The 66,851-nt window shown below is 38.8% G+C and overlaps 1 protein-coding gene across 1 annotated transcript; it reads left to right on the top strand.

Moving 5' to 3' along the window:
* The first annotated feature begins 30,118 nt into the window (after positions 1-30,118).
* LOC143018645 (uncharacterized) lies at positions 30,119-55,707 on the top strand. Its single transcript, XM_076174215.1, has 4 exons — positions 30,119-30,553; positions 49,905-51,319; positions 51,503-52,642; positions 53,519-55,707. The coding sequence occupies exons 2-4, from the start codon at positions 50,257-50,259 to the stop codon at positions 53,752-53,754; spliced, it is 2,439 nt and encodes an 812-aa protein (XP_076030330.1). The 5' UTR covers positions 30,119-30,553; positions 49,905-50,256; the 3' UTR covers positions 53,755-55,707.
* Positions 55,708-66,851: the final 11,144 nt, after the last annotated feature.

The following is a 66,851-nucleotide window of genomic DNA, read 5'->3' as shown; positions in this document are numbered from 1 at the left end:
CTTTTAATCTACCTTACCAATGCTGATATTTGATAGTCTACTTTCTTCATCCCCACTGAAAATCGGATCGCAGTCAGGTACCTTATCTAACCTCTCCTTTGTAAACATACATATACCAAGGCTTTTTCCCCCTTCCAAGGGAGGTAGCCAAAAAGGGAAAGGCATAAAAACACTCCCACCCATTTCATCCCTAAATACACTCCACATCCCTCCCACCCTTCCTCTCATCTGAGCACCTCCTGGATGACGGGTCATCCCTGCACCCTGCCCACCGCCCTGGGTCAGAAGCAGTGTCGCAAGACACAGTACATCCACAGCAAGGCCGCTTCATTTAATCGGCGACCCCCCCTCTCCGTCCCCCTTTGCATATGAGGCGAGGACGGGGAGAAATCCCTTCGGGCTGCGTCAAAATTTACTCACACATACTATCCCACCCCCCATCATCCATATACAACCATTCTCCACTCACCTCTGTCTTCCGTCCTCTCCCTTCCTTCCTCAACAGACATTCCCCTCTTCCCCAAAGCCCCCTTCACCCCATCCATCCACCTCATCCTAGGACGTCCCCTCATGTTCACTCCCTCCACATCTGCCTTCCATACCTCTTTTACTAGTCTTTCTTCACTCATTCTTTCCATGTGTCCAAACCATCCTAATACTCTTTCATCAACCCTATCTCCCAAATCCTTTTTCACCCCTGTTCTCCTCCTCACCTCCTCATTTCTCACTCTATCCAGCCTAGTAACCCCCACCATACTTCTCAGACACCTCATCTCAAACACATTCAAACTCCTCTCTTCTTCTCTTATGTTCCACGTTTCTGCTCCATACAGTGCTGTTGGCACAATCACTCCTTCATACAGTCTCCTCTTCGCATCCATTCCCAAATGTCTATTCCTCATTACACTCTTTAAACCACCAAGACATTTACTCGCTTCTCTCAATCTACATTCTACCTCCACCTTCACTCCACCTTTTCCTGCTACACTTGCACCCAAGTATCTAAAACTATCCACTTCCTCCAGTCGCTCTCCCTTAATGTTCACTTCCAGTCTACTGCCACTTGTACATCTCATCACCTTACTTTTACCCACATTTATCTTTAGCTTTCTTCTATCACATACTCTCCCAAACTCTGCCACCAGCTTCCTCAATCCCTCCTCTGACCCTGCCACAAGCGCAGTGTCGTCCGCAAACAACAGCTGGCTCACCTCCCACTTTTCTCCATTATCTTTAACCATCTCCAATCCCTGACTCACTACCCTAGCATTCACCTCTCGCACCACCCCATCCATGTATAAGTTGAACAGCCAGGGCGACATAACGTATCCTTGACGAAGTCCCACCTTTACTTCAAACCACTCACTCTCTCCATTTCTAATCCTAACACATGCTCTACTACTCTCATAAAAACTCTTGACAGCTCCCAAAAGCTTTCCTCCTATCCCATAAATCTGCATAACCTCCCACAGTGCCTTTCTGTCTACCCTATCATAAGCCTTTTCCAGATCCATAAAAGCCCAAAAAACATCCTTCCCCTTACCTATAGCTTTCTCACATATCTGTCTTACCACAAAGATCTGATCTACACAACCTCTACCCGTCCTAAATCCACACTGTTCCTCACCAATTACTCCTTCTGTTCCTCTCCTAATCCTCTCAATTAAGATCCTCCCATAAGCCTTTCCTACTACACTCAACAGGCTAATCCCTCTGAAACTACTACATTCACACTTGTCCCCTTTTCCCTTGTAAAGAGGAACTATACAGGCACTCCTCCAGTCCTCCGGTACTCTACCCTCTCTCCAGCAAACATTAAATAACCTCACCAACCAGTCCACCATCACTGAACCTCCCTTTTTCAAACATTCTGCATGGCATCCATCCAGACCAGGTGCCTTACCTGCTTTCATCATCTTTACAACTGCCTTCACCTCATCCTTCCTTATTTCTCCTCCATTCTCCCCACTCATCACTCTCATTTTCTTCGCATTTCCCACTGCAGCTATCTTTCCTTCCCTATCCTCCTTCACATTCAGCAACTCCCTAAAATATTCTGCCCATCTTCCCCTCACTGCCATCTCTTCTATTATCAACTCTCCATCTGTACCTTTTACCTTTTCTTCCCTACTTGATTCGCCTCCTCTTCCTCTCTTAATTTCTTTCCAAAACATCTTCTTATTACTTTCAAAATTTTCTGTCATACTCCTACCCCATTTCACATCTGCTCTCCTCTTTGCCTCCTTTACCTTTTGCTTTACTTCTCTTTTCTTTTCTTTGTACGTCTCATATGACTCCCCTGTCCTCTTTTGTAACCAATCTGTGAATGCTCGCTTCTTCTCTTCTACAACCTTCTTTGTTTCCTCATCCCACCATTCACTACCCTTTCTTCTATTTCCCCCTGTCCTTCTTGTTCCACACACCATCCTTGCACACTTTAAGACTCCCTCCTTGAACCATCCCCATTCCTCCTCCACACCCATCTCTGCTCTATCCTTTACTCCCTCCCACTCCTCCTTCAGCTTCTTTTCGTACTCCTTCTCCTTTTCCTTTTCATTCAAGGAGTTCACTCTAAGAACCTCCCTACCTTTTGTCCCTTTCCTCCTTCTCCATCTATCCTCCACTCTCAGCTTACCTTCCACCAAAAAATGATCTGATATTCCCCCACCCTCTCCCCTTAGCACATGTACATCCTTAACTCTTCCTATCATAATCCTATTTACCACTACATAATCCATTAGCGCTCTATCTACCACCCTTCCCTCCACCACCCTCTCCCATGTGTACTTATGCTTGACTTTCTTCCGAAACACTGTATTTGCTATCATCAACTCTCTTTCTAGACACATTTCCACCATCAACTCTCCACTACGATTCTTTCCTGGAACTCCACACTTCCCAACCACTCCATCGATTGGACCATTTCCCACCCTAGCATTAAGGTCTCCCAGTACTATTACATTGACATTTCTTCCTAAACCCTCTATGCACTCATTTAAATCTATCCAAAAGGCCTCCCTTTCTTCCATGCTCTTCTCACTGCCCGGTCCATATGCACTTACAAAGACCCACATCTCCTTTCCCAGTTTCACCTTCATCCACATTATCCTTGAGGAAACCTCCTTCCACTCCACTACCCCTTTACCTAACTCCTCACTTACTAGAATAGCCACCCCTTCCCTCCCTCGCCCTCTCTTCACTCCTGATAACCTCCCACTTACACTCCCAAACTTACACTCACCCTTCCCTTTCAACTTAGTTTCACTCAAAGCCAACACATCCAACTTTCTTCTCACAAACATACTACCTATCTCTTCCCTTTTACTCTCATCTGTACCACATCCACGCACATTAAAAGACCCAAACCTTAGGGTGCTGGCCCGAGGCCCTCCAGCACCCCTTATGCCTTTCCTTTGTAAATACCTTGAGAAAATAATTATTAAACGCCTCACTCATTTTTTCCTCCGATTCTATCATGGCAGTTTCGTCGTTTTTAATTAGGCCTATCCTTTCCTTATTTTTTGTTCTGTAGAGATGAAAGAAGCCCTTTGGGTTGGATCTCACTTGTCTGGCAACCTTAATTTCATAGTTACGTTTCGCTGTGCGCGTGTTCTTTTTAACCAGTCTTGCCATATCGTTATATTTGGATCTAAGGTGTGTTTCCCCGTTTTTTTATTCTTGTGTAAAGTCCTCTTTTCATTTTGAACCCATATTTCAGCCTATCCGTCATCCACGTATGAGTATTACTATTCTTCCGTATTGACTTGAGAAAATAAATTTATTTTGAGAATTTAGAATAAAAGTTATTAGGTTATTGTACATTTCATCCAAATCACTGACTGGGCTGTTGAACTCACGCTTGTAAGTGACCTGACCCAAGGTAATCATATTACCTTCCGTGACCCGACTCCTGATAGCACTAATGACGTCCAGACTGACTGTGTATCTTATCTCATCCCAGCCCCCTTGGTCAGTCTCGTAAGTGACCAAATATCTTAAATACTTTCTCATCTCATCAAAATTAGCTATCCTTAAGTCCGGTACTAGAATGTTATTCGTATTTTTTCATTCTTCCCAAATAATATTAAATCTTGATGATTGTTAGATCCTAGACTATCTCCCACATTTACATTGTTCTTTAAGTATTCATTATTGGTTAAAAGTAAGTCCAGAGTATTCTCTCGTCTCGTAGGATCGGTAATAATTTGTTTTTAGGAAATTGTCCTGCACCACATCTATGAAATGTTGTGCCTCCTAATCTTCTACTAAAACTTCCTAGTCTATGTTTCGATAATTAAAATTTCCCATGATCACAACGTTTTTGTGCTGGGAGCCCTATGAATTTCATGAATCAGGGGAACAGTCTGCTCAAGGCTGAGGTTAGGTCTATATAATAAGTTTCTTATTCTGGCCTATAATCTCCACCCAAAATATATTCCGTAATATCCTCTCACTTAATCGAATTGTTGATAATACAGTTTATTGTAATCTTATCGAAAAATGCTACTCCTCCCCTACCTCTACCAACCCTATCCTTGTGAAAAAACTTGTACTTATCTCAATTTTTGGAAGGAAATGTCTATCAGCCATATTGATACAGGATTCAGTAATAGCTATAACATCAAATCTCCTTACACAGGCTGTACCTCGCAGCAAATAAATTTTATTTGTTACGCTTCTGCTGTTTGTATAGTAAAAATTTAGCTTATCCTCCCTCCACCTGATTAGGTGATTCTTTTCATAGTCCTTCTCTGAGCTGTTGCTATTGCTAAAACTTTATTCCGAAGTACAGGATGCCTACTGTACTTCTTGCTCAAGGGATTCGGCAAGGAGCCGAAATCCTTTGGGTCACAAGTGCCCCCCGTCCCTTGTAAATACTGTAGATGATTCTTACCGTAAAAGTGATCCCAGTTGTCGACAAGTGACCATCCATTAGCCTTACAATGTTTTGACAGTTTGCAATTCATTGCAATATCCCTGGAATGCCACACCCCTCGAACTCTACGCCTCGGAAGGATTCCACATACAACAGCAACCCTTCCCTTCTTCTTATCTAGCGCATCCTGAAATCGCGTAAACAATTCCTCACTCCCTAACTTACCTATGTCATTCCCACCAGCACTCAAGCAAATTATGGGTTTCACACCTTTCCCGACTATACACTCTTCTATCGTGTCTCTAACATCACCTATCCCTGCCCCGGGGAAACACAACTGTGTCCTATGCTTCCTATCACTGTCGCAGAGGGTCGTATCTAAATACCTCACCTGGCTATCTCCTACAACCAAAATATTACTTGTGGGCAGGGATCTTGTGACTGCCTTACCTTTCTTCTCTTGCATTTTTTCGTTTCTTCTTCTTGTAGACCCGAGAGAGCTTGAAAAGAGTTTCTGAATTCAAGCTGGCCTGGTGAAGACTTTTTACCTTTTTTCCGTGCTTTATTTGTTACAGTTTCCCACCCAGGTCCCAAGCATGGTTTGTCGTCCGTATTTTTTTTTTTTTTTTTTTGGGGGGGGGGGTCTTCGAGCGAAGAACTCGATTCTCCTCTTAGGGCTCTCAATGGTCTTTTCTAAGGCTACAACTCGACTACGTAGAAATTGTACCTATTCGGCGCTGATCACTAAAACACAGCCACTTGTCATCTCACTGTTTGAAGCAGCTACCCCAGTTTGACCTAACCTGAGTGACGCCTGCTGCTCAACTGGTAACCATGTAGTGAGCCCAAAAACAATTGGTTGTTTTTAGAGAAGATTAGTTAACTTGGTATCTACTTATTTATTTGTTTGTTTATATATCCAACTCTATTTATTAATTTATTTGTTGATTCATTAATTTATACATTTGTGTTTATTTATTTGTTTGTTTGTTTAGTTATTCATCTTTTTATCTATTGATTTATTTGTTACATATATTCATTTCTGCATTTGTGTTTATTTATTAGTTTGTTTATAGATTTATTCTATATATTTTTTACATATCTCTGTGTTCATTTATCTATTGTGTTGGCTTTGAGTGAAACTAAGTTGAAAGGGAAGGGTGAGTGTAAGTTTAGGAGTGTAAGTGGGAGGTTATCAGGAGTGAAGAGAGGGCGAGGGAGGGAAGGGGTGGCTATTCTAGTAAGTGAAGAGATAGGTAAACGGGTAGTGGAGTGGAAGGAGGTTTCCTCAAGGATAATGTGGATGAAGGTGAAACTGGGAAAGGAGATGTGGGTCTTTGTAAGTGCATATGGGCCTGGCAGTGAGAAGAGCGTGGAAGAAAGGGAGGCCTTTTGGATATATTTAAATGAGTGCATAGAGGATTTAGGAAGAAATGTAAATGTAATAGTACTGGGAGACCTTAATGCTAGGGTACGAAATGGTCCAATTGATGGAGTGGTTGGGAAATGTGGAGTTCCAGGAAAGAATCTTAGTGGAGAGTTGATGGTGGAAATGTGTCTAGAAAGAGAGTTGATGATAGCAAATACAGTGTTTCGGAAGAAAGTCAAGCATAAGTACACATGGGAGAGGGTGGTGGAGGGAAGGGTGGTAGACAGAGCGCTAATGGATTATGTAGTGGTAAATAGGATTATGATAGGAAGAGTTAAGGATGTACATGTGCTAAGGGGAGAGGGGGGGGGAATATCAGATAATTTTTTGGTGGAAGGTAAGTTGAGAGTGGAGGATAGATGGAGAAAGAGGAAAGGGACAATTGGTAGAGAGGTTCTTGGAGTGAACTCTTTGAATGAAAAGGGAAGGGAGAAGGAGTACGAAAAGAAGCTGAGGGAGGAGTGGGAGGGAGTAAAGGATAGAGTGGAACTGGGTGTGGAGGAGGAATGGGGATGGTTCAAGGAGGGAGTCATAAAGTGTACAAGGATAGTGTGTGGAACAAGAAGGACAGGGGGAAATAGAAGAAAGGGTAGTAAATGGTGGGATGAGGAAACAAAGAAAGTTGTAGAAGAGAAGAAGCGAGCTTTCAAAGATTGGTTACAAAATAGGACGAGGGAGTCATATGAGACGTACAAAGAAAAGAAAAGAGAAGTAAAGCAAAAGGTAAAGGAGGCAAAGAGGAGAGCAGATGTGAAATGGGGTAAGAGTATGACAGAAAATTTTGAAAGTAATAAAAAAGATGTTTTGGAAAGAAATTAAGAGAGGAAGAGGAGGCGAATCAAGTAGAGAAGAAAAGGTAAAAGGTGCAGATGGAGAGATGATAATGGAAGAGAAGAAAGTAAGGGGAAGAGTGGGCAGAATATTTTAGGGAGTTGCTAAATGTGAAGGAGGATAGGGAGGGAAAGATAGCTGCAGTGGGAAATGCGAAGAAAATGAGAGTGATGAGTGAGGAAAATGGAGGAGAAATAAGGAAGGATGAGGTGAAGGCAGTTGTTAAGATGATGAAACCAGGTAAGGCACCTGGTCTGGATGGATGCCATGCAGAATGTCTGAAAAAGGGAGGTACAGTGATAGTGGACTGGCTGGTGAGGTTATTTAATGTTTGCTGGAGAGAGGGTAGAGTGCCGGAGGACTGGAGGAGTGCCTGTATAGTTCCTCTTTACAAGGGAAAAGGGGATAAGTGTGAATGTAGTAGTTTCATAGGGATTAGCTTGTTAAGTGTAGTTGGGAAGGCTTAAGGAAGGATCTTGATTGAGAGGATTAGGAGAGGAACAGAAGGAGTAATTGGTGAGGAACAGTGTGGATTTAGGACGGGTAGAGGTTGTGTAGATCAGATCTTTGTGGTAAGACAGATATGTGAGAAAGCTATAGGAAAGGGGAAGGATGTTTTTTGGGCTTTTATGGATCTGGAAAAGGTTTATGATAGGGTAGACAGAAAGGCACTGTGGGAGGTTATGCAGATATACGGGATAGGAGGAAAGCTTCTGGGAGCTGTCAAGAGTTTTTATGAGAGTAGTAGAACTTGTGTCAGGATTGGAAATGGAGAGAGTGAGTGGTTCGAGGTAAAGGTGGGACTTCGTCAAGGATGCGTTATGTCACCCTGGCTGTTCAACTTATACATGGATGGGGTGGTGCGAGAGGTAAATGCAAGGGTAGTGGGTCAGGGATTGGAGATGGTTAAAGAAAATGGAGAAAAGTGGGAGGTGAGCCAGCTGTTGTTTGCGGACGACACTGCGCTTGTGGCAGGATCGGAGGAGGGATTGAGGAAGTTGGTGGCAGAGTTTGGGAGAGTATGTGATAGAAGAAAGCTAAAGATAAATGTGGGTAAAAGTAAGGTGATGAGATGTACAAGGGGTGAAAGTGGCAGTAGACTGGAAGTGAGCATTAAGGGAGAGCGACTGGAGGAAGTGGATAGTTTTAGATACTTGGGTGCAAATGTGGCAGGAAAAGGTGGAGTGAAGATGGAGGTAGAATGTAGATTGAGAGAAGCGAGTAAATGCCTTGGTGGATTAAAGAGTGTAATGAGGAATAGACATTTGGGAATGGATGCTAAGAGGAGACTGTATGAAGGAGTGATTGTGCCAACAGCACTGTATGGAGCAGAAACATGGAACATAAGAGAAGAAGAGAGAAGGAGTTTGAATGTGTTTGAGATGAGGTGTCTGAGAAGTATGATGGGGGTTACTAGGTGAGCAGGCGAATATGCTTGTCCAAGAAATGGTCTAGTCAGATGATACCCCCAAATCCTCCTGAGACAACGTAGGTGGATGGTGTTGAGTCTATGCAGAGGTCGCGATAAGTGTCTGGCCGTTCTCGTTCCTCCTGGTTGCGTGGCCGGGAGTTGTAGTTGTCTCCCACTCAGGCGTTGAAGTTTCCAAGTACAAGTGTTTAGTGGCAGGAATATCCCTAATAGTGGTCCTCCTCATAGAACTCATCTTTACCCTCGGCTGAGGAGTTGAATGTAAGCATAGATTCCAATGTCTTGAGCTCACTGCTTGTTATGACGATCTTCCTTGAATCATTAATCAGACACAGATCATCTGAGAGGCCAGGCATTATCCTGAAGGTTCAAATAAGGCAGGCCAGCCGATTTGCCTCTCCGAACTAAGAGAGGCCACCTTTTATTGCTCTGAATCAGGGACCGAAGAAAAAGTGTTACTAGGCGCCTTAACTTAAACTCTGGAAAGACGAAGACTGCGGGGTGACCTAATAGAGGTGTTCAAGTGAATCAAAGGTTTTAACAATTGGATTGATGGAACTGATCAAATCGTAGCCAGGTTTGATTCACAAAAAAAAAAAAAAAAAAAGTGACACCCGGCCCTACAGAAAATTCGAGGTTATTGTGAACATCGACAAGAACGGGTTGAATGGCCATCGAATCGTAGAGAATTCATTTGCCCTTTGGCTAATCTTATTCGTCGAATACACCTTCATCACCAATGGGTGACCAGTTAGGGAGCCGATATTGTCGCTGACAGTGACCATGTGGTGGTTTGAACTGGGTTGCATGATCTCATAAAAAGAACAATTTTGTCTTACCTGATACTATAAGATAAATGCATGTTCTTAATGTGATTTATAATCCCCTGCTGAAATAGGAACTTAATAATGAGGGAAAGTGTAAGAGATCATAAGGCTTACACTCGGCAGTTCCATGTCCCTTACCATCTGTCATCCCTATCCATAAAATGATCTAATCTTCTCTTACAGCAATCAATTATTTCAGCACTTACTACATATACTGAGTCTATTTAATTTGTTAACCACTCTATTGGTAAACCAGTTATTGCCTATTTCATCTGTAGTGATTCCTAACCAAAGTTTGTCCAATCCAAATCCGTTACTATGATTCCTACCCTTCTGCCATAATATGATGGTCTTGTCTGCATTACCCTTATTATGGACCATGGCCATTGCCCATTTCAATAAAGTAATAATAATACTAATAATAAATTTATTTGGCAAAGAATCAATATACATGAAGTGCAGATAATGGCAAGAACACATAGTTCGAAATAATAATTGCAATTGCCGAGGATAACACAAAAAAAAACATGTACGCTTATTTCCATTGTGGTCTTCCATTAGATCACCCCGCACTCTTCTCAAAGCAAGTATATGGTTGGATGATGGGAATTTGTAATGTTTTGACTATGAGTATGGTTCTAGAGAATGCATCTTGAACAGTCTGTTGGTATTGTACATTATAAATACTTTAGATTTTTGTTTTTTGGTTACAAATAAACTTTTTCTATAAAGAAGCGAAGTGATAGAAAATGAAAATATTTAGGGGTGACCTTATATTTTGTTCCCGTTTGAAGGCTCACTGCTCATGTTATAATGCTTAATTTTAATATTTCGCAAAATGGCAGCTTGTCGTGGATGGTACCAGAAAGAATTTTATTTTCTATTATTCTTATAACAATCAAACAGTCAACAACGCTTTTGTGTCAACATGTATGGGGTATCAATCTGTTACACTATAATTGATCTTTGGGGAACAGACTAAAGACGCACCCAAGAATATGGAAAATGATCAAGATCATCCCTTACATAAAATGGGAAGACACCATGAACTTGGTACCTACAATTTTGTTTTATGGTTTGTTATCAGATCAATATATTGTCGATAACGGATTGCAACAACAAAATATACCGACAAGAAACCTTTGATACCGTAACAGAGCTGGATACAGAAAAATACAATCAAGAAATATGAAAACAAAATCAATTTCATATGTATTTATCTTATTCAATCTTAAAACAATAGTATTGTAGCCTCTGCGCGAAACCCACTCCGTTTATTGGCCATGTAGTTAGAGAAATTGTTTCTATCTACTTCTAGATTAAACCTGAGATGAAAAATTGAAGACCAGCTCGATCTAGGACGCTGTATGTTGGATGAAAATAACGCAACTAAATGACCCAAGTTACAATTTAAATGACTCCTTGATGGTGAGGTCCCTCATAGCAAAACATGTCTTCAGTCTTTCCTTGACCCATTTTACATTCTCGCTTGCCTTCTTGTAGATTATCGTAGAGTCTAGGAGCATCTTGATCTGGGTTTTGACAGCTTTAGGTCACTATATCTCACTTTTTCAATATTTAGTGTAAAATTATTCTAATTTCTAATATCAATACCTTTAGAGGTTAGAAAACCTTTAGGACTATCACCCGCACCCTCGACTCGCCACTTTTTGAGAAGCGAAATAGGTTAAAATGTTTTCAGCGATTTCTACAGGATTTATTTTTCATTGCCTATTTGGGATTTCGGCCTATCCATCCATTTCACTCTCGGATTTTTTAAAGTTCACCCCATTTATATCTGCTATCCACACAGAGTATATACAGAGGACAAAAGTGGGTTTTCACCTGGTTTGAAATTAGTACAAAGTGACTGGGAAGCCGCACTGCACTGATGCGCCTGCCTATTCCAGAATGATATACAAAGGCTGGAGAGCACTTCAAATGCGGTAATTTGTTAAAAGCGGAAGGATCACAAATATCAGAACAAGTAGCCCCCTCCCTCAAGTGTTCGACTAATTTCCTTTTAAATGTCTCCAAACTGATTTGTGAAACTACAGAATTAGGTAGCGAGTTGTGTGTTGATACGTCTGATGCTGTAGAACCTTCTTCTTAAATCAAGGGAAGATCTCTGCATGGAAAGTTTATATTGATGACCCCTAGTGGTAATATCAGGGGTACCTGCAAATACGCCAAGAGAAATTGATGACATTTCATTATGAAATTTCCAGTATTTAATCACATTTCTTAATGGTCTCTCATAGACGGAAAATACGTCGAGGGCCTTTAGTCTTTCCTTGGAAGAGATGTGTTGCATTCTTTGAAGCAGATGACTGAGAATGAGATGAGTAAATAAAGTGGAGAGGGCTTCAGATACTAGTGGAATGTCTATCGAGTAAAGAAAAGAGAGGGCTCTTCCACGGTGGGACGCAGCAGCTAATCCCCCCACCCCCACCCCCCTTCTTCACGGTATGACAACCTCCCTCCTCACCCACTCAAAATAAAAAAGAAGCAGGTCACAAGAATATGAATTCGGGCAGCGTTATTCCTTCATAATTTCCCACTATTCACTCATCTTTTCCATGCTCGACAGATATTACAATGAGTCATAATGACACAGCATACCAAGAGAATTCCTTTCGGTCCACAGAGAGTCCGTGTGAAAAAATATAATTAAAAGATAAAGAAAAATAGATCAATAAATTAATAAGAAAAACACCAAATGCCCCACGTCACCCTGGACATCTATCTTAATCTCGGACTTCCTTTCAAGCTCACTCCATCCTTGTCTGATCCCCACACACTGCCATTTTTTCCCATGTACCCAAAAACTGTTCTGCGCTATCCGACAGCCCCCCTCACATTCAAATAATCAAAATTCCCCACTTCCTCAAGCGTATCACCATTTGTACTCGCATTCAGTCTGCCACCATCACTATTTCTTATACAACTCATCACTTTACCTTTGCCCACATTCACTAGAAACACTTTTTTTAAATACATATCCAAACTAAATCGCCAACTGTTTCAGTTCTTTTAATATCAACCACAAACGCAGTCATATGCAAATAACAACTGATTCAGCTTTCATATTCTTCAATCCTCACTCACCAATTCCTAATTTCTTTCTAGCATTCTTGAATTTACCTTCCTTAACATGCCGCCCATAAACACGTTGAACAACCATGACGAAATCACACACCCCTGATGCAATCCTACATTCATCTCACCCCCTTCATTTTCCCTATAGCCGACACTCACACGTGTGCTATTCTTGTAGAAACTTCTGACTGCCTGCAACAGACTTCCACCTATTTCATACCTTTGTAGCACAAAGTTCTGTCACCCATACCATACGCCTTTTCAAAGTCCATAAAAAATCCTAAACACTTCTCACATATCTGTCTCACCACAAAACGTTGAACTACGCACCACCTCTTACACCCACACTGCTCTCCCCTAACCACTCCCTCTGGTCCCCTCCTATTCTTGTTCCACATCCACACACATTCAAAGATCTAGTTACTTGGGTTCTGATTGGAATCTTCCTCACAGGGCTTCTTTCGCCTAAGCTCCTTGTAGGAGAACCTTACAGAAAGTGGGGTTTCTAGTCACCAGTTGAACAGTAGTCGTCACTCAGGTCAGGTCAACCGGGTAGCTGCTTTAGATAGTAATATGGCGAGTGGTTGTGTTAGAGTGTTCAGCGCCGATGAGGTACAATCTCTACTTAGCAGAATTGAAGCCTTGGAAGATGCCGTAAATTGCCTTAAAGTGGAGAATCGAGATCTCCGCTTGAAGGACCAAAATACAGAAGGCAAACTAAGTTTGGAGCCTGAATGGAAAACGGTGACAAATAAGGCGCGGAAAGTTGAGAAAAAGTCCTCACCAGCCCCGCTCGATTTCAGGTACTCGTTTCAAGCACTAGCGGGTCTACAGGAAGAAACAAAGGAAATTCAAGAGAAGAAGGGAAGGGCAGACGCTGGATCCCTGCCCACAGGTAAGATTTTGGTTGTAGGAGACAGTCAAGTGAGGTACTTCTGTGATAGATATAGGAAACATAGGACGCAGGTGTGTTTCCCCGGCGCGGGGATAGGTGATGTTAGAGATAGGATAGAAGAGTGTATAGTCGGGGGAGGTAAGGACCCTGTCATTTGCTTAAGTGCTGGGGGCAATAATATAGTTAAGTTAGGGGGTGAGGAGTTTTTTGCGCGGTTCCGGGATGCGCTAAACAAGATTAGGAATAAAGGAGGAGTTCCTGTTGTATGTGGAATCCTTCCGAGGCGTAGAGTTGGAGGCATGTGGCATTCCAGGGCTATTGTAATGAATTGCAGTCTGGCAAAACATTGTAAGGCCAATAAATGGGCATTTGTCGACAACTGGGATCGTTTTTACGGTAAGAATCATCTATATACAAGGGACGGGGTGCACTTGTCGCCCAGAGGATTTCGGCTCCTTGCTGAATCCCTTGAACGAGAAGTAGGCATCCTACAGTGTTTTTTTTTTTTTTTTTTCTTTTTTTTTTTTTTTTTTTTTTTTTTTTTTTTTTTTTTTTTTTTTTTTTTTTTTTTTTTTAGATTACGTGGGAGTAGGGAAGGGGGGGAGTATCGGAATATAGTTTAGGCAATAGAAACAACTCAGAGAGGGATTGTGAAAAGAATCGCCAAAGCAGGTGGAGGGATGATAAACTTAAAGGTCAGATATCAACAGATATACCATTCGCTAAAAATCATCGTATTGCTCGAAAAAGTACTTTTTAAAAGCATACAAATAAAGTTTTTACCTGTTACACAAGAATTTATTCAGAAAATTCACTTTTAATTGCGCCTCACATACCACTTTTCCGAAGTCTAGATGTCCTAGTCGATTAGTAATTAGTACCAGTAATCGCCGCTAGGTGAACCGGCGGTGACGTCACAGTTGCCAAACAATCGGACAAAGAAACACACGCTGTAGTTCAGCTCAGTCATTCCAATCGAGTTATTCATCTTCATGTTCGTTTTTAATCCAAATTTGTTCGCAAAAATGGCCCATTGTGCATTCCAATTCGGAAGGATAGTATGTATGGTGGAAGAAGAAGAGGAAGAGGAATTTGATATCGCCGAACATCGCATTGTAAAGCCTTACCAGTTCGAACTGATAATAGGACAGCCCGTCTCTTCGTCGGAATACAGTGCAAGTGAATATGAAGAAAGTGGTGAACAAAATAGCGAAGAAGAAGGGGAAAGCGATTTGTCAGATTCAGAACCCGAGACCACGGGGGAGGAAACGGAATTCGACGGCGACGTTGATTTAGACGGTGCCGAGAATCAAGATGGGCCTACCACCCCTCCTAGACGCAAACGCAAAAGATCTGACCACTCTCATAGGATTGGGAATACCAACTGGTATGAAATTCAGTGCATTATTCCTACCTTATTTAGGCTATCATTGCAAGCATGGGATGGGGTCCTTTGTTTTTATGTCGACGATTATTTGTCAGTCTCTCTCTAAAATTCCAAGCATGGGGGGAAAATTAAATGATATGAATTGCCTTGTGGCCATTTCTTCCTGCAATATCGAGATTATTCATTTAAAATACTGGAATGAATGAATGAATACATGTAAATAAAATGAAGCCAAATAATCTTTTAATAAGTACCAACTGTGTATTTTCTATTTTACTAAACACACTGAAGTGCATAAAAATAAAAATATGTACAAGGAAAAACATCATAAAATGACTATCAATATTTATGCAGTTGTTTCTTTCAGGCTATACAGATATATTGCTTACCGGCACGTCACCAGATGGATTTACCACATCCTTGGTAAAAAAAAAACAAAAAAAACAGAAAAGTTTTGCCATCTTGTGCAGTCTCACGAATTCGTGCACAGCGGGAAAGTGAGGACTACATACTGTGGTTTCAAATATCCCCAAGTTTGATGTGAACGCAATGACATGTGATATAAATATCAGGAAGCAATGTGGACTTATGAAATCACTGTTAGTTTGATTACAAAGTCATGTACCATGTACTAGTCTGTTGACTCTTTATCATGTTTATGTGATGGCAATACTGCTGCTGTACACAACCTAGTCAGTGCTTCAATGATTAAACCGTGTTCGCGATTGCCTTTCAGACACTACATCTGATTTAGTGTGTCTTTTGTAGGTATCTGCAATATTTTATACCTCCGGTCCAGCGGCGGCGCCAGGAATTTTTAGTTGGGGAGGCTAAGGGGGGGCTGAGCAAATATTTGGGGGGCTAATAGTAATATGATAATACACATATATTATCCTCATTTCAGAAGGGGAGGGGGTTAATGGTAGGGCTAGCACTGATGGCTGACAAATCTTTAGCCCTGGCAATTAAAAATTCCACTTAATAAAATTATTTCAATGAGTGTTTTAAATTTTCAATTTGCTCATTTCAGTTGGGGGGGCTAATGGGGGGGCTGCCCCCCCTGGCGCCGCCACTGCTCCGGTCCATGGCTTCAGGGCCAGTTTAATTCACTAGGCCTACTAGGCCTATATAGGCCATCCTGCATGTCCATGGAATTTATAACAAGCCCTCTCTGACATAGGCATAGGCCTAAGCCTAACGCATGCACATGATCCATGGAGTCAGAATAAGTATATTGCCTACGGTACCTCAAGCCTCCGGCGTTTATCAAACGCTGACCTCCTACTTTTCTTTTTTTGGTTTCGGCGTGGAATGCTTTGTAGTAGCTGCAAAAATTGAGGGCACGGCATCAGGTTTTAGATGTCTCCTGGTCTTCTCCATAAATCCAATCGATAACGCTAGATTCATTTCGAAGCATTCCTCTTCGAAGTGGTCAGAGCAAAGTTCTGAAAACTTCGAAGGATCCCACAGTTTGCCCGGTCTTTTTGCCTGCTCTGTTCACCTTTCTATCCATTCCGATCGTCGGGCTGGCTCCGTAGGAAATTGAAAGAAACTCCTCCCACTTCCACTACCATTGTTGCAGCCTGCGGCAACGTAGTACACCATTATTATCACAATTTTGTGACAATAAAAAAAAAATGAGACACTCAAGAGACGACACACGACTGACAATGCAAAAGCGATACGATGCACTCTCAGAATAACAATATTGTTTGGCAACTGTGACGTCACGAATGCGGAATTCCCCGAACGTTCCCGAAGCGCACGGGCGGGTTGTTTCGAATAGCAGACGACGCAATGAGATGAAGACAAACAACTGTTTTTGCCAAATTTGATAAGATGTAGATGGTGGAATTATATAGAATACTGTCAGTATGCTTTTTTATGTACATTAAACTGTAAATACAAAAAGTTACGGAAGTCTTGATATCTGACCTTTAAAGTTTACTATACAAATAGCAGAAGCGTAATTAACAAAATTTATTTGCTGCGAGGTAAAGCATGCGTAGAGAATTTTGATATTATAGCTCTTACTGAATCCTGGATCAACATGGCTGATACACATTTCCTTCCGGAAATCGAAATAGAAGGATATAATTTTTTTTTTTTTTCACAATGACAGGGTTGGCAGGGGTGGGGGAGGGGTAGCACTTTTCTTTAAAAATACAATAGATTGTATTATCAACAATTCGATTAAGGAAGAGGACACTACGGAATCTATTTGGGTAGAGATTATAGGCAACAATAAGGAAGTTATTATTGGCGTCCTGTATAGACCTCCTAACCTCAGCATTGAGCAGACTGATCCCCTGATTCATGAAATTCGCAGGGCATCCCAGTGCAAAATCGTTGTGATCATGGGAGATTTTAATTATAGAAACATTGACTGGGAAACTTTAGTAGGAGATCAGGAAGCGAGAAATTTCTTAGATGTGGTGCAGGATAATTTCTTAACACGAATGATTACCGATCCTACGAGGGGAGAGAATACTCTGGACTCACTTTTAACTAATAATGAGCACCTAATGAGTAACGTAAAAGTGGGAGATAGTCTAGGCTCTAGCGATCATCAAAAAATAAGATTTTATATTATTTGGGAAGAATTAAAAAGTACGAATAATGTCCAAGTACCAGACTTCAGGAGAGCAAACTCTGACAATATAAAAACCTATTTGGAATTGAATATGAAATGTCATACGGACGTTTCGGACATTATCAGGGGTCAGGTCGTGACCATGGGTCAGGTCATGACCAGGGGTCGGGTCACGGAGGGTAATATGCATACCTTGGGCCAGGTCACTTAGAGGCGGGGGTTGAACAGACAGGTCAGCGATTTGGATGAAATGTATACCAATCTAACCGATTTAATTATTAATGCACAAAATACATTTATCGCCCTGAAGTCAATACGGAAGAATAGTAATACTCCCAAATGGATGACGGACAGATTGAAACATGAGATCGGAATGAAAAGAGGACTTTACGTAAAAATAAAAAACTAGGAAACACACCTTAGATATAGATATAATGAAATGGCAAAGTTGGTTAAATACAGCAAAACGTAATTATTAAATTAAGGTTGCCAGTCAAACAAGATCCAATCCTAAGGGTTTCTTTCATTTCTATAGAACAAAAAAAAAATAAAGAAAGAATGGGACCAATTAAAAACGATGAAAATGTCGTGATAGAATCGGAGAAAAAATGAGTGAGGAGTTTAACAAATATTTTCTCTCGGTGTTTACTAATGAGAGGTTAGATAAAGTACCTGACTGCGATCCGATTTTCAGTGGGGATGAAGAAAGTAGTCTATCTAATATCAGCATTAGTAAAGTAGTAGTCAAGCAGATTGAAAGACTTAAAGCTACAAAATCCCCGGGTCCAGACGAAAATTTTCCGAGAATGCTTAAGGAGTGTAAATTTGAAATCTGCGACCAGTTAACTGAAATACTTAATAAATCGGTAGACACTGGTTTTGTGCCTACTGCTTGGAGGCAGGCAAACATTGTTCTTGTTTTGTTTTTTAGAAGGGAGATAAATCGTATATATGCAACTACAGGGCAATCAGTTTGACATCGGTTATAGGTAAAATGCTTGAATCAATCATAGTAAATAGACTCAGAGAACACATCGAAAGACATAATTTAATTCGTGACACACAGCATGATTTCTCCAAGGGTAAGTCATGTGTGACAAATCTTCTATCCTTTTACACTAAAGTATATAAGGCCTCAGATAACAATGATAATTACAATGTTATTTACCTTGACTTTAGCAAAGCGTTCGACAAGGTGCCACACCAGAGGCTACTAACTAAAATCAAAGCCCATGGCATAGGAGGAAAAGTGTTAGAATGGACTAGAGCTTGTATTAGTAAAAAAAAAAACAGCGAGTCACCAAAAAAATGTGTCGGGGAACTTCTAGAACGACGCAGTCTCCTTTCTACCTACATCTACCTACAACTACCGGCTCTCACCCACAAGACGAGTACGCGCATACGCATGCACATGCATTGCACCACCACGGGTGTAATATGGTAGTCAAGACCTTACGTACACCAAGGGTCAAGCGTCGTGGTCAAGTCTATTGTCCTGAGACTCCAAATTATCAAGGTCATGACCTCGGATGCACACAGCTGTCACCAAAACCTGGTTCCTGCTAACGAAGATATTGCCATTTCGACAATGAATTTCCACAAGGTTATCAGTCTCACCAGTCCACATTCGGACACATATATATATATATAAATGATACAAAGTGATGTATCATCATTTCTTGTTGCCCCTGTATGTGAATTGAATAATTTCGATGTCTAGTCTCGCTGGAAACACTGACCATGTAAATATTTTTCCCTTGCCGGCAACCTTGCCGGGTTGGTGTATATAATGAACCGTTCCTCTTCGGAGAGCGGGAGATATTCATTCGAATAAAGACAAGAAAAAAGGCTTGTTTTCCACGCCTCCAGAGAAGCCGCTCTACTCAAACGCTACCATATGTTGTGAACAACACCATCCAACAAATGGAATAAAATCTAGGTGGGGCAATGTTACTAGTAGGATTCCCCGGGGCTCGGTTTTTGGGACCCTTGTTGTTCATTACGTACATAAACGACTTAGATGATAGGATAAATAGTGATGTTAGTAAGTTTGTGGACGACACTAAAATTGGACGCCTAATTAGGTCAGGAGACAACGCCGAGATTCTGCAGGATGATCTTAACAAATTGTTCACATGGTCGGTGAAATGGCAAATGAACTTCAATATCTCTAAGTGTAGCGTGTTAAACGACGGTTACGCAACCCCGAAAATAGATACAGCTTAGATAACACGCTTTTAGAAAAACTGAATGCGAGAGAGACTTGGGAGTTCTAGTGAGTCCGGACCTTAAAACTAAGAAACAGTGCATTAGTGCCAGGAATAAAGCTAACAGAGCATTAGGTTTCGTTGCTAGGACGGTAACGAATAGAAGTGCAAAGGTAATTATCAAACTCTATCTAGCGATATTTAGACCCATTCTTGGCTACGCGGTACAGTTTTGGTCTCCATCCTACAGAATGGACATCAATTCACTAGAATCAGTACAGAAAATGACCAAAATGATACATGGACTCAAAAATTTGCCTTACGAAGAGGCTTAGGCACCTTAATTTACACTCTCTGGAAAGACGCAGAGTGTGGGGTGATCTAATAGAGGTGTTCAAGTGGATCAAAGGCGTCAACAAGGGTGATGCAAACAAGGTCATCATATCAAAACAATAGGGCAGGACTCACAGTAATGGATTTAAACTGGACAAATTTAGATTTAAGAAGGAAATAGGCAAAAATTTGTTTACTAATAGGGTGGTCAACGAATGGAATATACTTTGTAACCATGTAGTGAGCGCTGAAACTATAGATTCTTTTAAGAAATGGTTATACAACTTTATGGATGAGGATGACAGGTGGCAATGGACCTGGAACTGCATAGTGTAGGCCTTATGGTCTCTTGCAGTCTCCTTCATTCTTATATTCTTGTGTTCTGGCTCAGATGGGAACATAAAGAGGTGGAGACTAAGGAATATATATATGTGTGTGTGTGTGTGTGTGTGTGTGTGTGTGTGTGTGTGTGTGTGTGTGTGTGTGTGTGTGTGTGTGTGTGTGTGTGTATGTGTGTGTGTGTGTGTGTGTGTGTGTGTGTGTGTGTGTGTGTGTGTGTGTGTGTGTGTGTGTGTGTGTGTGTGTGTGTGTGTGTGTGTGTGTGTGTGTGTGTGTGTGTGTGTGTGTGTGTGTGTGTGTGTGTGTGTGTGTGTGTGTGTGTGTGTGTGTGTGTGTTTACCTAGTATTTTACGGGAAGGGAAGCTATGCTCGTAGTGTCCCGTCTTCATATCTCATTTTATCTAGACTTTTTAAATTCGTGTATTGTTTTTGCACACACCACTTTCTCATCTAATTTGTTCCAAACCTCTATTACTCTGTGGGGAAAGCTGTTCTTTTTTTAGGTCTCTTCTATAACTGTCTTTATTGATTTTCTTTCCGTGCCCTCTTGTATTTCTACTATCCCATTTTATTATCTCTATCAATAGTTTCTATGCCTTTCATTATTCTATAAATAGTTATCAAGTCTCCTCTCTCTCATCTTTGCTATAATGTCTGTAGCTCAAGTTTTGCTAGTCTCTCTTCATATGATAGTTTTGAGAGTGTTGGTGACAATTTTGTAATTGCTCTTTGTATTCTTTCAAGTTTTGTTATACATTTTTGTACTTGGTGACCACGTCGTCGCTGCATACTCCAATCTTGGTCTTATCAAAGTGACTAGTATTTTCTTCGCCATTTCTTCGTCCAGGTATGTAAATGCTACTTTGATTGTTCTTATCAAATTATAATTTTCTCCAAAATTTTTGTTTATATGTTTCTCAGGTGACATATTATTCATAATAATGACTCCCAGGTCCATCTCATTTTCTACTTTTTTTTATTTCTTCTTCTCCCAATTTATATGATCCCACTATTCTTTTTTTGCTTCTTCCAAATCCCATTATACTACACTTCTTAATACTGAATTCAATCTCCCACTTCTGACTCCATTCCCATACTTTATTGAGATTACTCTGTAGCGACTCACAATCTTTTTCAGTGTTCACTTTTTTCAACAATTTTGTATCATCCGCAAAAAAGCTCATATAACTTTCAATTTCTTTATCCATATCATTAATATATATAGCAAACATTGTTTGGGCCAGAACTGTTCCTTGTGGAACGCCACTTATCACTTCATCCCAATTAGAGTGTTTGTCTCTTATCACCACTCTCATTTTTTTTTTCATGCAAGAAGTCTTCCATCCACTTTAGTAGTTTGCCCTGCATTCCTCCTGCAGTTTCTAATTTCTTTAGCAACTTCTTGTGTGGCACCTTATCAAAACATTTTTTCAGGTCTAGAAATGCACAATCAGCCCATCCATCTCTTTCTTGCATTACATCTATTAGCCTTGAATAGAAACACATTAAGTTTGAGACACATGATCGTCCTTGTCTAAAATCAAATTGCCTTGGATTTAGTACGTTTTTTTTTTTTTATATATATATACCTTACCCATCTGATTTTGATCATTCTTTCACATATTTTAGCTATCGTACTTGTAAGAGAGACTGGTCTATAGTTAGTAGGGCCTTCTTTGTTTCCCCCTTTATATATTGGTACTATATTTGCTCTTTTCCAATCTTCTGGAACTTTTCCTTCTTTCGATGAACTATTTATTAGACTATGCATTTTGTCTGTTAGTTCGTTCCTGCATTCTCTCAAAATCCAGCTTGCCATTTCATCTGGTCCATGCGATTTTCTGACATCGAGATTACTCAAGTGATTCATTATTTCATTCCTTGATACTTCTATCTCTTTCATAGGGGGGACTTTCTCCTCCCACTCGATATCTCTAGGTTGTATGTTCTCCCTCGTAAACACCGATTTGAAATGCTTGTTCATAATTTCTGCCATTTCTATTTCCTCTGTTTATTCAATTCCTCATTGTCGTAGTTTCTCTAATTCTTGTTTGTTTTTCAGTTTGTTGTTTACAAATCTGTAAAATAGTTTTGGTTGATCTTTACATTTTCTATGACATCTTTTGGTATTTTCTCTTTTCTTCTCTGCACACTTGTACATATTCATTTCTATAACTAGTATATATTTTCTATTTTTCAGGTCTTTTGTCTTTTTTCCATTTTATCCAAGCTTTATTCAATTTTGTCTTTTAACTCCCTACATCTTTTGTCGTACCAACACTTTACATATTCTTTTTCTTGCTTTTGTCTTGGAACTTACTTTTCCACTCCTTCTTTATAAATCTTTGTCAAAATATTCCATTTATCTTCTACTGTTGTTTCCTCCTTGTGTATTCTTTCACAGTCTGCATTTTGAAAGAATTCTCTTATTCTATCAAAATTTGTTTTTCCATACATCAATCTTCCCTTTCTATGTTTTTCATTTTTTAATGTATTTTTCCTCATTTAGTTCCAGTTCAACCAATATGTGGTCACTTTTACTTATTGGTGTCTTATATTCAATCTTGTCCACTATTTCGGGTTCTGATGTGATTATTAGATATAATTTCGATGGTTCTTCCTCATTTCTATACCCAGTATTCTCTTGTATCCATTGCGTCATTGTATGTTCTATAATCATATCAAGTAGTACATTTACCCATAGGTCGTCTCCACCCTTCACTGGCATCTCTTCCCAGCAAATTTCTTTACGATTAAAGTCACCCATTATAACTATTCTTCCTCCATTTTCCATGATCTTATTTAGTGTTATCCTTGTGTCTTCTAACATATTTTTGTGTTCTCTCTATTCCCATGAAGCCATCTTAGGAGGCACATAATTTACTACAAATTTCCTGCTCTTCCAGTCCCTGTCCTCCACTTCCATCATAATCATCTCTACTTTATTCTTTCCATATGTGACATTCCTCATATCTATATCCTTCTTAGTCAGGAACATAACTCCACCCCCTTGTTGTACCTCTCTGTTTCTAATCCAATAATTATATGCGCCATGTCCTACAGGTAATCAATCTGTTCATTCTAGCCTGTTATTAATCCATCTATATTTGTGTAAGGCACTTTTAATTTTCTGTTCCTTCCATCGTGTTTTCTGTTCCCTTTCCGTTTTTCTCTGCTATGAACCATTTCCTCACTTTCATATTCACTACTCTCCAATAGAATTTCTCTTTTTCTGACTGTTATTTTCTCGTTTTTCCCTTAGCTTCTAGTCTTTTTGTTTTCTCATCCTCTCTTTCCTATTTATTCATTTCTCTTTTTATCGATATCTGTTTATACTGATCATTGTTTGCTAGTTTCCCTGTTTTTGCTAAGATATTCTCTGCTGTCGTTTGTGACCTGAATTTAACCTTAATTGGTTTGGTCTTATCTGTATTGTATTTCCCTATTCTGTATATTTCTTCAATTTCTTTCCCCGTTTCTTTTTCATCCTCTTGAACTACTTCTAATATCTTGTTTACCTTTTCCTTCTCCTCTTTTACTTTTGTAGTCCTATTTGGGTTATGCTTCTCTTCCATCCCTATAATTATACATTTATTTTTGTCCGCTAAGTCTCTTACTACATTCTCCTTCTCTCTCATCACTTTAATAACTGTGTCCTTAGATTCTTTCATCTGTTGTGTCATTATATCTCTAAAATCATTTTTGTTGTTCACTTGGAGTTTTCTCCAACACTGTACCTCATTTGCTATGGACTCTTTCTCTTTATTGTTATTCTTTAATTCCTCATTCTCATATTTTACTTCTTAAAAACTGTCTTTTTAATTCTTCTATTTCTTTATTTAGGTTTTGGTTCTCCTTCTTTAGTTCTTCCGTGTAAGTTGGCTGAACCTAACTTCCCATTGTTCGTTCATTTTCTCTAGTTTTTGCTCTAGCCTTGCTAATCGGGGGAGTTTGGCATCCCCTCCCTCATTAAATTCATGGAAATTATTATCTCCACTTTCTATTGTGTTGTTCTTCTCTATATATTTCTAATTCTAGTGTCTTTGCTGGTATTTTCGACTTCACCTGCGTCGTCTGCAGTTCTTTTGTTGACATTCCTTCTAACGTCCGGGGGAGCCCGTACGTCTCCTTCCTCATTTCCTTCCATTTTCCTCAGTAATCCCTCCCTTTCTCCTTTTTCTTCACCTTCCCACTACACCACGAGCTTTCCCCTTCCCTACTAATACAACAAAGTCGTTGAGATCCACGAAATTTGAAGTTTTCCTGGAGTTCCAACCTTCGCTGCTACTTCGACCGTCGTGTGTGTGTGTGTGTATTTACCTAGTTGTATTTTACGGGAAGGGGAGCTATACTCGTGGTGTCTCGTCTTTATATCTCATTTTATCTAGACTATTTTTAAATTCATGTATTGTTTTTGCACACACCACTTTATCATCTAACTTGTTCCAACTGTCTATTACTCTGTGAGGAAAGCTATTCTTTTCAGATCTCTTCTATAGCTGTCTTTCTTTATTTTCTTTCCGTGTCCTCTTGTATCTCTTTCATCCCATTTTATTAGATCCTCTCTATCAATAATTTCTATGCCTTTCATGATTCTGTAAATAGTTATCAAATTTCCTCTTTCTTCTCTGCTCTAGTGTCTGTAGCCCAAGTTTTGCTAGTCTCTCTTCATATGATAGTTTTGAGAGTGTTGGTGCCAATTTTGTAATTGCTCTTTGTACTCTTTCAAGTTTTGTTATACATTTTTTTGTATTTGGTGACCACATCGTTGCTGCATATTCCAATCTTGGTCTTATCAAAGTGATTAATATTTTCTTCACCATTTCTTCATCCAGGTATGTAAATGCCACTTTAATTGTTGTTACTAAATTATAAGTTTCTCCAAAAATCTTATTTATATGTTTCTCAGGTGACATATTATTCATAATAATGACTCCCAGGTCCTTCTCATTTTCTACTTTTTTTATTCTTTCTTCTCCCAATTTATATGATCCTTCTATTCTTTTTTTGCTTCTTCCAAATTCCATTATACTACACTTTTTGGTATTGAACTCCATCTCCCACTTCCTATTCCATTCCCATACTTTATTGAGATCACTCTGTAGTGACTCACAATCTTCTTCCGTGTTCACTTTTTTTTTAACAGTTTTGCGTCATCTGCAAAGAAGCTCATGTAACTTTCAATTTCTTTATCCATATCATTAATATATATAGCAAACATTATTGGGGCCAAAACTGTTCCTTGGGGAACACCGCTTATTACTTAATCCCAGTTAGAGTGTTTGTCTCTTATCACTATCATTTTTCTTTCTTGCAAAAAGTCTTCCATCCATTTAAGCAGTTTGCCCTGTATTCCTCCTTCAGTTTCTAATTTCTTAAGCAACTTCTTATGTGGTACTTTGTCAAAAGCTTTTTTTAGGTCTAGAAATGCACAATTAGCCCATCCATCTCTTTCTTGTATTATATCTATTAGCCTTGAATAGAAATATATTAAATTGGTAACGCATGATCATCCTTGTCTGAATCCAAACTGCCTTGGATTTAGTACGTTGTTTTTTTCTAAATACTTTACCCATCTACTTTTGATCATTCTTTCGCAGATTTTTGCTATTGTACTTGTTAGAGAGACTGGTCTATAGTTTGTAGGGTCCTCTTTATTTCCTCCTTTGTATATAGGTACTATATTTGCTCTTTTCCAATCTTTTGGAACTTTTCCTTCTTTCAAGGAACTGTTTATAATGCTTTGTATTTTGCCTGCCAGTTCATTCTTGCATTCTTTCAAAATCCAGTTTACTATTTCATTTGGTCCATGCGATTTTCTGACATCAAGATTACTCAAGTGTTTCATTATTTCGTTCTTTGTTACTTCTATTTCTTTCATGGGGGGGGACTTTCTCTTCCCATTCGATCTCTCCAGGTTGTTTGTTCTCCCTTGTAAACACCGATTTAAAATGCTTGTTCATAATTTCTGCCATTTCTATTTCCTCTGTGTATTCAATTCCTTGTCGTAATTTCTCTAATTCTTGTTTGTTTTTCAGTTTGTTGTTTACAAATCTGTAGAATAGTTTTGGTTGATCTTTACATTTTTCTATGACATCTTTTTCATGTTTTCTTTTTTCGTCTCTGCACACTTGTACATATTCATTCCTATAACTAGTATATATTTTCCATTTTTCAGGTATCTTGTCTTCTTCAATTTGGTCCAAGCTTTATCCAATGTTGTCTTTCAACTCCTTACAACTTTTGTTGTATCAGCACTTTACACATTCTTTTTCTTGTTCTTGTCTTGGGACATACTTTTCCACTCCTTTTTTTTTTTTATAAATTTTTGTCAAAATATTCCATTTCTCTTCTACTGTTGCATCTTCTTTGTGTAATCTTTCCCATTTTTCATTTTGAAAGAATTCTCTTATTTTATCAAAATTTGTTTTTTCATACATCAATCTTCCTTTTCTATATTGTTCATTTCTTTTCATGTATTTTTCCTCATTTAGTTCTAGTTCTATCAATATGTGGTAATTTTTATTTTTATTGGTGCCTGGTATTCTATCTTTTCCACTATTTCAGGTTCTGGTGTGATTATTAGGTCTAGTCTCGATGCATCTTCATTTCTATACCTAGTGTTCTCTTGAATCCATTGTGTCATTGTGTGGTCAATAATCATCTCAAGTAGAACATTTCCCCATGAGTCTTCTCCACCCTTTACTGTCATCTCTTCCCAGCAGACTTCTTTGCAATTAAAGTCGCCCATCATAACTATTCTTCCTCCATCTTCCATTATCTTGTTTAATGTTATTCTTGTGTCTTCTAACATACTTTTATGTTCACTCTCTTCCCACGAGGCTGTTTTTGGGGGCACGTAGTTTATTACAAAATTTCTGCTCTTCTTATCTCTGTCTTCTACTTCTATCATAATCATCTCTACTCTATTCTTTCCATATGTGACACTCTTCACGTTTATATCCTTCTTAGTCAGGAACATAACTCCACCCCCTTGTTTTATCTCTCTGTTTCTAATCCAATAATTATATGCATTGTGTCCTATGCTGTTGGGTGGTAGTGGACCTTTTCATTTTGTCTCTACAATTCCCATTATGTCCGGTTCTTTTTCCTTCAGATACTCGTTCAGTTCATTCAGTCCTGTTATTAATCCATCTATATTTGTGTAGGACACTCTTAACTTTCTGTTATTTCCATTGTATTTTCTGTTTCTCTCTGTTATGGTCCATTTCCTCGCTTTCATATTTACTACTCTCCAATAGAATTCTTCTTTTTCTGACTCCGTTCTGTTCTCGTTTTTTTTTTTTTTTTAGCTTCTTGCCTTTTCATATTTTCTTCCTCTTTTTCCTCTTTATTCATTTCTCTTTTTATCCATACCTTTTTATATTGTTCACTTGCTGCTAGCTTCCCTGTTTTTGCTAAGATATTCTCTGCTGTTGTTTGTGACCTGAATTTAATCTTAATTGGTCTGGTCTTATCTGTACTATATTTTTCGAGTCCAAACATCTCTTCAATTTGTTTCATTATTTTAGGTTCATCTTCCTGAACTAATTTTAGTAAACTGTTTACTTTTTCTTTTTCCTCTTTAATTCTTGTGGTCCTATTTTGGTTAAAATTCTCTTCCATTCCTAATATAATTATACATTTCTTTGTGTCTGCTAAGTCTCTTACTATATTCTCCTTCTGTATCATCACTTTAATAACTGAGTCTTCAGTTTGTTCTTTCATTTGTTGCTTAATTATGTCAGTAAATGCAACTTTACTGTTTTCTTGGATTTTTTTCCAACCCTGTGCTTCCTTTGCTATGGCCTCTTTATTGTCTTTATTATTCCTCTTTAATTCCTCATTCTCTTCTTTAACTTCTTTTAACTGTCTTTTTAATTCTTCTATTTCTAAAGTTAAGTTTTTGTTCGCCTTCTCTAGTTCTTCCAATCTTTCAACTCTCTGCGCAATCTTGGCTACGTTACCGAACCTGTTTTCCCAATGCTCGGTCATCTTATCAAGTTTTTCCTCTAGTCTTGCTGGAAACTATTATCATCACCTTCCACTGTGCTGCTCTTATCTATATTTCTAATCTTTACATTTTTGTTGATCCCGTCATCACCGAAATTGTCATCATCATCGGTCCATCTTTTGTTTACAAGACGCCTGGCCTCCTGGACCATGTCCCCCTCTTCCTCATTTCCTTCCATTTCCCTCAATAATCCCTCCCCTTCTCCTTTTTTTTTATCATTTTCCCCCTACACCACGAGCTTTCCCCTTCCCTATAAATACAATAAGGTACTTCATTCGACGAAAGTGTGTGTGTGTGTGTGTGTGTGTGTGTGTGTGTGTGATTCACTAGGATCGTGAACCACGTGTTGGGCTCGTGATCGACAGCTATTTCCCTCCCGGAGGAGAGCTTAGAGCTCATATATGATCGATCTATGGGTAATGTTGTGACCTTACGCGCACACACACACCCAACTCCCCGCACACGAGAGTTGGAGTAACGACTCGCGGCGCAGTTTGTGAAAAAACAAGGGGAAATAATAAACTGCAAGCCGAGTATTTTCCCTTGTGGTTTTTCAGCATACTTAGAATCACGAGTCTATGTGATTCCTCCTGTACACACATGTAAATATATATATATATATATATATATATATATATATATATATATATATATATATATATATAAAGAGAGAGATCAGATTAAAGGCAGAATGGAAATGTAGATTGATAAGTAAACGGGTAAACAAATAATTGCATAAATGAATAAGTAAACAAACACACACAAATAGGTATACAAATAAACAAAGAATTAAATGAATGCATACACAGACTAAGATGAATGCTGCGTACCCCTGGTCCGTAGAGGTGCCTCTGGAGTCCCTGAGCCTCGGGCTCAAACTGAGTATTTAAGCAGTTCAATAACCCCAGTACGGAGCAACTGTAACAATCAAAATATAATTGCATTGTTCTCTTATATTCTAGGCCATACCAGGATATCTGCATTAGTACATGAAGTTATTATCATTATATGGAGGAAAATAAATGTCGCCAAGAATACAAACCAGTTTTCAGAGTACTATGAAATATTATGCATGCAGCTCTATTCTATTTCAAATATTTCTTGTTGTTTTCCTTAAATTAATATATGCATTCCACCACAATTTTTCAATTAACGGGAGATTCCTTTATTGTAATATATATACGCCAAGTTAAAGCGAATAGACTGGTAATTTATGTCTTCTGAGATCAATGACCCCTGACTAGTATTCAGCAGTGTAAATTTGGTTGCATTTTTTTCTGGGGGTCTATACGTTGCATGTTATATCTTAGCAGTTAAGAACAAAACGACTAATAACAGATGACTGCAAATCATTGGAGATTTTAACAAGAGTTACCTTCGAGAACAGTTACGGGTATCTGTCAACACGTTCTCTCTCTGTTCACATATTTCAGACTGTAAACATATAAAGCCATGGTATCGTACTCTCACTAGGGTCAAATAGAGCTTAGAACAGCGTACGTGATAAAATAAAATAATTTGTACTAATCTTAAAGACTGAATCATCCCTTGGAAATGGTTACAACCTCTGATCTGTCAGTCGGAAAAAATTGATGTGGATATGCGTCAATTATTAGGATGCTGCTGCAGCAACCTATGACGTCATGAACTAGCCAAATTCCACAAATTCCAAAGCTTAATGTATTATTTCACCACAACATATGTAAATATAACATGAGCGCTGTATTTATACGCTTAGAGTAGTTGTAGACTAATAATTCCATTGATGGAAGTTATATGATATGAACTGACGAACGCTAAATTTTTATTCCGCGATTAAGAGACCTGTACGCTGCAAGTTTCAAGATGGCGTCAGGTGTGTAATGTTGACAAAACGACTTGCGGATGATGTTAAACAAACTAAATTTTTAATTGGTCATTACAAGATGAGTGTAAACTGTTTCAGATATGTAAACCATTGTGGAGATGAAAAGAATAACAACGCATGTGGAGATTGGAAGAAATGGAGCATTCAAAATTTAATTGAAAACTAAGTAAATCTTGTGTCTGCTAACCTACAATTCAAAAATTGTGTCATGAGAATAATCTGGAAAAAACGTTCTCTTGTGGTTTAAAGTACTCCTCCACACACATCAGAGTGGAGGGTAGGGACGGTGCAACATATCTATTAGCCGCAGATGTGGATACCTTTCTGGACGATGAAATCTCCTGTCGGAGCAGTTCGTATTGAGTTTGTTTACAATTGTGAAGTAGGTGCTTTATCTGTGGACACATCGTGGTATGCAGAACTCTATGTAAGTACTTTATAAACCTAAATGTAATTATAATACTTTGGGTGTTTTCATATGTGTTTATTTAATGAATATACTTGTACTTAATTACTTCAACATAAAAAAGTCAAGAGTTTACATTCCATCACTGAAATTACTCATTTTTCATGTAAATACTCACAAAAATTCAAGATATAAATCAACAAAGGAAGTTATTAATTCACTTGAAACAGTGTATGAAACAAACTTGCTGTAGTCAAAATGAATAAAATGCAAGATAATGTTAGGACAGTAGTGACTTATCGATCAGATTATTTTTACTTTCCACCTTATAAAAATATAAGTTTCTTTCCTTATTTTGATTTAAAGAGATGTAATGAAAATTGGTAAAAAAAATTAGGTATTTTTAATAGAAGTGAAAACCTACATATAGCATTAGAAAATTAATTAGTAATTTTGTAAATTATAATATGTTAATATACATTTTTCTTGGAAATCAATCAAAAAAACCTTGCTAAAAGCAAATATACTACTGAATGTAGCTGCGAGCATAGCACCAAGAGGCCACGTTCAATCCATGTCCAGTTAATGTCAGTTAGATGATGGCTCTCATGTTGTGCACCGGGTATTCTCCAACTCCAAGTGACGTTGATACGTGCTGTTTCAAAGACAATAGGGTTTCTTTCAAGCTATGCAATAACTCTATTCCCTGCAATCCAATTGATTAATCAGGCCATCAGCATCTGTGATGACAACCTGGATGATCTTTAGAATTAAAGGTATTGCATTACTAAATACAGCTTAGGGTAAGTAGGTTAGGTAGGGTAGGTAAGGTAGGTAGGTTAGGTTAGGTTAGAATAGAGAAATTTATCATCCTTTCATTTCTTCAACCTCAGCATCCATTACGACAACAACCTGGATGATCTTTAGAATTACAGGTACTGCATTACTAAATACAGCTTAAGTTATGTAGGTTAGGTTAGAAAAGACGAATTTATCATCCCTTCATTTCTTCGACATTGGCATCTATCAAACAAACATGGCGTATCATTCTTCCACTGTGATTTTGTTCATTAGTAAATCGGTTTTCGCAACTTTTTTGTTATTAATTTCCGCCAAGAAAATCACATATTACATTGATGTATTATAATTTACAAAATTAATTATCAATTTTCTATTGGTATATCACGTAAAAATGGTAATAGTGCAGGTGTTTACAGTAAAATTAGAAAGCATCTGTCACAAAATGAGGAACTAGGTGAGGTCATGCTTATCAAAATAAACTTACCAAGAATATAGTAGTCCTAAGGATGTGAAGATTCCTAAACATGTATACAAATCTGTGGCTCTTGCATGTGGAAAAGCATAGAATTACTACATTTTCCATATTTCACTGCAGGTTGTCCAGTTACCTTCCTTAAATTAATAAATGCCTCGCTTGCCTTGTCTTTGTTTAGATATTCACTGTCAAGGCCAACTTGGAAGTCCACCTCTACGATATTCTTTTTATGATGGTTCCTTCTTGAAGTAACTTAGGTGAGCTGGTATTCTATTGCTGTCAGCTGCCTGAGGTGCATGTACATGCAGAATAGATGGTTCATCTGTGTCCAAAGCTTTCTTGAAGACTTAAGTATTACACTTGGACAAATCCCTGATTCTTCATGGTATGCAGTTGAAAAGTTTGGGTCCCTCATGCTTCAATTATTTGTATTTACCTAGTTGTATTTTATGGGATGGGAGCTATGCTTGTAGTGACCCGTTTTCGCATCTCTCCAAGTCCAGTTTATTCTTGAAATCGTGTATAGTTCTGGCATTCGCTGTTTCTCTGTTCAGTTTGTTCCAGACATCGATCACTCTGCGTGGGAAGCTATTTTTTTTAGGTCTCTTCTGTAACTCTTTAGTTTCTTTTTGTGTCTTATTGTTTCTATTTTGTCCCATTTTATTAGGTCGTCTCTATTGAGAACTTCCATTCCTTTCATAATTCTGAAAATGGTTAACAAATCGCCTCTTTCCCTTCTCTGCTCTAGTGTTGACAGCTGTAATTTCTCCAATCTCTGTTTATATGTCAGATTTGGTAGTGTGGGTGCCATTTTTATTGCTGCTCTTTGGATTCTTTCTAATTTTCTTATGTTTTTTTTGTAGGTGCCCACATTGATACAGCATATTTTAATTTCGGTCTTATCAGTGTAACAATTATTTTCTTAACCATCTCCACATCCATGTAATCGAAGGCAACCTTCATTGATCTTGATAAGTTGAAAGTCTCTCCAAATAATTTATTTACATGTTTGTCAGGTGTCAAGTCACTAGGTCCCTCTCTGAGTTTACTTTTTTGACTTCCTTGTTTCCAATCGTATATTTTCCCGAAACTCTATTTTTACCTCTTTCAAATTCCATTATGCTACATTTCTTGGTGTTGAAGTTCATCTCATGTCTCGGGCTCCATTCCCATACTTTATCCAGGTCATCTTGCAGCAATCTGCAATCTTCTTCTGTTTTCACTCTCTTGAAAACATTAAAGGAGCCAAAACAGAGCCTTGGAGGACGCCACTTTTTACATATTCCCATTTCGAATTTTTGTCTCTAAGTACCACTCTCATTTTTCTCCCAGTTAAGAAATCCTTCACCCATTCCAACAGTTTGCCTTGAATTCCTCCTATTTTTTTCAATATTACTTAATTTTTTATGTGGTACCTTGTCAAATGCTTTCTGCAAATCCAAGAATGTGCAGTCTGCCCATCCATCCCTTTCTTGTACTATCTCAATTAGTCTCGAGTAAAAGCAGATCAGGTTTGTGGTGCACGATCTTCCACTTCTAAAAACAAATTGTTTGGGGTTTATTATTTTGTTATCTTCCAAGTGATTGGTCCATTTGTTCCTGATGACCTTTTTGCATATTTTTGCTAATGTACTTGTGAGGGACACCGGTCTGAAGTTTGTAGGATCATCCCTATTTCCTCCTTTATGTATTGGTACTATGTTTGCATCTTTCCAATCTTGTGGTACCTTTCCCTCTTAGAGTGAGAAGTCTATTAGTTTGTCTGTCAGTTCATCTATACACTCTTTTAGTATCCAATTTGCAATTCCATCTGGTCCGTGCGACTTTCTGACATCTAGGCTTCTTATTTGGTCTCTTACTTCCCTTTGTGTTATTTTTATTTCTTTCATCATGGGTGATCTTTCTTGTCCATCCTCCCAGGATTGTGAGCTCTCAGTATATATAGACAACAGGTCTCTCAAATTAGAACTTTCTACTTAACAGAACAAGTTTTTAGGTGATTATGTGTTTGAGTGAGATCTGGTTTAATTAGAAATAGGTAGGGATAGTTAAGAGTTAGAGGTTGTTTCTTTTACTGGCTAGGGTGCCATGCCACTACAATATATTATTTACATATTTCACTTATCTGAGTTTGGTCTGTTACTGGCTGAGCCAAGGTGGCCCTCCAGGGTGCCCTGCATTTAGATCCACATCTTGGATCACTTTTAAGATGGTGTTATGGTGGTTGCAGGGGTATCCTGGATGACAAAACAGTATACACGGTCACCCTGCACACCTCCTCTAATTAATATGGATTCAAAGAGGACCACTCTACCAGCATGTTACTCAAAAATATAACACAACAAACACTTGAGAGGAAGAATGATAATGGTGGCAATAAATGTAGATAGGGCATGTGAAGCAGTCCCTAGACTCATCCTATTAAAAAAGATCATATGGTGGCAGTAAACATAGATAGGACATTTGAAGCAGACCCTAGGCTTATCCTATTAAATAAGATCATAGACTGATATCCATAACAATGATAAGAAATGGGTAATAATTTTTTTGCTGGTAGAATACAGCATCCAGGGACCAAAAGATTTTACAGTGGAGTCCTCCAAGGAGCAATACTTTCACCTGCATTCTTTAACCTCTTCACAGGTGATCTTTTCACTCCAAATCATAACATCAAAGCACCTCTGTTGATGATCTAATAATAAAACCTTAGTGCAGCAACTACCTAAACAGCTGCTAAGAACACCCAAACATACTTAGACAAATTAGAACACTGGCTGAGACAAAATAGTATTGATGCCTCCCCTCAGAAATCATCAGTCATATTGCTTACCCTGGACAACCACAAATCAAGGAAACATTTTACAGTAAAATTGAATGGCTAACTTCTTCCATTGGATAAGTGACCTGAAATAGTAGACCTCACATTTGATATGCTCATACCTTTCAGCCTACACATCAAGGATCTAACAATGAAAATAAGCATTCTTAGAACAGTAGCAAGCATGGGTTTTGATCATGAAGAAACACAGATCACATTTAATCTAAGGTGTAATTTTGAAATGGATTTGGAGCTTTTGAGAAGAATGCACCAAGAATCTGCAATGAATTACCAGGTAATGTCAAGCCTGCAGAAAAGTTTGAAATTTTCAAGAAGAGATTGAAGACGTATTTGTTCTCTAAATGTTATGATTTGGAAGACAACAATACAATCAGATTTCAAGTGCTAGAATTTACAAAGGGTGGCTGTGATGAGTGTTGTTTAAATGACAGGGTGCAGCTGAGAATCATCACTACAAGTACAAGTATACAAATGTCTAAAACACATGACTGCCCCCTCAGCATGGTTCCCTACAATCAAGAAAACAAAGACACTACATACTATATAAAATAAAACATTAAGAATAGTAACTGGATATATTAAAACCACCCCAATATAACATCTACCTGATATACTTAGAAGCTATTAGTAGGAGTTCCTTTCTTATATATTACAGATGGGTGAATTGGTAAATACAGTCAATCAGTTGCTGCCTTGAGTTTTACTAAATGGGAAAACCCACAGCCCCACAGTGGCTGGCAGTGGTCCTTGGAACCTCCCACAGATCTCTCTGGAAATAAGTTTTAGGCTGTTGTCTGCGTTGTATCAGTGTGGAACTGTTTCTATCTCACCAGCAGAAATTCATAGAAAGATGAGATTAATCAACAGTTGTCAGCTCTCCATGTGTGAAAACATGTAAGAAATACAGTGATGTTAATAGAGATCTTGGGCTTAGTTGAGAGACTGAGTATCAGTCCCTCAGGCCTGCACCTACTAATGATGGAGACTGCAAGAGACCATGAGGCCTACATAAGGCAGTTCCATGTCTATTACCACATGTCATCCCCATCCATAAAGTTGTCTTAACTGTTTCCTAAACTACTGATAGTTTCAGTGCTCACTACATGGTTATTAAGTCTGTTCCATTCATTGATTGACCACCCTATTTGTTAACCAATTCTTGTCTACTTTCTTTTTTAATTTAAATTTGTCCAGTTTAAATCCATTACTGTGAGTCCTTGTTTGTATCACCCTTGTTAAAGCCTTTGATCCACTTAAGGGGGTACGCAACACCTGGGGGGGTGAATTTGGTCAAGATATGGCATTTTTCAAAACTGTGTTCAAAATGTTCGTATACCACTTAGAAATAAATCCCGACAAATAATTTTCCAGCCGCGCGCAATTTAAAGGTCCTGGGTGAGGATTAAAGGGACAGATTTAAAGGCGCAACCCACACTAGAAGGAGGCGTGCCACTTAGGACCTTCAGGCGCAGCGAATAACGTTGAAATTTGATTGAATTTACACTCGCCCAGTGTATCAACAGCCAATACGATTGTGGAGGGGAAGGGAGGAAGGTGGAGGGAGAATATTTCGCCAACTTTGTGCGAAACTAAGCGTTAGTTACCGGCTAGCTCTGAAAAGGGAAGTACGCATGTCTCATGAGCTCTCATTGCAATCTATTACTTTAGCTAGTACATATTACTCTTTAGTACAGTCATCATGGGTAGCAAAAAGAGCAAAACATCACAATGACAAAAAACAGCAGTTAAAGATGGCAAGCAGTCAAAGACGACTAAAGATCTCACCACCTCTCACTCCACCACCGCCCTCACCTGCACCTCTGTGACGGTGACAGAGGTAAAGGACAACATTAGACTAAACAATTCAAAGAGGAAGATTAAATCCAAAGAAGAAAGCAAGAGGAAAAAGATCAAGGCTATACAGGAAGAAGAAAGAAGAAGGGACATCATATGATGCTGGAGGGGGTACCCTACCAACATAGATTGGCGAGGGGAATCTGATGAGGAAAGAGAAGGCGCCCACTACTGGAAAATAAACCTCTTTCCAATGATTTAGATACCCTGAAGACCCCCAGCAGAGAGGTTTTATATGAAGAAACCGCCAAAGGTGCAAAAAAGCAAATTATATGATGTTGTCGTCTGTGCGTCGTCACTACTGTGACATACTTATACTTTAGTTTTTCAGTATTTAAAGTACTTATAATTAAAATATGTTGATAATTTTTACTGTACTTACTTATTATATAATAAGAATTAAGCCATGAAAAAATCAGTCAAATTGGTGAAACTATAAGCAAGTTACAGATATATTCATATTTCAAGTTGCCATATCTCCGTTCGATATTTTTCTACTTTTTTTAATCATAAAAAATCTAATATACATTAGATTTAGATGAAACTTACAGGGAATATTACTTTTAGTAATTGCTAGGGTCGATCGTTCGAATATTTTGAATAGGATGAAATACTTCGGAGTAATAATGGAAACGAGCAAAAAAATTGTATTTTTCACGATTTTTGCCAGCCATTAAAATTGAAATGCCTGTATGCAAAAGTATAAAGGAAATTGTTCAATTACTCAATGACCGGCCCTAGGTGTGCCTACTGACTAATCATAGCCAAAATATAAAACAAATTGGTCCACGTATTATGGTGCTGTGCACTTTTAAATGTCGCTACTGGTATACGTACATGTGTACATGTGTACATACATCATTCTGCTTCACCTAAAATGTAGGCAATATGGATACCTATTTACCTGAGAAGTTTCAGCTCTTTACTCTAAATATTTTAGAAAATGACCTCCAGGTGTCGCGTACCCCCTTAAACGCCTCAATTAGATCACCCTTCTTTCCAAAGAGTGTAAATTAAGGTGCCTAAGCCTCTTTTTGTGAGGTAAATTTCTGAGCCCATATATCATTTTGGTCATTCTCCTCTGTACTGGTTCTAGTGAATTGATGTCCATTCTACAAGACGGAGACCAAAACTGTACCACATAGTCTAGGATGGGTCTACTAATGCTAGATAGAGTTTGATAATTACCTCTGCACTTCTCTTCATAACTGTCCTAGCAATGAAACCTAATGCTCTGTTTTCTTTATTCATGGCGTTAATGCACTATTTCCTGGATTTCAGGTCAGGACTCGCTAGAACTCCCAAGTCTTCCTCACACTCAGTTTTATATAAAAACATATCTAAACTATATCTGTTTTCAGGGTTGTGTAGCCCTACGTTTAACACACTGCACTTTGAGATATTGAAGTTCATTTGCCATTTCACCGACCATGTGAACAATTTGTTAAGATCATCCTGCAGACTCATGGCATCGTCTCCTGACCTATTTAGGCATCCTATTTTAGTGTCGTCTTTAAACTAACATCACTATTAATCCCATTGTCCAAGTCGTTTATGTACATAGTGAACAATAAGGTACCCAAAACTGAGCCCTGGGGGACCCCACTAGAAGCACTCCCCACCTGGATTTTACACCATTTATGGTGACCCGCTGTTTTCTGCCACTGATCCAAGATCTGATCCATTCTAACACTTTTCCTCTTATACCATAGGCTTTGATTTTATTTAGTAGTCTCTGGTGAGGTACCTTGTCAAACGCTTTGCTAAAGTCAAGGTAAATAACATTGTAACTATAATTGTTATCTGACACCTTATATACTATAGTGTAAAAGGATAAAAGATTAGTCACACATGACTTACCCTTGGAGAAACACTGCTGTGTCATTAATCAAATTATGATTCTCGGATGTGTTCTCTGAGTCTACTATTATTGATTCAAACATTTTACCTATAACTGATGTCAACTGATTGGCCTATAGTTGAGGAAGGACGGGAGAGGACAGAAGACAGGGGTGAATGGAGAATGGTTGTATATGGATGATGTTGTGATAGCATGAGGTGGGATGGGGGGTGAGGTAGTATGTGTGAGCAAAATTTGACGCAGCCCGAAGGGATTTCTCCCCGTCCTCTCATTTTATGCAATGGGGGGACGGAGAGGGGGGGTCGCTGATTTAATGAAGCGGCCTTGCTATGGATGTGCTGTGTCTTGCGACACTGCTTCTGACCCAGGGCAGTGGACAGGGTGCAGGGATGACCCGTCATTCAGGAGGTGCTAAGATAAGAGGGATGGTGGAGGGGTGTGGAGTGTATTCAGGGATGGAATGGGTGGGAATGATTTTATGCCTTTTTCCTTTTGGCTACCTCCCTTGTAAGGGGGAAAAAGCCTTGGTGTATGTATGTATGTATCTCCCTTTTTGAAAACAGGAATGATGTTTGCCCAATAGGCACGAAACTAGTGTCTACCGACTTATTAAATTTTTCTGTTAATTGGTTGCAGATTTCAAATTTACACTCTTTAAGCACTCTCAGGAAAATTTTGTCTGGACCCAGGGATTTTGTAGCTTTAAGTCTTTCAATCTGCTTGACTACTTCTACCTTACTAATGCTGATATTAGGTAATCTACTTTCTTCATCCCACTGAATATTGGATCGCAGTTAGGCGCCTTATCTAACCTCTCCTTAGTAAACACCAAGAGAAAATATTTATTAAGTGCTTCACTCATTTTTTCCTCTGATTCTATCATGACATTTTCGTCATTTTGAATTGGGCCTATCCTTTCCTTATTTTTTGTTCTGTAGAGATGAAAGAAGCCCTTTGGGTTGGATCTCGCTTTTCTGGCAACCTTAATTTCATAGTTACATTTCGCTTTTTAACCAGTCTTACCATATTGTTATAGTTGGATCTAAGTTGTGCTTCCCTTTTTTTTTTTTTTTTTTTTTTTTTTATTCTTACGTAAAGTCTACTTTTCATTCCAGTCTCATGTTTCAGGCTGGCTGTCATCCATTTGGGAGGAATAGACATTTGGGAATGGATGCTAAGAGGAGACTGTATGAAGGAGTGATTGTGCCAACAGAACTGTATGGGGCAGAAACATGGAACATAAGAGAAGAAGAGAGAAGGAGTTTGAATGTGTTTGAGATGAGGTGTCTGAGAAGTATGATGGGGGTTACTAGGCTAGATAGAGTGAGAAATGAGGAGGTGAGGAGGAGAACAGGGGTGGAAAAAGAGCTGGGAGATAGCGTTAATGAAAGAATATTAGGATGGTTTGGACACATGGAAAAAATGAGTAAAGAAAGACTAGTAAAAGAGGTGTGGAAGGCAGATGTGGAGGGAGTGAACATGAGGGGACGTCCTAGGATGAGGTGGATGGATGGGGTGAAGGGGGCTTTGGGGAAGAGGGGAATGTCTGTTGAGGAAAGACGGGAGAGGACAGAAGACAGGGGTGAATGGAGAATGGTTGTATATGGATGATGTTGTGATTGCATGAGGTGGAATGGGCGGGTGGATGGGGGGTGAGGTAGTATGTGTGAGCAAAATTTGACGCAGCCCGAAGGGATTTCTCCCCATCCTCTCCTTTTATGCAATGGGGGGACGGAGAGAGAGGGTCGCCGATTTAATGAAGCGGCCTTGCTATGGATGTGCTGTGTCTTGCGACACTGCTTCTGATCCAGGGCAGTGGACAAGGTGCAGGGATGACCCGTCATTTCAGGAGGTGCTAAGATAAGAGGGAGGGTGGAGGGGTGTGGAGTGTATTCAGGGATGGAATGGGTGGGAATGATTTTATGCCTTTTTCTTTTTGGCTACCCCCCTTGTAAGGGGGAAAAAGCCTTGGTATATGTATGTACTATTCTTCCATATTGATTTGAGGGGAATAGATTTATTTTGAATTAAATCTATTAGGTTACTATACATTTCATCCAAATCACTGACCTGGCTGTTGATCTAGTGCCTGCAAGTGACCTGAACCAAGGTATGCATACCCTCTGTGACCCAACCCCTGACCGCACAAATGGCATCCAGATTGACCATATATCTGACTCTGTCACAGCCCCCTGGGTTGGTCCCATAAGTGATCATGTCTCAAATAGTCTCTCATCTTGTCAAAATTGGCTCTACTGAAGTCTGGTACTTGAACATTATTCATACTTTTTAATTGTTCCCAAATAATATTAAATCTTATTTCTTAATGATCGCTAGAGCCTAGACTATCTCCCACTTTTATGATACTCATTAGGTGCTCGTTATTAGTTAGAAGTCCAGAGTATTCTATCCCGTCATAGGATCAGTAATCATTTGTTTTAGGAAATTATCCTGCACCACATCCAAGAAAAATTGTGCTTCCTGATCTACTGAAATTTCCCAGTTAATGTTTCTATAATTAAAATCTCCCATGATGACAACATTTTTGTACTGGGACGCCCTGGGAATATCATGAATTAGGGGATCAGTCTGCTCAATGCTGAGGTTAGCAGGTCTATATTGGACACCAATAAGTTTCTTATTCTTGCCTACAATCTCCACCCAAATAGATTTCATACTATTCCTTAATTGAATTATTGATAATACAGTTAATTGTATTTTTAACTAAATGTGCTACACCTCCCCTACTCCTGCCAACCCTGTCCTTATGAAAAGACTTATATCCTTCTATCTTGATTTCCAGAAGGAAATGTCTATCACCCATGTTGATCCAGGAGTCAGTAATAACTATAATATCAAATCTCTATGCATGCTTGTCCTCACAGTAATTTTTTATTTATTTATTACACTTCTGCTATTTGTATAGTAAACTTTTAGTTTATCCTCCCTTCACCTGATTTGGTGATTTTTTACAGTCTCTCACTGAGCTGTTTCTATTGCCTAAACTATATTCCAATGCCCCCCCCGACTTCCACATAATCTATCTGAAAAAAACCCTGCAGGATGCCTAATTCTCGCTTAAGGGAGCAAAGAGCCAAAACCATCTGGGCAACAAGTGCACCCTGTCCTTTGCATATGGATGATTCTTACCATAAAAGTGACCCCAGTTGTCGTCAAATGCCCACCCATTGGCCTTACAATATTTTGCCAGCTTGCAATTCATTGCAGTAGCCCAGGAATGCCACGTGCCTCCAACTTTATGCCTCAGAAGGATTCCACATACAGCAGCAACCATTCCATTATTCCTAATCTTATCTAGTGCATCCCAAAACCACACAAACCATTCCTCACTCCCTTACTTACCTATGTCATTCCCACCAGCACTAAAGCAAATTATGGGTTTCACACTCTTCAATCCCGTCTCAAACATCACCTATCCCCGCCCCAGGGAAACACACCTGGGTCCTATGCTTCCTATCTTTGTCGCAGAAGCTCTGTCTAAATATTGCACCTGGCTATCTCCTACAACCCAAATTTTACCTGTGGGCAGGGAACTAGTGACTTCCATATCCTTCTCCTTTTGCATTTTATTCGTTTCTTTTTCTTGTAAACCCACGAGAGCTTGAAATGAGTTTCTTCATTCGAAGCAGGTTTGGTGAGGGCTTTTTACCCTGTCTCCATGATTTGTTTGTCACCTTTTTCCATCCAGGTTCCAAACATGGTTTGTTGTCTGTGTTTTGGGTCTTCAAGTGAAGAACTCGATTCTCCTCTTTGAGGCCTTCACCAGTCTTCTCTAAGGCAACAATTCTATTACCTAGATATTATACCTCTTCGGCACTGATCACTGAAACGCAACCACTTGCCATCTCACTGTTTGAAGCAGCTACCCAAGTTGACCTGACCTGAGTGGGTTTTGAAATTGGGTGGCTTTGTTGTCTTCTATCTTGCAAGACCCATCATTGGTCCCTTGGTTCTACCAATTTGTGGTAGTAAACTAAGTAATAAACACACACAACATGGCTAACTAAGATTTTTATACATAAGTTGGGGACTTGTTAGAGTAGGTTCATCACACGTGAATTTGTATGTTTGGGCAATGCATAACATAAGACTGGAGTCACAGATGTTAGTGTTGGCAAAATAGCTACTACACCATCATATTATATTAACCTATTCAGACCCAGAGGTTCCTTTAAGCTAAAATAATAAAATAAAATAGTTTGGCATTAGATTCAATTTGGAAGTAGGTAGAAACAACTTTGCCAACCGAGTAGTTAATGAATGGAATAAACTTCCTGCACAGGTAGTGCAATGTAGTTCAGTTTGAAGCTTTAAGAATCATTTAGAGAAACACCTAAGCAAGATGCTGTAATGATTATAATTTATTTTATATTATTTGTTTTTGTTTTGTTATCATTTGTCTGTTTGATTTTCATTTGTTATTAGTTATATGTCAATTTACTATTATTTACTATTTACCTGTTTATTTATTATTTGACTATACCTATGCATTTATTTATGTATTTAATTTGTTATTTACATTATTATAGTTTTTAACTATTATTTTATTATTATGATTTTTTTTCGCATCTGACCTAGATATGGACCATAATGTCTCCTGTCGGCATGCTCCGCCTTTGTAATCCTTTGTAATTAGTCAGAACAAAATCTTTAAAATGTATGAGTATCATGGTGGGGAAATGGTGACTTGATATTGTTTAACCCATTCATGCCCAGGGGTTGCTCTAAGCTGAGTAAAATTGTCTTATGTTAGCCAGAACAAGGTCTTTAAGGTGTACCATAAAGATAAGGTTAAATAGAATATAATAATTTAATATGAAATGTATACATTCCCTCTGATATTTCAGTACTTATAGATATTAAGAATCCACTTTATTGTTTTTAGAAATTATTGTGGATCAGTAAAGAGTTTTAGTTGGAACATGTTAGGTTTTCACTTCATGCTCCAACCATGCTATACTGTTGCAAGTTTATATGGCAGTGATTGAGGAAGGAATCCTTTTTGCGTTACCAGCACTGCTATCCGTAGGGACAGTATCATGCAAAAGAGGTTGTTGTTGTTGTTGTTGTCGTTCCCTAGACTGTCTGTCCGAGCAGTCCCGTCTCCCCAAGGAAGGCCACAGCCGAAACTGGGTTTTCCCACAAATCCTTTATAGAGTGTATGTTGTGTTGTTTGCGTGCATGATTGTGTATAATGCAGTCTTCCATTATGTGTTGTATGGTATGGGGTGAAGTGTTACATCCTGGGCAGCTGTTCACAACACGGTCGTCCAGCCTCTTCTGGTAGCTTAGAAGTGCTGGGTGGTGACCGCATCGCAGTCTGGCCAAGTGGACTCTGTCCTTACGTGGGAGAGAGGATTCAGAAGGGTGGATATCAGGGGGTCTGGCATGCAGCAGTGTGTTGTCTTTCAGTGTGTTAATGGAGCGGTGAGTGATATGATTATGAATATGTTTCCGGAGGCTGGTATTTGGTGGTTGTGGAGGAAGAGAAGAGAGTATCTGTGTGTAATAAAGGTCTATGGGTGTAGTTTTAATGTTTCTTGGTGTGTGTGGGTGTTCTGCTATGTAGTGTAGCGGGTGTGATGTGTTTGTGGTGGCTGCAGCAAGTGTTTGTGTGCCTCTCATGTCGAGGTGGTCCTTGACTTTGAGGACTTTTGTTTCATGGTGTAAATGGTCTGTAGGTGATGTATTTGTGCAGCCTGTAATTGTTTTTAGGGCTTTGTTTTGTATGATTTGAAGGGTGTTGTGGTGTGTCTCACTGAGATTAGGAGCCCATGCAGGACTCGCATAATTCATCACTGAGCGTATGCATTGTTTGTATATTGTTATATTAGTTTCTTTGTTTTGTCCAAATGTTGTTCCAGTGATTGACTTAAGTGCGTTAAGTCTAGGTGTGCATTTGTTTTTTATGTTTGTGAGGTGTTGTTTGAAAGACATGGATGTATCGTATGTTACACCAAGAATTTTCGGTGTGTTTGTGTGTGGTATTAGAGTGTTGTTGATGTAGAGATGAGGTATGTATTTGTGTTCTTTTGTCCAGTTGGTGAGAAGTGTTGCTGTAGATTTGGTTGGAGCTATTTTGAGTCTGTTTGTGATGAACCATGTGTTGAGTGTGTCAAGGTAAGGCTGGATTATTTCTGCAGCTTTGTCTGTGTTACGATGTGTGCATGTGATTGTTATGTCGTCTGCGTAGGAAGAGATTTGTATTTCTGAGGTGTCTGGCGTGGGTAAGTCATGCATGTATAGATTAAATAATGTGGGGGATAGAACTGAGCCCTGTGGTACTCCGTTCTTAATGTTTCTGATGTGCGATGATTGGCCATTATATGACACATGAGCATTCCTGCCTGCCAGATAATTGGCCAGCCATCTTTTGGTGTTATTGTGCATGTCTGTGTTATATATTTTATTTGTTAGGTTGTGGCGGGGGATAGCATCAAAAGCTTTACTAATGTCCAATGTTATAAGAAGTGTTCTGTGGTGGGGCCTATCTGAATTGATGCCATCTAAAATTCTTTGTGTGAGGTTTGTCAGAAGAGTGTTTGTGGAGTGTAGTGGCCTAAAACCGTGTTGTGAGTCAGCAAGGGGAATATATGGTGTGACAAGTTTAAGTATTAGGCGTTCAATGACTTTAGAGGGGGTGCAGAGAAGTGTGATTGGGCGGTGCGATGTTGGGATTGTTGGGTCTTTGTTCGGTTTTGGAATGGTGATTATTTTACCATGCTTCCAGATGTCGGGTATAGTGTTGTGTGAATAGCTGTAGTTTGCAATGTTTGTGAGTGCGTGTATACCTTGTGGTCCAATGTGTTTTAGGTGGATGTTGCTTATGTTATCAGGGCCACAGGCAGATGAGTGCTTGAGACTATGCATTATGAGTTTTGTCTGACTGTCTATGAAGGGTGTATAGTCTGAGTCTGTGGGAAAGTCTTTCTTACGTCGAATGGTGCGTCGGTCGTCAGGGTGAGATGTAAGATGGCTCGTCTGTGCAAAATGACGTATGAGTGCGTTTGCTTGTTGTCTGTTTGAGGGTAGATTATCTGTTGTTGTGATTATTGCTGCGTGAGAGCGTGTAGTGTTAGTGTTGGATAGTGTGATGCTGTTGAGTGTTTTGTACAATTTGCTGGTGTTTGTTTTGTGATCAAGTGTATTGATAAAGTGTTGCCAATTTTGTGTTTTTTGTTCATGTATTTTATTGGCAATCACAGTGTTTAGTGTTTGTATTTGGTCTGTTATGTTTTGAGGGATAGGTGTGGGGGTATCGTGTTTAAGTGTGTCACGTTGTCTGATGAGGCCTTGGATTTCTGGTGTGAAGTTGGGGTTGTGTGATTTTCTGTTGCCTCTAGGGATGTATCTCTTGTCTGCGTTTTGTATGATTGTATTAAAAGCGTGCACAGCATTGTTTATGTTTGTGATTGGTGTACTGTTAAGTGTTTCAAAATGTTGTTCTGTCTCTTCATTAAAGGCTTCCCAGTTAGCTCTCTTGTAATTGGTGTAAGTGTGTCTGTGGCCAGCTGGGGTGCATCTTGTTTTGGTGGTGATGATGATTGGAAGGTGGTCAGAACCAAGGGCTCCGACCACTCTCCATGATGTTGTTGGGGTTAGGCAGGGGGAGCAAAAGGTGATATCAGGAGAGGAGGGAGTGTAGAGGGCTTGGTATGGGATATGTGTATGATTATGCGTGTTGTTCATGATAGTCAATGAGTCGAATTGAGTCTGTATATCAAGCCCTCTGTCTGTGTCAGGGTTGTCGACAAACCAGGCAGACGACTTGGCGTTGAAGTCACCACCCATGATCAGGTTGGGGATTGAGGTTAGTTGGCTGAGTTGAGGTCTGAAGGTGTTTGGAACTGTGGGGGATGATTGGGGGGGAATGTACATGTTAACTATTGTTAGTGTTGAATTGTTGCCTGTGCGGATACGAATGGATTGGGTTTCTGTTGTGTTATCTGTGGTAGGGAGGAGAATTTTGGTTGTGGCACTTGTGTCCACAAAACAGATGGAATGGTGGATCAGGGTGATGAGTCCACCGCCATTGCCGTCAGTCCGGTCTTGTCTGATGGTGGTGTAATTATGAAATGATGGTGTTTTGTGTGAGTGTCTTAATTTTGTTTCTTGTAGAATTGCAATGTGTATGTTGTGTTGTTTAAGAAAGTGTTCAAGTTCATGTTTTTTAGTGTTAATACCGTCAATGTTGTGTTGTAATATGTTGATGTTGTGTGTTTTGTATGTGTTGTATGGTGCCGTTTGGGGTTGAGGTTGGGGTGGTAGTGGGGAAGGTGTAGGATCTGGGTCAGAGGGGGGGAAAGGAGAGATCGGGGACAAAGGAAGGGGAGTACTAATCGGGGGTAAGGGCAAAGGGAAATTGGGAGTGGGTAAGGGTGTTGGCTGTGGTTGGGGAGGTGGGATTGGGGTTACCGGAGGGCAGGTAGAACATGTCCAAGTGTTTGTGTATTGGTTTGTGTCAGCAAGTGTTGTACAAGTGAGGTGGGCCCAGTTTTTGCACATATTGCACTGAACTGAGCCCTTTGTCTGTCTGCTCGAAGTAATGGGTTTAGAGCATGTTGGGCATGTGTATTTTGTGGTGGGCCCAGGATTGCTCTCTACATCTCCGGCTAAAAGTAGAAGAAGAGGGGTGATCGCCGGAAAATGACCCCTCAGTGCAGAAAAAACGTAACATTGTGTGTTGGAAAAAAAAGGATTGTGGTACTCCCCCAGGTAGGCGTAGCTCCTCCTTGGGGATCGGTGCCATCTGCGTAGAGCTGATGGCCAGGGGTAGTTGCTGCTGATTGGCCCCCAACTCTTGGGGTTGGGGGGTGGTCCCACGACGTAGACGTTGCAGCTCCAGGACCTGCAAAAGAGGTGGAGCCATATGATGGAAAAGGAGAGATTTAAGGTGGATAGTTGAAACTAAGTGATCAGTATTTTACTTTGGATGGAGATAAGTATCCGGTCATAGAAGAATGGAGCATGACTGATGTGTTCAGGTTCCACTGAGATTACAAATGTATTGAATGTATAAAAGTTATGCAGCCAATACCACATACAAAAATGTAATATTTAAGGATTTATTAGAAATTCATTTGATTATCTCCATACTTTATCCCTTTTCACATCATTTAATTTCTTTTAAGTATTTATTGTGTAATAATACTTTGAGCATCTTCTGTGTCTTTCACTTTTATGCCATGATCACCTTTGCACATTAAGGGCGGCGTAGCACTTCCACTTATAACGAGACATTCAAATTAATGATAGAAGGCTGATTTTTCTACCACAAATTGTGCATGTCACTGTTTTACATACACAATTGTAGCTGTAACAAATTTCGATATTCATAAAAAAGTGAAAATTTTCCTATTTTCAAATGAACAAAAGTCCGTAACTATACTGAACTAAAAGCTCCATTTTTGTGTACAAACTCTACATAGTATGGGATGAAATATGACACAAAGTTATAATTCTACCTTGTAATTTGTGTAAATTGATTTTTTTTTTTTTATGGCAATATTTCGTGATTTTTTTTTCCTGGTAAAAATTGAGAACCCTCATTTAGAATAATCAGATACTGATAAATTTGTGTCATTTTGTGGAAAAAACACTATTAATGAAACATGGAAAATTTCAGAAAGATTGATGAACTGTGGAGGAGGTTTTGTCATTTTTTAGTATAAAAATTACTGTTTTCAGAAATCACCTGCTGAACTTGGCACAAGGATTGAATTACCTCCAAAGACATATGGGTGTCAATAAAATGGTGATGTATGGTGCCAATATATTACACCAGGCTTACTCTTAGTAACTGCTGAGCCAGAGTAAAAGAACTGGCTCATTGTGTGTGCCAGAGTCCAAAGAACTGCGTACAGTGTTGTGATAGGCCTTTACCGGTTGAGCCAACCTCACCGCTGGGATCTCTAAAACATTGCGTCATCAAGTGGGATTTTCTAACTACCAGTGATGGGCCTCTTCTCCATTCTCTGCAGTGTTTCTGGTCATAAAGCATGATGGTACAGGCCTTTTAGAATGTACCAGGTACATAATGTTGCTCATCAGTCTGCTTCAGGCGCTTGCGTCTGAATACAGAAGGTCGAAACAGTTTCCTCTTTCTGTCCATTCTCTGGAGGACAGGCCTCATAGTACTTGCTGTGGACGGTACAGCAATGTCAACACTGTCAGCAGGCTGTGGTGTGGTAGGCGTGGATTTTAAACATGGTGTGCGTAGCAGATCAGCTGGCTGAGGTGACTCACCTCTATCAACGCTTGTGGTTGCCGGCTTACTTCTCCGCCCTTTATTGGCCTTTGCCATATATCTCATCTTCTAAGTTCCAGCAACACCCGTCTTCTTAGTACCTTCTTGGATGGTTTAGGCATGGCTGCAGTTACATAGCATACGAGATCACATGATAAAAGAGAATAATCCGTCAGTGGTGAAATGTTACTTTCTCTCCACACACTTGTACAACACACTGCCATGCTCGTTTTCGCTATCACTAGTAGTGGAGAACATGCCAGAAGTCTCCAGAACATCACACAATGTTATAAACAAATTATTATTGCGACTTACGTAGATTATATTGTGATATCATGAACACATGTATGTGACATAATGTAAACAAAAGAGGTATTTCACATTTCTTTGCCCAAAAACATAGTAGAAATTGCACAATATCTCCGAGACTTCGCTGAGGTGTTGCCAACATATCGAGCTATTTTTGTGCTTATTTTCACAATTTTTTGTAATTTTTCATTTTTTACCCTTTTGAAGCGGTACACCGTCCTTAACAGAAAGGGTAATAGTACAAGGTCTGTTAGAAAAGTATCAGATTTTTTTTTTTTTTTTTTTTTTTTTTTTTTTTTAACCTGATGGATTTGAATCAAGTGTTCTTGCATGAGCTGACCTTGAACCTTCGTGCGCATGCGTGAATTTTTTCCTGCCTGTCGATAGTGTCAGTTGCTGGCAAGCAGCATTTGCGTTAGGTAATGTGTAGTGCTCTCGGCAGATTTTCATTGCAAGGAAAATGACTGGGATTTGGTTTCCAGGTCGTACCTGTACACCCAGGACTCGTCACCAGTGATTATGATATTCATGAAGTCGTGGTCACTGTTTGTGAAGTCCAGCGTGTCCTGTGAGCCTTCAACACAAAGTTGCTTTTGCTCCACCGTCAGCAGATTCGGCATGAATTTTGCCACCACTCTCGTCATGGCCAACTCTTCACCTTCATGAATACCATAATCACTGGTGACAATTCCTGGGTGTACGGGTACGACTCAGAAACCAAATCCCAGTTGTCATTTTCCTTGCAATGAAAAACTGCCAAGAGCACTACACATTCCCTCATGCAACTGACACTATTGACAGGCAGGAAAAAATTCACACATGTACACTAAGGGTCAAGGTCAGCTCATGCAAGTGCACTTGATTCAAATTCATTGGGTTTTTGCACAAAAAAAAGTCTACTTTTCTAACAGACCTCGTATATGTTCATAAATCATTTGATATCAAAGGATATTTTCTTTTTTTCAGGGAACAATGGCTTTGGTGAAGATGGCATCATACAAAGTGATATGGCCTTAGATATGTTTAGAAAAGTGCCACATTACTCTACATCATGATCACGGAATAACCTGATAGCCTGTCCTCATTCCATGGCTAAACCATGGCTGTGGTATAATCACCAGTAGTGTCTCCAAGTGCCATTTCTTCTGTGGCCAATTTGGTTGCCATGAAAGGCCAACATGAATCTTCTGTGCCGTATTGATACTTGTTTGTGAAGGAAAATATGTGATGATTTAAGAGTGTTGATCAAAAACTTACAAGATGTGATGCATGGGATGGAGAAGACCAGGACCTCAAACTTTACATCCCAGAGACTACCATGGCACAGGAGTTTCTCCCACTATGTGACGTCCTCTTCAACATCATATCACTTGCATTTTATTTTTGTGATGTTGTCTTTGATGTTGTCACAATCTATACATTGTATGCTGAGGGCAAGATAGTTTGGTTTGCCCTTGGCTTGGGATGTGTGCTAATGTCCCTTGCAGTTTGTCAAGTGTGTTCCTTCAAGTGGTATCTTTCAAGCCTTCGTAATGACTTAGTCAAGAAGGATTGTGATATGGGATTCATAATACTCTTGCATTTATTTCAAGGGGGGGTGCTGTGGCGGTACTTTAAGTTGTTTATCCCTGTAGACTTGCGATATGTCAAGCATGAAGTGAGAGACTTGTGCATGCTGCGACTTGTTCATGCCTTCTGTGAAGCAGCTCCTATGCTCCTCATTCAGCTCTATTTAATATGGTTGAAGACTTCTCTTCAAGACCTTACGGACCTCAATATTGTATCTACAGCACTCTCACTCTTCAGTGTCTGTTGGGCCCTGGCGTCCTTTAACAAAAATGTTCGCCGCCACAATGTCCACAGACTGGTGTTAACATGGCTTGGAGTCATATTTCAGTTCTTGTGGAGACTGGGGACTGTGACCTCAAGATCCATAGCTTTGACAGTCTATGCCACATTGTATGGTTACTGGGTATTTCTTGTCATTGCTCTGCATTGGGTTTCCATGTTCCTGTGGCTGATCTCACCAAAAAATGTGTTTCATGGAGAAAAGATGCCAATATTTAAGAAAATCCTTCTTTCCATGCTCATTGCCTTTTGCTATATCTTTTGTTATATTAATTTGCAAGAGATCAATGCAAGGCAGAAGATGGTGGCTTTTTACATTACCATGTTGTTAGAGAATACCTTACTGATATCAGTATGGTTGGGTGGACTGCGTAGTACACCATGGTACCAGTACACAGTAACATCAGTTGTCATTGTGGCCTTCATCCTTGGAGTTGTCTTCATGGTGCTGTACTATCAACACTTCCATGTCAAGAGATTGAAACATAGTTATACTATGTCCTCGTCACTCAATACTTACTCATCATGTACTGGTAAGGCTTATTCATTTATTTATTGATTTTCACGAAATTGTTTATAGTAAATACCTGATAGAGCTGCTAAGATATTGACTTATTACCAGGTAGTAAGTAATAGTTTTGATATTTACTTGGTTTCACATTTTGTAAAGTAATGAGATTTACTAGTATTTGTTTTATGGTATACTTTTTTTACAGGTTGTCAGCTCGGCCAGTGTAACGACAAAACTCATCGTTTACCCTTCCCATACTACCAGAATGAACTATCAGCAAGCGATAATAGTACCATTGCCTCCAATAACTGCAATTCAACTAAACCTAATAATGCTGTTCAGGGAAGGAACCCTAATAATAAAGGAAACAGCTCAAATAATGTAGGTGGAGTTAGCTCAGGAGGTGGTGGTGTAGGTGGTGCTGGTGCTGCTGGTGGTGGTTGTACTGCTGGTGTTGGTGGGGGTGGTGGTGGAGGTGGTACTGTGTATCATAATCATCACACTTCTGAAACATTACATGTTCCTGGAGTCTTTAATTGTCGCTTCAACCCTGCCATCAAAAGGAAAAAGAAGAAACCCACAAGTTTCATTCCACCTCCTGTGCCAGTGATTCCTTCCCTAAGCATTCCTAACAACAGTGCTGCTGGTAAGATGCAACCTTTCTGGAAGAGGCCACTCCCGAGATCTGTTTCAAGTGATCACGAGGGAAGTGTGGGCTCAAGAGTCAACATCCAGCAGAAACTTCAGGAGAAGAAGCAGCAACAGATTGCTGAACTAAGACAAATTGAAGAAGAGATTAAAGCAGGGAAACTGAAGCGTCCTCATCCAAGTGACATCTCTGAATCAGGCACCCTTCGGCAACCCATTCCACGATCCAAGAAGCAACCGTGGCTCAAACCAGAACCGATTGAGTATCCATATATTGTTCCTGAACCAAACACTACTCAGCAACCCCACAACCAAATTCCTGCACCACGGAAGCAAAGATCAAAAACACCTGAAATTCTCTTAGCACCCCACTATCTAGACAATACACGAATATACTATGACTATCAGGATCCTCGCTGGAAGTATGGCAATAACTACCATCTTCCTTCAGATGATATGAGCTGTTCCAGTCATTCAAAGAGATCAACAAAAAGAAGAAACAGAAGAGGAGATAAGAATGTTGACAATAGAGATAAAATCATATACAAATCTTATAGGATACCCTCAGATCTTGACAGTCAGATATCACTTCCAAGGTCATACACATTACCACGTGAGTTCAGATACTATAGAAGACCCAAGTCCAGAAAGGCCATTAGAAGTGATCATTTTATGGCCTCCACCAACTCAAGTGATGGTAGGTATATGATTTTATGTTTGTCCTTTTTTCCCTTACTGACTTATGTGCTCCTGCAAAGTGAGGTAGCGAGGTAATGGAGAGACATCCTTACTCCTTTCACTCATTTTGCTCATCCCTCTCACTTCTTCATGCTTTAGACCATGAGAAACATTACATCATATTCTTCCCCAGCAGTACGGTCTGCACCCCACTCAAAGAATAAATTGTCACTTTAATCTATACACTCTTCTCCAACTAAGGTATAAATGATGGGTACCTGCATGTGGTGGTCCTGCAAAATGGACAGTGAAGCCCACACTGCTCTTCCCCAGTTACTGTCTTCATTCTCCTCCTTATCCTTTCAATATTCTCCAGGACAACTTGACTATACTTTTGTTATATTCCTTTTTATCTCCAGTTGTTCTAATTCCTTCCCTTTTTTGTCCAGTCCAGCTCATAACTACTACATTAATCCTAAGTCACTTCCTTCATTGTCACTATATAAAGAAATCTTGTGTGATAATGAAAGCATAGATTTAAACCCTATTATGGTGTTTCATTCAGGCTTGATCAAAGTTTTATTTAGTAATCTTTGTAATGTGTGGAAAGATTACTCTCAGGAAAGCCTTGTTTGCTTAGAAATCATAATCTAAAAGTGTTGAATTGAGTAAAGCTGAATACAAAAATATATTGCATGAGAGGGTGCTTTGTTTTTGTAATTCACAAAACGCTCAAACCAACACGAAATAAACTGTGGCACAATTGTTAGTATAGGTTGAATGCAGTTTAAGGGAAGGAGTAGGAAACATTAGTGAAGCCCAGAATTATAACCATGGCATTGTTTTTTCATATTTGATTTCTTAATACTGATTACTGTATTTTGTTTCTTTACAGGTGATGTCGACTCCTTTGACGAAGGGGACTTGGAAGAGTCAGCCAGTCAACTTAATAATTCTATTCATTACCACCATAACCATAACTATCATCATCATCATCATAGCTTTCACCATAACCATCATCCTCATCACACAGAAAATTCATCACCTCCTCATCCTCAGCCTCCCCTCCGTTCACGTATACATGCAGCTGTTCATAGAAATCTTGCAAACACACATGAAACTAAACTATAAACATAGCAGAAAATAATGACAGAATTATAGATTCTGTGTACCTAAGTCATAATAGAATTATATAGATTTTATACACATTTCCTTTTCAGAATCATAAAAAATCAGCATTAGTAGCAGACTGAATTGTATATATCCTGTACACAGTAGGTCAACTTATGAGGAAGTGCCAATTCTTTGTAGGTCTAGGATTTAAGAATAATATTGTGTAAGTTTGATTATAAACTAGTAAATGAGTTATCTGTGTTAGCCCAATGTATGCCAAATCTTTTAGTGGAAAGAGGTAAAGAGCTATTTATATTTCAGTCATCCCACTACATGGAGCTGTTATGAAAGATCAACAAGTTGATTTATTAAGTCAGGTATTCATCCTGTTTGCCTAGCAATGTGATTAGGCATGAAAGAGAATCCTCATCCCTTTCACTCCCATCACACCCATGCATGCTACTTAAAAGATTATATTGTGAACAGTATGATGTATGGGCAACAATTAGATAATGTGTTAAATTTTCTGATTTTGAAATTGGTGTTTTCTTAGTAGATGAATGGATAAAAAAGTTTTATATTTTCTTGTTCATTACCTTGTCCACAGGGATGAAGTGCAAAGACATATGAATGTTTTATGAGTTTGTAACAGAAACCAGAGTTTGCACAATACTGTTAGTTTGTAACAGAAACCAGAGTTTGCACAATACTGTTGTGCAATCTTGTGCACAGATGACCATTATCAAGATTGGCTGATCTGAGGATTAGAATATTGATATATTTCAGAATAATGGGTATAAGTTGATTTCTGGTACAGTAAACCCCTGTAATTTGATCATCAAACTTCTACATGTATTATAAAATTGTTATGAATTCTGAGTAACCTTTCCCATATAAAATTCCATGTCTGTGTTGATGTGTAAATGTATTCATTCAAATAATATGGGCATTGTGCATTTGTATTTTTGAAAATTTTTAATGTAAAAGAACCTGGTGAATGGATGCCAATCCAGTGTTAACAGCAAGTTTTAATTTTGTTTATATACACACTAAAGGGTCTTATCTTGTAACGAGTGGTTGAGTCCAAGCATGATATTATAAATCAAACTTCAGAATCCATGTACAGTACACTAATTATAAAATATTTTGAAATAACTCTAATTTGAAGAATGTGTAGATATTTTGAATTTTGAGTTGGTGTTTTGCAATAACATGTTACAAATATTAAACTTTGAATTATGAGGATACAAATTATAGAGGTTTTACTGTATTTAGGCAATTTGGATTAGTAGAGGAACTGTGTGCATAAAACTTTAAAGATTGGTAATGGATCCTTGGTGTATGTTGTTTTGTTTTGAATTAATGGTTAGGTATGTTAAGATCATTGGCATATAAGCATCTGGTGTGATAGGGGTGTAACTGGAAAATAGTGATTTTGATTAATGAAAGGTTAAGTCGAAATTTACAACTTAATGTGAATAGTTATGGCATTGTAATTGTACCAACATAACTGTTTTCTTTGCTATGTTAATTTTTTTTTAGGAAGTTGTATTAGATATGTTGGGAGGTTTCCTCCAAAGTTGTAAGGCAATATTGAAGGTTTAATGTTACCTGAAGTCACTATTAAAGAACTATAAACATGATAATTATGAGTGTGTGTGTGTGTCTGTGAAACTTATAGTATCCTTACTAAAAAAAAATATAGACTACAACCAATCCTCGTTTAACGACCTACTCGGTTAATGACAATGCGGAGTAACGATGGGCTTTATGACAGACCAATATTCGTTTAACGTAAATCTCCCGAAGTTACGATAAGTTGGCTGAGGCAAATTTTTATGATGTTATAAATGAACTTGTATGGTGGATATTAGCTGTGAGGTAAAGTGTTCTGAAGCTTAGGTCTACATTACCATCCTGCAAAAACTACCTGGAGTACAGTATACAGTATACCGGTATTGGTAAATTTTTAGTTTCGACCATGGGTGCAATATAGCAATAGAAAATTAATTATTAATTTTGTAAATTATAATGTATCAACGTAATATTCAATTTTGTGAGCGGAAATAAAAAACAAAAAGGTGCTAAAACAGATTTTGTGAGTAATGAAGTCGTGTTGGACGAATGGTACGCCATGCTTGTTATGATAGATGCCGATGTCGAAGAAATGAAAGGATGATAAATTCGTCTAACCTAAACTAAACTAACCTAACCTGTGTTTAATACAGTAAATCATTACCTGCAAATTAAATGTCATCCGGCTCGTCCTCGTTGTCGTTGTCGTGAGAGATGTTGGCGGGCTTTTCAACCACTCTCTCAGCTTGCGGGGTATACAAAGTTCTTGCAGCTTGAAGGAATGCATGTATCTCCGCTCCATAACATTCCCTCTAGAAAATATACCTGGCGAGGCACTGTCGGAAGTACCGAGGCCGTCAATTGGCAGACGACAAGATGGCGTCCCGATCCTATGCTACCGACTTCGTTCATTAGCCTATTTGCTTGTAGCAAAGTATTTTTTATTTTCATTTCCACACACAAAATTGCATATTACGTTGATACATTTTAATTTACAAAATTAATAATTAATTTTCTATTGCTATATTGCGCCCATGGTCGAAATTAAAAAAAATACCCCGGTATTTAATATGGAATGTCAGCAAATGCAGATTTGGTCATACACTGTAATTTCAGGAACCTAACCACCGTGTTATTTGAGGGCTTTCTGTACTATCAAAACAGTAAATAAAGCTTTAATGTACTGTATAAAAGAGGGAAAATACATGAAAATAAAGATACATGTACTGCTGGACATTGAACATACAGTACATGTACGTATATGTATACACTTTCACTTAACGACCAATTCGGTTAATGACGGCGACGCTGGTCCCAATTGTCGTCGTTAAACGAGGAGTGGTTGTAGTTATATACATGAATTATTGAAGCAAAGACACTTACCTTTCCTTTGAAGATAATGGTGGTTGATTGGATTGGAAGGGGCAACTGGAGGGAGGGTCATTTGCTGAGCTAGAACTGCATGCTTGTGAAAGAGATATAAATGTAACTTACCACTTTTCCTATGTGCCAGGCCTCCGTGCACACTTGCAAATATTTGCAGAAGGTTATCACTTTCACTATCACTGGAGCTTATGGTGAGAAATAAATTTAGGTAAAAACTTGCAAACTAGAGAGAAAGCGTGTGAGTAAATACATGTAGATGCTGAATGTGTGTTATTGTGCATCCAGGGTATCATGTTCACATTGGGAGGGCCTCTGAAGTTTGTGTTTGCCTGCCATCAAAAAGTGGAATTGAGCCAAGGATATTAACATTACTTTAGGCCTTATTTTCACCCACCACATGGCCTATCCCTGTGAAAAATTGTGCTTTAAGGTTCTGGAGAGTACAGTTACTTTCTCAATAGTCTTGGATAAGCAGATCTGTAAGTTATTCCTCTTACACACCAGATGCCTTATATGTCATGGTCAGTGAAAGGCATTGGTCATGGGTATATCCCAAGATCATTTTGTAAGAAATGGTTTGCCACACCTAATTTTCTGTTTTCTCTCCAGTTAGTGAAACTTTTTACCTTTTAAGTATAACTTACAAGACAGAGATCTCGTTACTTGCAGTGACCAGTACATTAACAAGGTTTTTCATGGCTTTGTGTTTAGGCTGACAGGAGGACTTTGTTCATGTGTGTGTGCCACAGTTATTTATTTAATCATCTCCTTTGTAATGTATTTACTGTTTCTGTGTTCAATACAGTTTCAGGTGTTATTTACACAATTCATCTATAACTTGTGTGAAAGAGAATATGTCATATTGTTACTTTTGAAATTTCCTTGTGTGAAATAATGTTTTTTTTTTCTATAATATTGTGGACTTTCAAAAGTCCAAAGGAAACACAATACCCATGCAGACAAGTTAAACAGGAAGTATACCGAATATATTTGTCTATAAGTCTACCTCGTGTATAGGTTGACCTGTGAGTTTTGGTTGAGAAACCAGTAATTTATGATAGTCCTCATGCATAGGTTGACCCAGTTTTTAGGATAATTTTTTTTATGTTGTGCCACATAGGACACATAGGTTGACCCAAAATTTTAAGGGTAAAAAATCATGTTATGCCACATAGGGCTCATCTCAGAAATGTGTTACTAGAAAACTGTATCTAATAAAAATAAGGGTAGCTGAGCCAGAAACACTAACATCTCTATCAGCTTTGATTATCTTTGCTATATTTTTCCACATAAGTAGAACTGACATTCAGTAACTTCTCCCCTCATCTTCCTTCCATCAACAGGCGAGAAAGAAATTGACTACATTAATACAGCACAAACAGAAAACTTCTTAGATTTGTGGAAGGGCCTGAAGAGTGTTACTGATTACTTTGAGGTTATAGGTTTCCAGTTAGTGAACCTCAAGGCAACAGTTATTAATATCAAAGCTGAGAGTGTATCATTTTACGAGTACTCTTGTTTGTGGTATAAATTTTTGTATGATGTATGACTATGTACTATTTTATGTAACTCCTTGTAGGATGCTGCTGCCTCATTTCTTCACTGTTTCCCTAGTATGTCTGGGTTTCTGATTTTGTACCAAATTTTCAATGAATGGAAAACTACAACCCCACAATGGATTGCAACAATATTTGGGCTCTCCCATAGTCTCTTGGATGAATCTTTGGATTGATGTTCGTGTCATATTAATGTGGGACACTTTCAATGTTGTATTAAGATAGGACAGTTTCTCTGTCACCAGCCAATAATAGTAGGAGGGAATCAGTTGTTTGAAAATGTGGAGGAAATGTAGTTGAAGTTGATAGAGATATCTTGGGGCTGGCCCAGTCCAAAGACCAAGGGTCAACCCCTCCAGATGGAAGCAATGATGTTAACAAGTTTTGAAGTTGAATGGCAGGGAGATGATTATCTGATATACATCTTGCAGGACCACCACCTGCAGTTATGTGTCATTGGCCCCTCAAAGGAAGGCTGTAGATATATAAGCAACTGTAGGGTTGGATATCTAGGTTCTGGGTTTATGATAATAATAATAGTCATTTCTTTCCTCAAGTTTTGTTGACCAGCATCCAGAAGAACTCACTATTCTGACCCCCCCCCCCTTTCCCCACCACCACAACCACGCACACACCGACCATGGAACCGACAACACCTTCGCTGGGCCCCAAAGAAGAGGATAAACAACAAAAAAGGAAACCTGGTTTGTATCGTATGGGAGGGGAGAAATCGCGGGTGTCCAAAATGATATCTCTGCAGTGCTAGTTAAATGTATTAAAACATAATTAGCAAAAAATGAAGGAATATAACAAAAAGTCTGACTCGAACGATAACTTCGAATCAGAGCCATCTAGTGACGCCATGCCGAACCTCGATGTAAACAAACTTTATGTGACTCCAGCGACCACGAGGGAATATCACACTGCGAGATACAAAGGTGGGACACTATGAGCGTAGCTCCCCTTCCCGCAAAATACAACTAGGTAAATACATACACATGCACACATAGATGTAAGGAAATCACATGGACCAGATGGAATTGCAAATTGGATACTGAAAGAGTGTATAGACGAACTGACAGACAAATTATACGAGATAATAGACTTTTCACTCAAAGAAGGAAAGGTACCATAAGATTGGAAAGATGCAAACATAGTACCAATATATAAAGGAGGAAACAAAGAAGATCCTATAAACTTCAGACCAGTATCCCTTACAAGCACAGTAACAAAATTATGTGAAAAAGTCATCAGAAACAAATGGACCAAACAATTAGAAGAAAATAAAATAGTAAACCCTAAACAATTTGGCTTTAGAAGTGGAAGATCATGTACCACAAACTTAATATGCTTTTACTTGAGGTTAATTGAGATAATACAAGAGAGAGATGGCTGGGCAGATTGCGCCTTCTTGGACTTGCAGAAGGCATTTGACAAAGTACCACATAAAAAATTAATAAGAAAAATTGAAAAAAATAGGAGGAATACAAGGTAAGGTACTGGAATGGATGAAGGATTTCTTAATTGGGAGAAAAATGAGAATGGTACTTAGAGACAAAAATTCGAACTGGGAAGATGTGAAGAGTGGCGTCCCCCAAGGCTCTGTATTGGCTCCTTTAATGTTTGCCATATATATAAATGATATGGATGAGGGAGTAAATTGTTATGAACTTTTTTGCTGATGATGCCAAGTTACTCAAAAGGGTAAGAACAGAAAAAGATTGCAGATCGCTACAAGAAGACCTAGACAAAATATGGGAATGGAGTCAGAGATGTGAGATGAACTTCAACATTAAGAAATGTAGCATGATGAAATTTAGAAAAAAGCAAAAACAGAATATTAGGTCAATATAAAATTGGAAACAAGGAAGTCAAAAAAGTTGATTCAGAGAAGGACCTGGGAGTGATCATCTCAAGTGACTTGACACCTGATAAACATATCAATAAATTATTTGGAGAGACTTTTAACTTTTAAGATTAATGAAAGTGGCCTTTGACTAGATGGATGAAGAAATGGTAAAGAAAATAGTGGTTACACTAAGACCTAAACTAGAGTATGCTGCAACATTATGGGCACCTAGCACAAAAAAGAACAAGAAAATTAGAAAATCCAAAGAGCAGCGACAAAAATGGCACCACTATCAAATTTGACATATGAACAAAGATTGGAGAAATTACATCTATCAACACTGGAACAGAGAAGAGAAAGAGGTGATTTGTTGACCATTTACAGAATTATGAAAAGGATGGAAATTCTCGATAGAGACAACTTATTAAAATGAGACAGAAGAGAAACAAGAGGACACAAAAAGAAGCTAAAGAGGGACAGTTACAGAAGAGACCTGAAAAAGAATAGTTTCCCACATAGAGTGATTGATGCCTGGAACAAACTAAAAGGAGAAACAGTGAGTGCCATATCTATACATGATTCTAAGAATAAACTGGATGCGGAGAGATACGAAAATGGGTCGCTACGAGCATAGCTCTCATCCTGTGAAATACAACTAGGTAAATACACCAACACCCACACACATCACTTGGAGGTATGGGGCCAGTAACTGTTGCCCAGTGTTCACTCTTTTCATACAGTGCAACCATTATTTCTGTCAGGGAATACAATTCTCTCCATTCTACCAGTAGAGCCAGTCCTTTCTGTGTCCACTCATCACTCCAGAGATCCCTCTAACTACACTCTCAAATTCCAATTTACTCCTCCATTTCAACTTAGTTTCACTCAGTTTTAACATATCCATCCTCCTTTTCATATACATTGACCTCATCCTAGATATATATATATATATGTATATATATAATATACAGTGGGGGACAAAAACTTAGGTGCCAGAGTAAGAATAATAAATTTTCTCAACCAACATTATCAGGTACTTACCAGCTCTCTAGTACTTTGTTGGACACCCCTTTCGCTTGATACATTTTTGGAGACATTTAGGGACAGATGCTGCAAGATTTTGATCCCACACAGGGTCCATATTCTTCCAAATATATAGGTATATGTGAATATATATGTATATACATATATATATTTGTAAGTAGCTGGAGTCCAGGAACCATTTTTGGAAGAAAGTATATGCTGGACTCGTCGTTTGCCATTTATTCCGACGGTTTGAACCCTGTCTGGGGTTTGTCTTCAGGGTGATACAGTGGTAACAGTAGGAAATCTGTCATGCCCTAAGCTCAGTTTTTGTGTGTTACATCAAACTCTAAAACAGAGTTTGAGTAATTCATACAATCCAGAGTCTCAGAGAAGAATCGCCCCTTTATAGATACATCCAACACGCCAGGATAAAGAAAGAAGATATACAAAATCACTTAAATATTTACTAACACAACTAGTGCGATCTCAACTATCTTCCTTCTCATCGCCCGCGGTACTACAATTTGAGTAATAATGTCCCCTCCTACTTTATCGGGAGTCCTGTGTCTTCTCAGGATCACGCCACTCTCAGTGATGAATTCTTCTCTGCCATTCTTCTCCTCCTTTTCCACACTTCGGCTTATATCTTCTAACCCAGGATCTTCTTGTTGGAGTCGGATGAGTTCTTCCTTGCCCATGGCCATCCCACGGATAACTTCCTCGGCCAAGGGTTCCTCTCCCTGGCCTTCCGCTTCTCCCTCATTCATTATCAGTCTTACCTCTTCTCTTCTCCTGCTTTGGGATTCTTCTGAGGACGCGTCTTCATGGGTACGGTCGAGCAGGGGGTCTAGGTCCATTTCCCCGCGTTGCTCCTCCTCTCGCGCCTTCTTGGATTGGCTCCTGGTGACGAGGGCCACAGGATCTGCCATATCAGCTCCGTCATTCTGTGTGTGCGTCAGTTTGGGTAGGGGTTTATCTGCAGTCTTGAGTCTAATAGGGACCGATTTGCCTATGTCATTTCCTAGTAGTACATCTATTCCCTTAACGGGGATTTCTGCTACTCCTACCTCTACATCTGCTGTCTGACCTTCTAATTCCAATGATATCCTAACTAAGGGCGATGATCTTGTCACTCCTCCTGCTAGTACCATAGAGAATTGACCTATACTCTCCCCTTCTATATCCAGTATCAAGTTTGGCCTTATGATGGTGCGGGCAGCCCCTGTATCCCGAAGAGCCTTCACAGCGATCTTCTCACTCCCTTCTATTCCTATGTTAGCATCCTTCACGTAGAGCAACCACTCCGGGCTTACTTCCCTGCTACTTGTCTCGTCTATCCTGCCCTTTCCTACAGAGTTATATGCTACCTTTTTTTTTTTTTTTTTTTAAGTTTCTCTTCTAGATTTACTAGTCAGGGGAGGTTGTCATTTCCTCCCTCATTAAATTCATGGAAATAATTATCTTCACCTTCCATTGCGCTGCTCTTTTATCTAGATTTCTAATTCTTACATTTTTACTAATCTCTTAGACTTCACCACTGTCCTCTGCCCCTCTCTTTTTGACATGCTGTCTGACTTCTTGGGCCCACTCGTCCCCTTCCTCATTTCCTTCTATTTTCCACAGTAATCCCTCCCCTTCTCCTTTTTCCTTCACCCTCCCACTACACCATGAGCTTTTCCCTTCCCTATTAATACAACACAGGTACTCCCTCGTTGAGATCCACGAAAATTGTAGATTTTTCCAGAGTCCAAACTTTGTTGTCATTTCGACCAATGTGTGTGTGCGCCTGTATATATATATATATATATATATATATATATATATATATATATATATATATATATATATATATATATATATCCTCTTGGGTATGAGTTAAATTCTTTTGCAGAGCATCAGCTGCTATATGTGTAATTTATGACAGTATTGGTATTATAAAATATTATCACTCAGTCTCTTTTAGTCTGAGTAATAACAAATATTGAAAATGTTATCAAACCCATCTACAGAACCTGCAGTTATCTCAACAACATCTGCAAAAAAAAAATGTAATTAAGATAGCGAGACCTGCATTGACTTGTACTCACTTGCACCTTATGATGCCTACATAGGCATTATCATACCAAAGTGGATATATGTGTGTGTATTTATATATAAATATATGTATATATATAGTATATATATATATATAAGAGGCACATGATGTACTAAGATTGTAAGTGGCATTTTTAAAAATGGAAGAAAATTGCATTTAAAGATTTGAGTGAACAAGATCTCCCAAATTTACCATATGAATTTCATCTAGCTTATGCTATTTTAATGAGAATTTATATATATATGTATATATATATATATATACAGATTTGCAAGTGGAGTTAAAAATGACAGCATTGTGGTAGTAAATCAGTTTTTTTCTTGTATTCTTGATTTTCCTGATTAGAGTTTTGCCATTAACTAGGTGAACTAAAACTAGATCACTGTATTCTTCTATTTCTTTTCACTATTTGAGTTCAACATTTCGTCTTAATAGACATTTTCTAGAGTAAACTGAAATAACAAAAATTACATAATTACAGTAATGGTGACAATTGTGTAAAAATAAAATACACAAGAGCAGTACTAGTAAAATATGGGGGATACAATATAAATGCATACAGATATGATGACACTGGTACAAAAATGAAGTATACAAAAACATAAAAATTCAAAAGAAGAGAGTGATAAGGAAGTAAATACATACATTTAAAGGGAGGTGAGAAAAAAATTATAAGTTAGGGATGTTCAATATATATATACACATAGGCCAGGTGGTTAGACAATGCGACCTCAGAGGTCACGGAGTAAGGATGTGGGGGAGAGCTTTCTCTCTCCCCCATGGTAACTACACCCACCTAACCCCCACACACCCCGACCCCATTAGTCCGTGACCCATGCGTATATATACCGTACATCCCTAACTTGTCATTTTTTTCTCACGTCCCTTTAAATGTAAGTTGAAGAAGGACGGGAGAGGACAGAAGACAGGGGTGAATGGAGAATGGTTGTATATGGAAAATGTGATGCATGAGGTGGATTGGACGGGGGAATGGGGGGTGAGGTAGTGTGTGTGAGCAAAACTTTTTGACGCAGCCCGAAGGGATTTCACCCCGTCCTCTCCTTTATATGGGGGGACGGAGAGGGGGGGTCGCCGATTTAATGAAGTGGCCTTGCTGTGTCCTGCGACACTGCTTCTGACCCAGGGCAGTGGACAGGGTGCAGGGATGACCCGTCATCTAGGAGGTGCTAAGATGGGAGGGAGGGTGGAGGGGTGTGGAGTGTTTTCGGGGATGGAATGAGTGGGAATGTTTTTGTGCCTTGTCCTTTTTGGCTACCTCCCTGGTAAGGAGGAAAAAAGCCTTGGTATATGTATGTATGTATGTATTTGCTTCCTTATCACTCTCTACTTTTGAATCTTTATGTTCTTGTATACTTCATTTTTGTACCATTGTCATTGTATCTGTATGCATTTATATTGTATCCCCCAAAATTGTCACCATTACTGTAATAATGTAAATTTTGTTATTTCAGTTTACTCTTGAAAATGTCTTTATTAAGACGAAACGTTGAGCTCAAATAATGAAAAGAAATGGAAGAATATAGTGATTTAGTTTCAGTTTATCCGGTTAATGGCAAAACTAATCGGGAAAATCGAGAATAAGAGAAAAAACCGATTAACTATCACAATGCTGTCATTTCTAACTCCACTTGCATTACCGAAAACCTGCTCCCTTCTTTTACAAATATACATATATATATATATATATATATATATATATATATATATATATAAAACTGAGGCATGGTGTAGTAAGATCATTAGTGCTGTTTTTAAAAATCCGAGAAAAATACATTTATTGTTTTCAGACAAGATCTTGAAAATCAACCTTATGAATATGAATTTTGTCTAGTTGACACCATTTAAGGGGAGTTTAGCTCTAATACTCATTCCAAAATTATTTAATAATTTTGCTTGATGCATTTGGTGGAGCATAAAATGTAAGGTAATGTTTGAATTAAAAACTCACTGGTGTTTCTGGGCTCACTAAGCCATAAGAAAGTATATAGAATGTATGTGATCTACTATTGGATAGAGGAAGATATGAAGAAAAATACCTAACTTGGATCTTGGTGCAGTAACACTTATGACCCTACTGCGACCTGTACCTTTTATATATTTAAAAAAATAATTCTTTCACCTTATAAGAGGTTGGCTAAGTGAAGGCACATACCCATTTCATACACATCAAAACCCATCACAGTTCCTTGTGGATAAAGGTCATCCTAATCCACACCAGTCAGGTTGTTGAAGACATTACAGCAAAAGACAGTCCTTCTACAGCAGGGCATAACAGTTTGAGTTGGTTTACCTCAAGCTCCAACTGAATATTATAATTAGGCAAAATACATGTACACTTATACACATGGAGATGTGGATGATGGATAAGATTTTTTTTTTCATCCATAATAAAATGTTGGGTTGGCTTAGCTCTTAGAGGAGGGTATCAGCATGTTTGCATTGTAGTATGAGGTATAAGGTATGTGAAGGTAATATGCTTATTAGAATTTTCAAACAAAGTCCCTATTTTCATACTCAGGTAACCCAATATGTGTGTATGCTTGTTGCAGATGAGAATTTCATTTGGATAAATGAATTTATGCCTTTTTTTTATTAAGTGCAGGGACTCAAAATTAACATTAAATCAGTTTTTTCCTCCACTTTATAGGACAGTATATATGTATTATAAATAATGAAATCTGATTATGATGAATTAAGAGATTTTAGTGAGTACACTAATGATTTATGTCCCACTAAGATTCATACAGCTGTATACAGTTGACTCTCAAATAATATGAAGGTTACATTCCTAGAGAGGTTATATTATTAAAAATCACATGTAACATAATTTTCCCATATGAAATTTTGCTAATAGGAGGTTATATTCCAAGACTGAGAAGATCAACCTATTTTGGGAGTTAAGTTAAACTTTCTTCAGATGAGGTAGAAGGATGCTTAAATACAATTGCAATAGGTGATGTATATACTTCACCAAAACACTTGGGTTGAAAGAACACTAAGATCACTCTAGATGTTCAGATGATACCACATACTTTAGAATTATGTTCCTGCATAGGTGGTGTAAATGCATGTGACATCACCATAATCACCATATAAACAATGGGAATGCCTATAGCATGTGGCTGATTTGAAAACAATGCTTATGTGTAGAGTCTCCTTAAATATTATCATGCATTAAAATGAAAATGCATCAGTTATTCAGATTGTTGAGTTACATCAACAACATTGTATTTGTAAAACTATTCATGTTATTCAAGAGTCACGTCAACAACATTATATCTGTAACACAAATGTAATGGCTAAGTCATGGTCACTGTCAGATTATAATTTAAATTGATGGATTGATTGAGTAAATCAATTCACCCAGGTCTCTTGTAGGTGACCCATAACCCCCAGGCAACTGGCAACAGCCACTGGATTGGCCCACAAGTCACTCAAGAAAGTGATATTGTGTTGCTGTTGGATCTATGGACCAAGATGCATATTTGAGCTACCTCTTGTCTGTCCAGATAAAGTGGTTTGGTTTAAGAGTTGTGTTTTCATTGCCAAATATATGTTAACCGTCCATTAGTAAAAAAAAATTGTGTGCAATTATATAAGAAAAAAA

The sequence above is a fragment of the Oratosquilla oratoria genome, chromosome 35 (assembly GCF_046742065.1).
Source record: "Oratosquilla oratoria isolate Oo_2021 chromosome 35, ASM4674206v1, whole genome shotgun sequence".
In the NCBI taxonomy this organism is placed as follows: Eukaryota; Metazoa; Arthropoda; class Malacostraca; order Stomatopoda; family Squillidae; genus Oratosquilla; species Oratosquilla oratoria.
The sequence above is the reverse complement of the archived record's forward strand: the minus strand, read 5'-3'. Positions and strand labels throughout refer to the sequence as shown.

Excerpts from the sequence above, each read along its gene's own strand:
- LOC143018645 (XM_076174215.1), top strand. The coding sequence starts at position 50,257 with ATGGCACAGGAGTTTCTCCCACTATGTGACGTCCTCTTCAACATCATA. Across the intron at positions 51,320-51,502 it reads TACTTACTCATCATGTACTG|GTTGTCAGCTCGGCCAGTGT; the intron begins GTAAGGCTTATT and ends CTTTTTTTACAG. Across the intron at positions 52,643-53,518 it reads CTCCACCAACTCAAGTGATG|GTGATGTCGACTCCTTTGAC; the intron begins GTAGGTATATGA and ends GTTTCTTTACAG.